At 37.3% G+C, this 72089-nt stretch overlaps 2 protein-coding genes and 1 non-coding gene across 4 annotated transcripts; 1 reads left to right on the top strand and 2 right to left on the bottom strand.

Moving 5' to 3' along the window:
• Nucleotides 1-22953: 22953 nt before the first annotated feature.
• Nucleotides 22954-25997, top strand: LOC112696665 (growth-regulating factor 3). The gene is made up of 4 exons (XM_025749489.3): nt 22954-23642; nt 23896-24078; nt 24314-24611; nt 25323-25997. The coding sequence occupies exons 1-4, from the start codon at nt 23414-23416 to the stop codon at nt 25825-25827; spliced, it is 1215 nt and encodes a 404-aa protein (XP_025605274.1). The 5' UTR covers nt 22954-23413; the 3' UTR covers nt 25828-25997.
• Nucleotides 25998-26348: 351 nt separating this feature from the next.
• LOC112696663 (1,4-alpha-glucan-branching enzyme 1, chloroplastic/amyloplastic) lies at nt 26349-42524 on the bottom strand. Of its 2 annotated transcripts, none has more exons than XM_025749486.3 (22): nt 41945-42524; nt 40298-40452; nt 39169-39443; nt 38046-38144; nt 37046-37088; nt 36311-36370; nt 35903-35983; nt 34493-34609; nt 33789-33872; nt 33137-33258; nt 32835-32954; nt 32547-32676; nt 32336-32446; nt 31554-31682; nt 31200-31303; nt 30377-30521; nt 29858-30005; nt 29638-29738; nt 29427-29504; nt 29000-29155; nt 27241-27315; nt 26349-27102 (listed from the first exon to the last, which is right to left on the bottom strand). In XM_025749486.3, the coding sequence occupies exons 1-22, from the start codon at nt 42069-42071 to the stop codon at nt 26872-26874; spliced, it is 2691 nt and encodes an 896-aa protein (XP_025605271.1). In that variant the 5' UTR covers nt 42072-42524; the 3' UTR covers nt 26349-26871. The 2 variants fall into 2 exon arrangements, with proteins under 2 accessions (XP_025605271.1, XP_072053141.1); XM_072197040.1 differs by lacking the exon at nt 41945-42524 and adding an exon at nt 40862-41205.
• A 7204-nt stretch (nt 42525-49728) lies between these two features.
• LOC112700566 (small nucleolar RNA R71) lies at nt 49729-49836 on the bottom strand. The gene has a single exon (XR_003153472.1). It is a non-coding gene; the product is annotated as a small nucleolar RNA R71 (small nucleolar RNA).
• Nucleotides 49837-72089: the final 22253 nt, after the last annotated feature.

Raw genomic sequence — 72089 nt, forward strand, 5'->3', positions numbered from 1 at the left:
AGGTGTCAAGTGAAAACTTGAGACTAAGCGGTTAAAGTCGTGATCCAAAGCAAAAAGAGTATGCTTAAGAACCCTGGACACCTCTAATTGGGGACTCTAGCAAAGCTGCGTCACAATCTGAAAAGGTTCACCCAGTTATGTGTCTATGGCATGGATGTATCCGGTGGTAATACTGGAAAACAGAGTGCTTTGGGCTACGGCCAAGACTCATAAAGTAGCTGTGTTTAAGAATCATCATACTTAACTAGGAGAATCAATAACACTATCCGGATTCTGAGTTCCTATAGAAACCAATCATTCTGAATTTCAAAGGAAAAAGTGAGATGCCAAAACAGTTCAAAGGCAAAAAGCTAAAAGCCCCGCTTATCTAATTAATACTGATCTTCATAGATGTTTTTGGAATTCATTGTATATTCTCTTCTTTTTATTCTATTGATTTTCAGTTGCTTGGGGACAAGCAACAATTTAAGTTTGGTTCTGTGATGAGCGGATAATTTATACACTTTTTGGCATTGTTTTTAGTATGCTTTTAGTATGTTTTAGTTAGTTTTTATTATATTTTTATTAGTTTTTTATTTAAAATTCACTTTTCTGGACTTTACTATGAGTTTGTGTGTTTTTCTGTGATTTCAGGTATTTTCTGGCTGAAATTGAGGGACCTGAGCAAAAATCTGATTCAGAGGCTGAAAAGGGCTGCAGATGCTGCTGGATTCTGACCTCCCGGCACTCAAAGTAGATTTTCTGGAGCTACAAAAACCCAATTGGCATGCTCTTAATTGCGTTGGAAAGTAGACATCCAGGGCTTTCCATCAATATATAATAGTCCATACTTTTCCCGAGATTTGATGGCCCAAATAGGCGTTCCAATTCAGCTTCAGAATTCCAAGCGTTAAACGCCGGAACAGGCACAAAAGTGGGAGTTAAACGCCCAAACTGGCACAAAAGCTGGCGTTTAACTCCAAGAAAAGTTTCTACACATGGAAGCTTCAATGCTCAGCCCAAGCACACACCAAGTGGGCCCGGAAGTGGATTTTTACGTCATTTACTCATTTTTGTAAACCCTAAGCTACTAGTTCTCTATAAATAGGACCTTTTGCTATTGTATTTGGGGAATCTTTCAATCTTCGGATCATCTTTTGATCATGTTTTTATGATTGAACCCTCTTTGGGAGGCTGGTCATTCGGCCATGCCTAGACCTTGTTCTTATGTATTTTCAACGGTAGAGTTTCTACACACCATAGATTAAGGTGTGGAGCTCTGTTGTACCTTGAGTATTAATGCAATTACTATTGTTCTTCTATTCAATTCAGCTTATTCTTGTGGTAATATATCACTTATTCCTCATCATCATTCTCACCTATGAATATGTGCCTGACAACCACCTCCGTTCTACCTTAGATTGAGTGGATATCTCTTGGATTCCTTAATTAGAATCTTCGTGGTATAAGCAAAAATCCATTGGCGGCCATTCTTGAGAATCTGGAAGGTCTAAACCTTATTTGTGGTATTCTGAGTAGGATTCAGGGATTGAATGAGTGTGACGAGCTTCAAACTCGCGATTTTGGGGCGTTAGTAACAGACGCAAAAGAATCACTGGATTCTATTCTGACATGATCGAGAACCGACAGATGAATAGCCGTGCTGTGACAGAGCGCGTTGAACATTTTCACTGAGAGGACGGGACTGTAGCCATTGACAATGGTGATGCCCAACATACAGCTTGCCATGGAAAGGAGTAAGAAGGATTGGATGAAGACAGTAGGAAAGCAGAGACATGGAAGGGACAAAGCATCTCCATACGTTTATCTGAAATTCTCACCAATGAATTACATAAGTATCTCTATCTTTATTTTATGTTTTATTTATCTTTTAATCATTAATCCTCCATAACCATTTGAATCCGCCTGACTGAGATTTAAAAGATGACCATAGCTTGCTTCATACCAACAATCTCCGTGGGATCGACCCTTACTCGCGTAAGGTTTATTACTTGGACGACCCAGTGCACTTGCTGGTTAGTTGTGCGAAGTTGTGATAAAGAGTTGAGATTGCAATTGAGCGTACCATGTTGATGGCGCCATTGATGATCACAATTTCGTGCACCAAGTTTTTGGCGCCGTTGCCGGGTATTGTTTGAGTTTAAACAACTGATGGTTCATCTTGTTGCTTAGATTAGGTAATTTTATTTTATGTTTAAGCTTTTTACTTTTCGAAAATTTTTCAAAAATACAAAAAATTATTTCTATTTTGTTCTTCAGAGTTTTTAAGAATGGATTCTAGAGTTTCATGATGATTTGTTGAAGTATGGCTGGCTGTGAAGCCATGTCTAATCTTTTGGACCGAGGTTTCAACTTATCATCACAAGAGCTTGTTGATTTCTATCAATTTTGCTGTTGTGAGCAATGATCTGCTAAAGCTTGGCTGGCCATTGGCCATGTCTAGTGTTTTGGACCGGAGCTTTCACTGAAAGCTTGGCTGGCTGTGAAGCCATGTCTAATTCCTGGACCGGAGCCTTAGACTAGCATTGCAATGATTCGTGGAATTCTCATTAAGAATTTTGAACCCTTGTTTTTCTTTTCCACTCAATTTTCGAAAAAGCACAAAAAAATTTATAAAATCTTAAAATCAAAAATATTTTTATGTTTTTTGTTTGAGTCTAGTGTCTAATTTTAAGTTTGGTGTCAATTGCATGTCTTTATTCTTCTAATTTTCGAAAATTACATGCATTATGTTCTTCATTGATCTTCAAGTTGTTCTTGATGATTTCCTCGCTCTGATCTTTAAATTCTCTTGTCTTGAGTATTTTGTTGTGTCTCATATGCATTCTCAATTTGTTAGTATCAATAATATACAAACTTCTAAGTTTGGTGTCTTGCATGCATTGTTTATTTGATCTTAGTGACATTTTGATTATTCCTTATCATTAAAAATTCAAAAAAAAATTAATTTGTGTCTTTTCAAGTCAATAATACAGAGAATTAAAGATTCAGAACATGCAGCAGAAGAATTACACAAAAAAAGCTGGGCGTTCAAAACGCCCAGTGAAGAAGGAAAACTGGCGTTTAAACGCCAGCCAGGGTACCTGGCTGGGCATTTAACGCCCAAAAGGGTAGCATTTTGGGCGTTAAACGCCAGAATGGATACCATTCTGGGCGTTTAACGCCAGGATAATACAAGAGGGAATATTTTGTTTTTAATTCAAATTTTTTTTTCAAGTTTTCATACTTTTTCAAAATCAAATCTTTTTCAAACCATATCTTTTCAATCATATATTTTCAAAATCAATTTCTTTCCATTCTCAAAAATACTTGCCTACAATTAATGGTTTGATTCAACATTTCAAGTATGTTGCCTTTTTTGTTAAGAAAGGTTTAATGTTTGAATCATATCCTTTAAATTTCTTGATAGCCAAGTCATTAATTTTAAAAATCAAATCTTTTTAAATTGTTTCTCAATCATCTCTTTTCAATCATATCTTTTTAAAACCATAACTCTTCAATCATATCTTCTTAATCACATCTTTTTCCAAATAATTTTCAATCTTTTTTATTTCTAATTTCAAAATCTTTTTCAAAAATCACTTTATTTCTTTCCCAACTTTAATTTTCGAAAATCATTCTTCAAATTTTCAAAATTTCTTCAAAATCTTTTAATTTATTTTCGAAAATTCTTCCCCTCTTCTCACATCCTTCTATTTAAGGACTAACACTCCTCCACTATCAACAATTCGAACTCTATCTCTCTTGATAAGTTCGAATTCTTCTTCTTCTACCTCCTCCTTCTATTCTTCTTTTCCTCTGACATCTCAAGGAATCTTTATACTGTGACATAGAGGATTCCATATTTTCTAGTTCTCTTCTCTTTCATATGAGCAGGAGCAAAGACAAAAGCATTCTTGTTGAGGCTGACCCTGAACCTGAAAGGACCTTGAAGCAAAAGCTAAGAGAAGCTAAAGCACTACTCTCTGTATAGGACCTAACAGAAATCTTCAAACAAGAAGAAGACATGGCAGCCGAAAACAACAACAATGCCAACAATGCAAGGAAGGTGCTGGGTGACTTTACTGCACCTACTCCTGACTTCTATGGGAGAAGCATCTCTATCCCTGCCATTGGAGCAAACAACTTTGAGCTTAAGCCTCAATTAGTTTCTCTAATGCAACAGAATTGCAAGTTCCATGGACTTCCATTGGAAGATCCTCATCAGTTTTTAGCTGAATTCTTGCAAATCTGTGACACTGTCAAGACCAATGGGGTTGACCTTGAGGTCTACAGACTTATGCTATTCCCTTTTGCTGTAAGAGACAGAGCTAGAATATGGCTGGACTCACAACCTAAGGAAAGCCTGAACTCTTGGGAAAAGCTAGTCAATGCCTTCTTGGCAAAGTTCTTTCCACCTCAAAAATTGAGTAAGCTTAGAAAGGAAGTCCAAACCTTCAGACAAAAGGAAGGTGAATCCCTCTATAAAGCTTGGGAAAGATACAAACAATTGATCATAGGTGTCCTTTTGACATGCTTTCTGAATGGAGCATCATAGGTATCATCTATGATGGTCTGTCCGAACTGTCCAAGATGTCATTGGACAGCTCTGCTGGAGGATCTCTTCATCTGAAGAAGACGCCTGCAGAAGCTCAAGAACTCATTGAAATGGTTGCAAATAACCAATTCATGTACACTTCTGAAAGGAATCCTGTGAACAATGGGATGAATCAAAAGAAATGAGTTCTTGAGATTGATACTCTGAATGCCATATTGGCTCAGAACAAAATATTGACTCAGCAAGTCAATATGATTTCTCAAAGTCTGTCTGGAATGCAAGCTGCACCAGGCAGTACTAAGGACGCTTCATCTGAAGAAGAAGCTTATGATCCTGAGAACCCATCAATGGAAGAGGTGAATTACATTCGAGAACCCTATGGAAACACCTATAATCCTTCATGGAGAAATCATCCAAATCTCTCATGGAAGGATCAACAGAGACCTCAACAAGGTTTCAACAACAATAATGGTGGAAGAAACAGGTTTAGCAATGGCAAGCCTTTTCCATCATCTTCTCAGCAACAGACAGAGAATTCTAAGCAGAGCCACTCTAACTTAGCAACCATGGTCTCTGATCTAATCAAAACCACTCAAAGTTTCATGACTGAAACAAGGTCCTCCATCAGAAACTTGGAGGAACAAGTGGGTCAGCTGAGTAAGAAAGTTACTGAACTCCCTCCTAGTACTCTTCCAAGCAATACAGAAGAGAATCCAAAAGGAGAGTGTAAGGCCATCAACATGGCCGAATTTGGAGAGGAGGAAGAGGCAGTGATCGCCACTGAAGAAGACCTCAATGGACGTCCACTGGCCTCCAATGAGTTCCCTAATGAGGAACCATTGGAATCTGAGGCTCACACTGAGACCATAGAGATTTCATTGAATTTACTTCTGCCATTCATGAGCTCTGATGAGTATTCTTCCTCTGAAGAGGATGAAGATGTCACTGAAGAGCAAGTTAATAAGTACCTTGGAGCAATCATAAAGCTAAATGACAAGTTATTTGGTAATGAGACATGGGAGGACGAACCCCCTTTGCTCACCAAAGAACTGGATGACTTGACTAGGCAGAGATTACCTCAAAAGAGACAGGACCCTGGGAAGTTCTCAACACCTTGTACATTAGGCACCATGACCTTCGAGAAGGCTCTGTGTGACCTAGGGTCAAGCATTAACTTCATGCATCTTTCTGTAATTGAGAAGCTAGGGATCTTTGAGGTACAAGCTGCAAGAATCTCACTAGAGATGGCAGACAATTCAAGAAAGCAAGCTTATGGACATGTAGAGGATGTTCTGGTAAAGGTTGAAGACCATTACATCCCTGCTGATTTCATAGTCCTAGACACTGGGAAGTGCATGGATGAATCCATCATCCTTGGCAGACCCTTCCTAGCCACAGCAAAGGCTGTGATTGATGTTGACAAAGGAGAATTGATCGTTTAAGTGAATGGAGAATCTTTTATATTTAAGGCTCAAGGATATCCCTCTGTAACCATGGAGAGTAAGCATGAAGAGCTTCTCTCAAAACAGAGTCAAACAGAGCCCCCACAGTCAAACTCTAAGTTTGGTGTTGGGAGGCCACAACCAAATTCTAAGTTTGGTGTTGAACCCCCACATTCAAACTCTAAGTTTGGTGTTGGGAGGTTCCAACATTACTCTGAACATCTGTGAGGCTCCATGAGGGTCCACTGTCAAGCTACTGACATTAAAGAAGTGCTTGTTGGGAGGCAACTCAATGTTATATTTATCTATTTTCCATTGTTATTTTATGTTTTCTATAGGTTGATGATCATGTGAAGTCACAAAAACAATTGAAAAAGCAAAAACAGAATGAAAAACAGAAAGAAAAACAGCACACCCTGGAGGAAAAGCTTGCTGGCGTTTAAACGCCAGTAAGGGCAGCAAATGGGCGTTTAACGCCCAGTCTGGCACCATTCTGGGCGTTTAACGCCAGAAAGAGGCACCAGACTGGCGTTTAACGCCAGAAAGGGGCACCAGACTGGCATTTAACGCCAGAAAAGGGCAGCAGCCCAGCGTTTAACGCCAGGATTGGCAGAAAGGGCGTTTTACACGCCACTTGGTGCAGGGATGAGCTATCTTTAACACCTCAGGATTTGTGGACCCCACAGGATCCCCACCTACCCCACCACTCTCTCTCTTCTTCACCTATTCACCAATCACCTCAATACCTCTTCCCCAAAAAAAACCCCTCACCTATCAAATCCCACCATTCTCTTCACCACTCACATCCATCCTTCATAAAACCCCACCTACCCCACCATCCAAATTCAAACCACTTTCCCTCCCAAACCCACCCATAATGGCCGAACCCTACCCCACTCTCCACCCCTATATAAACCCTACTTCACTCCTTCATTTTCACACAACCTAAACACTACTTCTCCCCCTCTGCCAAACCACAAAAGCCCCCTCCATCTCCTCTATTTCCTCTTCTTCTACTCTTTTCTTTCCTCTTTTGCTCGAGGACGAGCAAACCTTCTAAGTTTGGTGTGGTAAAAGCGTTGCTTTTTGCTTTTTCATAACCATTTATGGCACCTAAGGCCGGAGAAACCTCTAGAAAGAGGAAAGGGAAGGCAAAAGCTTCCACCTCTAAGTCATGGGAGATGGAGAGATTCATCTTAAGGGTGCATCAAGACCACTTCTATGATGTTATGGCCATGAAGAAGGTGATCCCCGAGGTCCCTTTCAAACTCAAAAAGAGTGAATATCCGGAGATCTGACATGAGATCCGAAGAAGAGGTTGGGAAGTTCTTACCAACCCCATTCAACAAAGTCAGAATCTTAATGGTTCAAGAGTTCTATGCTAATGCATGGATCACCAAGAACCATGATCAAAGTGTGAAACCGGACCCAAAGAATTGGCTTACAATGGTTCGGGGGAAATGCTTAGATTTTAGTATGGAAAATGTAAGGTTGGCATTCAACTTGCCCATGATGCAAGGAGATGAACACTCCTACACTAGAAGGGTCAACTTTGATCAAAGGTTGGACCAAGTCCTCAAAGACATTTGTGAAGAGGGCGCTCGATGGAAGAGAGATTCAAGAGGGAAGCCGGTTCAACTGAGAAGGCATGACCTCAAGCCCGTGGCTAGGGGATGGTTGGAGTTTATCCAACGCTCAATCATTCCTACAAGCAACCGGCCCGAAGCTACTATAGACCGGGCTATCATGATTCATAACATCATGATTGGAGAGGAAGTAGAAGTTCATGAGGTTATATCCCAAGAACTTTATAAGGTGGCGGGCAAGTCCTCTATCTTGGTGATGAGCGGATAATTTATACGCTTTTTGGCACTGTTTTTAGTATGTTTTTAGTACATTTTAGTTAGTTTTTAGTATGTTTTTATTAGTTTTTATTTAAAATTCACTTTCTGGGCTTTACTATGAGTTTGTGTGTTTTTTTGTGATTTCAGGTAATTTCTGGCTGAAATTGAGGGACCTGAGCAAAAATCTGATTCAGAGGCTGAAAAAGGACTGCAGATGCTGTTGGATTCTGACCTCCTTGCACTCGAAGTGGATTTTCTGGAGCTACAGAGACCCAATTGGCGCGCTCTTAATTGCATTGGAAAGTAGACATCCTGGGCTTTCCATCAATGTATAATAGTCCATACTTTGCCCGAGATTTGATGGCCCAAACCGGCGTTGCACATCAGCTTTAGAATTCCCGGCGTTTAACGCCGGAACTGGCACAAAAATTGGAGTTAAACGCCCAAACTGGCACAAAAGCTGGCGTTTAACTCCATGAAAAGTCTCTACACATGAAAGCTTCAATGCTCAGCCCAAGCACACACCAAGTGGACCCCGGAAGTGGATTTTTACGTCATTTACTCATTTCTGTATATCCTAGGTTACTAGTTCACTATTAATAGGACCTTTTGTCATTGTATCTTTGCCTCATGGCACTTTACACGTTTCTTTTTGTATCTTCTACGGCATGACTCTCTAAACCCCATGGTTGGGGGTGAGGAGCTCTGCTGTGTCTTGAAGGATTAATGCAATTACTATTGTTTTTCATTCAATCACGCTTGCTTCTAGTCTAAGATATCACTTGTTCCTAAACTTGATGAATGTGATGATCCGTGACACTCATCATCATTCTCACCTATGAACGTGTGCCTGACAACCACCTCCGTTCTACCTTAGATTGAGTAGATATCTCTTGGATTCCTTAATCAGAATCTTTATGGTATAAGCTAGAATTGATGGCGGCATTCAAGAGAATCTGGAAGGTCTAAACCTTGTCTGTGGTATTCTGAGTAGGATTCAAGGATCGAATGACTGTGACGAGCTTCAAACTCCTGAAGGCTGGGCGTTAGTGACAGACACAAAAGAATCACTGGATTTTATTCCAACCTGATTGAGAACCGACAGATGAATAGTCGTGCTGTGACAGAGCGCGTTGAACATTTTCACTGAGAGGATGGGAGGTAGCCATTGACAACGGTGAAACCCTACATACAGCTTGCCATGGAAGGAGCCTTGCGTGCTTGAAGAAGAAGACAGTAGGAAAGCAGAGATTCAGAAGATAGAGCATCTCCAAAACCTCAACATGTTCTCCATTACTGCAAAACAAGTATTTATTTCATGTTCTTCTACTTTTCACAATTAAACCTGAGAATTACTGATATCCTGACTAAGAGTTACAAGATAACCATAGCTTGCTTCAAACCGACAATCTCCGTGGGATCGACCCTTACTCAAGTAAGGTATTACTTGGACAACCCAGTGCACTTGCTGGTTAGTTGTGCGGGATTGCAAAAGTGTGATTGCAATTTCGTGCACCACTTGGCAAAGTTAGCCTTCCCTCATCTCATTTTTCACCTCTGTAATTCAGTTGGAATTAACATAGAGGGAGACATCCTCATTGATGAGGACAAGCCCATCACTAAGAAGAGGATGGAGCAAACAAGAGATCCCACTCATGGACATGAGGAAATTCCTCATCATGAAATCCCTGAGATGCCTCAAGGGATGCACTTTCCTCCACAAAACTATTGGAAGCAAATCAACACCTCCCTAGGAGAATTGAGTTCCAACATGGGACAACTAAGGGTGGAGCACCAAGAACATTCCATCCTCCTCCATGAAATTAGAGAAGATCAAAGAATCATCAGAGAGGAGCAACAAAGGCAAGGAAGAGACATTGAGGAGCTCAAGCACTCCATAAGATCTTCAAGAGGAAGAACAAGCCGCCATCACTAAGGTGGACCCGTTCTTTAATCTCCTTGTTCTTTATTTTTCTGTTTTTCAAAAATTATGCTTTATGTTTTATTTATGTTTGTGTCTTATGATCATTAGTGTCTTAGTGTCTATGCCTTAAAGTTATGAATGTCCTATGAATCTGATGAGCGGATAATTTGTACGCTTTTTGGCATTGTTTTTAGTATGTTTTTAGTATGATCTAGTTAGTTTTTAGTATATTTTTATTAGTTTTTAGTTAAAATTCACTTTTCTAGACTTTACTATGAGTTTGTGTGTTCTTCTGTGATTTCAGGTATTTTCTGGCTGAAATTGAGGGACCTGAGCAAAAATCTGATTCAGAGACTAAAAAGGACTGAAGATGCTGTTGGATTCTGACCTCCCTGCACTCGAAGTGGATTTTCTGGAGCTACAGAAGCCCAATTGGCGCGCTCTCAAAGGAATTGGAAAGCAGACATCCTGGGCTTTCCAGCAATATATGATAGTCCATACTTTGCCCAAGATTTGATGGCCCAAACCGGCGTTCAAAGTCACCCTCAGAATTCCCAGCGTTAAACGCCGGAACTGGCACAAGGATGGGAGTTAAACGCCCAAACTGGCATAAAAGCTGGCGTTTAACTCCAAGAAGAGTCTCTACACGAAAATACTTCAATGCTCAGCCCAAGCACACACCAAGTGGGCCCGGAAGTGGATTTTTATGTCATTTACTCATCTCTGTAAACCCTAGGCTACTAGTTCACTATAAGTAGAACCTTTTACTATTGTATTTTCATCTTGGTTCTTCTGGTTCCCTCTCTGGGGCCGAAACCAATGATCACTTTTGTTCTTATGTATTTTCAACGGTGGAGTTTCTACACACCATAGATTAAGGTGTGGAGCTCTGCTGTACCTCGAGTATTAATGCAATTACTATTGTTCTTCTATTCAATTCCGCTTGTTCTTGTTCTAAGATATCACTTGTTCTTCAACTTGATGAATGTGATGATCCGTGACACTCATCATCATTCTCACCTATGAACGTGTGCCTGACAACCACCTCCGTTCTACCTTATATTGGGTGGATATCTCTTGGATTCCTGATACACGATGCATGGTTGATCGCCTGACAACCGAGCCAGCCATTCCGTGAGATCAGAGTCTTCGTGGTATAGGCTAGAACTGATGGCGGCATTCAAGAGAATCCGGAAGGTCTAACCTTGTCTGTGGTATTCTGAGTAGGATTCAATGATTGAATGACTGTGACGTGCTTCAAACTCCTGAAGGCGGGGCGTTAGTGACAAACGCAAAAGAATCACTGGATTCTATTCCGGCCTGATGGATAGCCGTGCCGTGACAGGGTGCGTTGAACATTTCCACTGAGAGGATGGGAGGTATCCACTGACAACGGTGAAACCCTTGCTTAAGCTTGCCATGGAAAGGAGTAAGAAGGATTGGATGAAGACGGTAGGAAAGCAGAGAGACGGAAGGAACACAGCATCTCCATACGCTTATCTGAAATTCCCACCAATGAATTGCATAAGTATCTCTATCTTTATCTTTATGTTTTATTCGTATATCACCCATATCCATTTGAGTTTGCCTGACTAAGATTTACAAGGTGACCATAGCTTGCTTCATACTAACAATCTCTGTGGGATTGACCCTTACTCGCGTAAGGTTTATTACTTGGACGACCCAGTACACTTGCTGGTTAGTTGTGCGAAGTTGTGTTTATGCCACGGTATTGAACACCAAGTTTTTGGATTCATTACCGGGGATTATTTGATTTGTGAAAAGTATTGATCACAATTTCGTGCACCAAGTTTTTGGCGTCGTTGCCGGGGATTGTTCGAGTATGGACAACTGACGGTTCATCTTGTTGCTTAGATTAGGTGTTTTTCTTCAGATTTCTTTAAAAATGAATTCTAGAGTTTCATGATGGTCTGTTGAAATCTGGTTGGCTGAGAAGCCATGTCTAATCTTATTGGACCGAGGTTTCAACTTATCATCACGAGAGCTTGTTGATTCCTATCAAACTTGCTATTGGAGCAATGATCTGCTGAGGCTTGGCTGGCCATTGGCCATGTCTAGTGTTTTGGACCGAAGCTTTCTTTGAAAGCTTGGCTGGCTGTGAAGCCATGTCTAATTCCTGGACCGGAGTCTTAGACTAGCATTGCAATGATTCCTGGAATTCAAATTAAGAATTCTGAAACCTTTATTTTCTTTTCCACTTAATTTTCGAAAAACACAAAAAAATTTACAAAATCAAAAAAAAAAAAACCAAAAATATTTTATGTTTCTTGTTTGAGTCTAGTGTTTCATATTAAGTTTGGTGTCAATTGCATGTTTCTGTTCTTCTTGCATTCATGCATGTGTCCTCATTAATCTTCAAGTTGTTCTTGATGATTTCATTACTCTGATCTTTGAATTCTCTTGACTTGAGTGTTTATGTGTCTCATATGCATTCTCATTAGTGTCGGTAGTATACAAACTGCTAAGTTTGGTGTCTTGCATGCATTGTTATTTGATTTTAGTTGCATTTTGATTATTCCTCATTATTAAAAATCCAAAAATATTTTTTATTTGTGTCTTTTCAAGTCAATAATACAGGGAATTGAAGATTCAGAACATTCAACAGAGGAATTATATAGAAAAAGCTGGGCGTTCAAAACGCCCAGTGAAGAAGGGCAAACTGGCGTTTAAACGCCAGCCAGGGTGCCTGGCTGGGCGTTTAACGCCCAAAAGGGTAGTAGTTTGGGCTTTAAACGCCAGAATGTACACCATTCTGGGCGTTTAACGCCAGGATGGCACAAGAGGGAAGATTTTGTTTTCAAATCAAATTTTTTTAAGTTTTCAAAAGTTTTTCAAAATCAAATCTTTTTCAAATCAAATCTTTTCAATCAAATCTTTTTCAAAATCAATTTCTTTCCCTTTTCAAAGATACTTGCTATCAATTAATGATTTGATTCAACATTTCAAGTATGTTGCCTTTTCTGTTGAGAAAGGTTTAATGTTTGAATCATATCTTTTTTTGTTAGTCAAGTCATTAATTTTTAAAATCAAATCTTTTTAAAATATTTTTTCAAATCATATCTTCTCAATCACATCTTTTTAAAACCAATCACATCTTCTTAATCACATCTTTTTCAAAATAGTTTTCAATCAAATCTTTTTTATTTCTAATTTCAAAATCTTTTTCAAAAATCACTTCACTTCTTTCTCAATCATGGTTTTCGAAAATCAATTAAAGTTTTTCAAAATGTTTTCAAAATCTTTTACTTAATTTTCGAAAATTACTTTTCCCCTTCTCACATCCTTCTATTTATGGACTAACACTATTCCTTAATGCACAATTCGAACTCCATCTTCTTTGATAAGTTCGAATTTTCTACTTCTGCCTTCTATTTTTCTTTTCCTCTGACACCTCAAGGAATCTCTATACTGTGACATAAAGGATTCCATATTTTCTTGTTCTCTTCTCTTTCTTATGAGCAGGAGCAAGGACAAAAGCATTCTTGTTGAGGTTGATCCTGAACCTGAAAGGACCTTAAAGCGAAAGCTAAGAGAAGCTAAGGCACAATTCTCTGTAGAGGACCTAACAGAAATCTTCAAAGAAGAAGAACACATGGCAGCCGAAAACAACAACAATGCCAACAATGCAAGGAAGGTGCTGGGTGACTTTACTGCACCTACTCCCGATTTCTATGGGAGAAGCATCTCTATCCCTGCCATTGGAGCAAACAACTTTGAGCTTAAGCCTCAATTAGTTTCTCTAATGCAACAGAATTGCAAGTTCCATGGACTTCCATTGGAAGATCCTCATCAGTTTTTAGCTGAATTCTTGCAAATCTGTGACACTGTCAAAACTAATGGGGTTGACCCTGAGGTCTACAGACTTATGCTATTCCCTTTTGCTGTAAGAGACAAAGCTAGGACATGGTTGGACTCACAACCTAAAGAAAGCCTGAACTCTTGGGAAAAGCTAGTCAATGCCTTCTTGGCAAATTTCTTTCCACCTCAAAAATTGAGTAAGCTTAGAGTGGAAGTCCAAACCTTCAGACAGAAGGAAGGAGAATCCCTCTATGAATCTTGGGAAAGATACAAACAATTAATCAGAAAGTGTCCCTCTGACATGCTTTCTGAATGGAGCATCATAGGTATTTTCTATGATGGTCTGTCTGAACTGTCCAAGATGTCTTTGGATAGCTCTGCTGGAGGATCTCTTCATCTGAAGAAGACGCCTACAGAAGCTCAAAAGTTGATTGAAATGGTTGCAAATAACCAATTCATGTACACTTCTGAAAGGAATCCTGTGAACAATGGGACTAGTCAAAAGAAAGGAGTTCATGAGATTGACACTCTGAATGCCATATTGGCTCAGAACAAAATATTGACTCAACAGGTCAATATGATTTCTCAAAGTCTGTCTGGAATGCAAAATGCACCAAGCAGTACTAAGGAAGCTTCATCTGAAGAAGAAGCTTATGATCCTGAGAACCCTTCAATGGAAGAGGTGAATTACATGGGAGAACCCTATGGAAACACCTATAATTCTTCATGGAAAAATCATCCAAATCTCTCATGGAAGGATCAATAGAGACCTCAACAAGGTTTCAACAATAATAACGGTGGAAGAAACAGGTTTAGCAATGGCAAGCCTTTTCCATCATCTTCTCAGCAACAGACAGAGAGTTCTAAGCAGAACCACTCTGACTTAGCAACCATGGTCTCTGATCTAATCAAAACCACTCAAAGTTTCATGACTGAAACAAGGTCCTCCATTAGAAACTTGGAGGGACAAGTGGGTCAGCTGAGCAAGAAAATTACTGAATTCTCTCCTAGTACTCTTCCAAGCAATACAGAAGAAAATCCAAAAGGAGAGTGCAAGGCTATCAACATGGCCGAATTTGGAGAGGAGGAAGAGGTAGTGGACGCCACTGAGGAAGACCTCAATGGACGTCCACTGGCCTCCAATTAGTTCCCCAATGAGGAACCATGGGAATCTGAGGCTCAAAATGAGACCATAGAGATTCCATTGAACTTACTTCTGCCATTCATGAGCTCTGATGAGTATTCTTCCTCTGAAGAGGATGAGTATGTCACTGAAGAGCAAGTTGCTAAATACCTTGGAGCAATCATGAAGCTAAATGACAAGTTATTTAGAAATGAGACTTGGGAAGATGAACCCCCTTTGCTCACCAAAGAACTGGATGACTTGTCTAGGCAGAAATTACCTTAAAAGAGACAGGATCCTGGGAAGTTCTCAATACCTTGTACCATAGGCACCATGACCTTCAAGAAGGCCTTGTGTGACTTAGGGTCAAGTGTAAACCTCATGCCTCTCTCTGTAATGGAGAAGCTAGGGATCTTTGAGGTGCAAGCTGCAAAAATCTCACTAGAGATGGCAGACAACTCAAGAAAACAAGCTTATGGACTTGTGGAGGATGTTCTGGTAAAGGTTGAAGACCATTACATCCCTGCTGATTTCATAGTCCTAGAGACTGGGAAGTGCATGGATGAATCCATCATCCTTGGTAGACCCTTCCTAGCCACAGCAAAGGCTATGATTGATGTTGATAGAGGAGAATTGATGATGAGCGGATAATTTGTACGCTTTTTGGCATTGTTTTTAGTATGTTTTTAGTATGATCTAGTTAGTTTTTAGTATATTTTTATTAGTTTTTAGTTAAAATTCACTTTTCTGGACTTTACTATGAGTTTGTGTGTTTTTCTGTGATTTCAGGTATTTTCTGGCTGAAATTGAGGGACCTGAGCAAAAATCTGATTCAGAGACTAAAAAGGACTGCAGATGCTGTTGGATTCTGACCTCCCTGAACTCGAAGTAGATTTTCTGGAGCTACAGAAGCCCAATTGGCGCGCACTTAACGGCGTTGGAAAGTAGACATCCTGGGCTTTCCAGCAATATATGATAGTCTATACTTTGCCCAAGATTTGATGGCCCAAACCGGCGTTCAAAGTCACCCTCAGAATTTCCAGCGTTAAACGCCGGAACTGGCACCAAAATGGGAGTTAAACGCCCAAACTAGCATAAAAGCTGGCGTTTAACTCCAAGAGGAGTCTCTACACGAAAATGCTTCAATGCTCAGCCCAAGCACACACCAAGTGGGCCCGGAAGTGGATTTTTATGTCATTTACTCATCTCTGTACACCCTAGGCTACTAGTTCTCTATAAGTAGGACCTTTTACTATTGTATTTTCATCTTTGGATTATTTTTAGATCCTTTGATCATCTTTGGACATCTAGTTCTTAGATCATTGGGAGGCTGGCCATTCGGCCATGCCTAGACCTTGTTCTTATGTATTTTCAACGGTGGAGTTTCTACACACCATAGATTAAGGTGTGGAGCTCTGCTGTACCTCGAGTATTAATGCAATTACTATTGTTCTTCTATTCAATTCCGCTTGTTCTTGTTCCAAGATATCACTTGTTCTTCAACTTGATGAATGTGATGATCCGTGACACTCATCATTATTCTCACCTATGAACGTGTGACTGACAACCAAGAATTGTAAGGGAATTGGGGGCAATTTCTGAGCTGAAGGAGGCCCAAATCCAACTCATTTCTGATGCTTTTGAACCCAAGAATTGTAAGGGAATGGGGGGTAGTCATAGTATAGTTTTCATCATGTTTTAGGTTAGAATTCTAGAGAGAGAAGCTCTCCCTTCTCTCTAGAATTCAGGGAAGTTTAGGTCAAATTTTCTTAGATCCAACTTTTAATTCTTATTTTTAGTTCAACTCTCTTCATATTTTATTATTCTATTGTCTTAATCCTCTTAGTTTCTCTTGTTAATTTCTTTATGTTGCCATTTTTACTTTTATGAACTTTTGTAGATTTTGATTCTCTTTTAATGCAATTTTATGTTTCCATGTGTTTTTATGTTTATCTTAGTTGCTATTGTTGATTTCTTGCTTTTGTTAGTTATAACTTTTATTAATTCTTACATTTTATGATGTTTACTTTTATTGCACTCTAGATGTTTGATAAAATGTTTCCACTAGTATTAGAGTAGTTTTCTATACTCTTGGCCTAGGCTAAGGGAATTGGGTGACATTGAGTCATTGGGTCTAGTTGAATTGGTGATTTGAGAACCCTTAGTGGTCAATTTGATATCCATTAACACTAGCTTACTACTAAGTCCATTAGTAGCTAGGTTGGGACTTATGGTTTGATGTTGATCAAGCCTATTTGACTTACTTCAAGCATTGATGATTGGATTTTTGTGTGGTCTAGAATTTCACAATAAATTCTGGTTGCAAGTATAGTTTCTAAACCAACAATAATCCTTTCATACAAAAATTTGGTTGTCACAAGTAACAAACCCCTAAAAATATAAATCGAAGTATTCAAACCTCAGGTCGTCTCTCAAAGGAATTGCAGGGTAGTGTTCTTGTTATTGGTTATGAGTGGTATATTTTTGGGGTTTTGGATAAGAAACATAAAAATTAAATGGCAATGAAAATCAAATGATAAAACGGTCTTGGCAAGGTTTGGTGGTCAATGATCTCTATCCCTATCATTAATCACAACACGATAATTGCAAGGATCAATCCCATTAAATCATCATCTAACAAGTAAAGGAAGGTCAAATGAGCTATATCAATCCAAGTCCATAGGTCCTAACTATTCACTAATTGAATTAATGAGAGCTAGAGTCAATGGCTATCAATCATCAATCACTTGGACATTAGCAACTCAAGAATTTCTAAGTTACCATCTCAGCCAAGATCATTAAATTATATCTAACATCCTTCCAAGCATTTCATCAAACACTTGGAAGGCATAAAAGGAAAGTATAGTAAATTGACAACAAGAAGGAATTCTAACAACAATTAATTGCAAAGAATCAAAAACAACAATCAAGGAAAATACAATTAACATGAATTACCTCAAATTGCATTAAAAAAATAAGAAGAACAAGAGTAGATCAACTACAAAGTATAGAAACAAAATAGAGGAAATTGCAACAAGAGAATAAAAGAACAAGATGTAGCAACATAGAATTCAAAGGTAGAAGTAGATGAAAGCCAAGATTAAAGGCTAGATCTAAGAAATTCTAATCTAAACCTAATCCTAATTTTAGAGAGAAGAGAGAGCTTCTCTCTCTAGAAACTAACTTTAAAACTAGATCTAAAAATGTGTTATGTTCTAAGGTGAATTCTCCTTCAATCTTTGATCCCTTTAAGCATTTTGGCACCAAAATTGGTTCAGATTGGCCCCCACAGCTTCTGTAATTTTGCTAGGCACGATCTCTCTTAAAAATCACGTGCCCGCACCGACGCGTACGCGTACAGCATGCGTACGCGTCCATGGGGTTTTTACAATCCACGCGTATGCGTCTAGTGCGCGTGCGCGTCCATGGACGTATCCCAAATCTTTGGCTTTTCATGATTTCTCCACTTTGCATGCTTTCTCTTCACTCCTTTGATCCATTCCTAACCTTTTTTTTTTAATCTAAAATCACTAGCAAACACATCATGACATCTAGTGGAATCAAAGGAAGATTAAAATTATCAACTCAAGGGTCCAAAAGTATATTTTTCACATTTGAGCACAAATTAGGAGACAATTATGAAACTATGCTATTTATTGAATAAATGTGAAGAAAGATTAACCAAATGCTCTAAATTCATCATAAGATAAACCCTCAAAATGGGGTTTATTAAGCATAGAAGTAGACTTGATGGGTTGGTCCCTCATAATTGTCAATATATGGTTTGTAGCCAAGGATGGTGATCTCAATTTCCATGCCTTAGCCAAGAGTTATTTTCCTTTCCTTTATTAGTTAATTGTCATTTACTTTTTTGTTATTTACTTTTCTTGTCAATTGCCAAATCAAACCCCCTTGTTCCTTCATAGCCAATAATAGAGCACTTCATTGCAATTTTTTGTGAGACGACGCGAAGTTTAAATACTTCGATTTATTTTTATTGGGGTTTGTACTTGTGACAACCATTATTAAACTTTGATGGAGAATTATTAGTTGGTTTGGAACTATGCTTACAACGAAGAAATTCTTTTTCTATTGAGAAATTCTAGACCAAAAATAATTCTCATATCAAACCTCTCTCAATTCGAGTCACATCAGAGTCATTCTCAAAGAAAAATTGGAACTGGTTCCTGGATTTTTTGACTACTCTAAATCCTTCTGATTTATTCCATATTGCATAGAGGGCTCCTTCCATAGTACCTACGGAAAAGATCCAATTTGAGAAAATCCTTCCAGACAGGGCTCCGTGTATAGGCTTGAATTCCTTTATAACCATCTTCATCCGCTAAAAAGATCAAATCATCCTCTTGATCACTGTTAATTATATGGGGGGTTTTGAGTATCTGATTTGTTACTCATGGTGTAGAAAAAACCAAATTGGTATTTGATGATTCCGAAGATAAAAGATATATGGAATGAGTAAATTATAAAACCGAGTGAATTAAAAGAGAAATCTAGCGTAGGGATGAATTCGAAGAGAAAATGAAAATTAGGGAACCAAGTGGGGATCAGGGGATGGATTAGAAACTGTAAAGAAATTAAGAAAAGAAAGTAGAAGAAGATGAAAAAGACTTTGACGAAGAAAAGACAAAGAAAGGTGAAACCATGAAAGCGGCGCAGTAAAACCCTATCAGAGCATGAACGAACCCAAGGGGCACTATATAACATTAAATTACAACTTAGCATAATATAAAAGTATAAATATATTGACCTAGATATAAAATACGGATTTTTTTCTGAAATAAAATAAAAAAACATTATTTCTCCAAACCTGATTTTTGAACTTTAATTTCCGGAATACGATTTCTTTTTTTGTTTGGATTCAGGCCAAATTCGCAGCACCCCTAGCGAACTCCATTATTTTAATAGAGTTCACCTGACCCACGCGAACTTTTATATTTTTATAGAGTTCGCCTTATCTCGGGCGAGCTTCACCGCATTTACGATAGAAAGAAAAGTTTGGAAGTTAACAATAGCAACCATTATCATCGTCTACAGAGTACATAACACAAGAATAAGTCGCATTTTTTTCGGAGATAATGATTTTTTTAATTTATAATAGAAAAAATCCTGGTTAAATATGGCTTATTCATGTGTACCTGTATATTTCTGGAGACGATGATAATGGTTGTCATTGGCGCCGACGATATTGAAGAAGTCATGTTTATTGTGTTTGTACTTTTGTGTACTCCTATAAACTATTGGAGACGATGATAATGACTTAGAGAAATTTAAATTTCGTTCTCAATCAAGGTATTAGGAAAAAATTGGATGAAGTTCGCTACAAGGTGCGACGAACTCTATAAAATTATAGAAGTTCCCTCGGCGAACTCACCTAAGCCGAAAAAAACACATTCCAAAAATTAAAATTAAAATAATAGATTTGCGAAAATAATAATTTTTTTATTTTATTTCAAAAATAAAAAATCTATAGAATAGTACCCGTCAGGAACATCTCTAGTCCCCAAGAGCAATATTCCTCTTGCAAAATGCAAATGTTAGAGTATACAAGCCCCTCAAAAAATGCAGCGCAGTACACAATTACACTACAGTAATAAAACCTTGACTTGAAAGCAACAGCTGCTTAATTAGATTAATAATAACATTTGACGTTGATGAGCGCTTCAAGGAATGAGAAAAGCGAGCGAATAACGAAAATCCTCTCAGCCACATTATCAACTTCATCTGCAACAAAACTGCACTGTCAGTATTGATTTGGTATATATCAAAATCATATTATCACATGTGCCTCTTCCTTTATATTGTTTTTGCTTCTATTTCAGACGGGAGATGTTAGTGGATTGGATTCATCCAAAACAACACACATCTTCCAGAGAAAAAGGTGAAAAATATAATAAAAATAAAATAAAATGAAGAGTGATTTCTTTTTAAATACTTCCTAGTAAAATCTTTAAACGGACCAATCCTAAAATATTCGCAACAGGGACAAATGAAAATAATATTATATTCTAGGTTTTTCTAAGCTCATTATACGATTGTAGCTAGCAAATGTCTTCAAATGTCTTATTGTATTTATTGAAGAAAAGATATTAACATTATTTAATTAGAAGATCTTAAGTATTCTAAAAGTAATGATGTTTTAGTGCTTTTAGCTGTTGATTTTTAGTATATATAAAATTGAAACACTAAAATTAGTAAAAATATTTAAAAAAAAATTATGTTATTTTGTTAGCAAAAGCTACTCATAACTATTTACGGTTTGACAAATCCTATGTAAATAGGATAATATAATGTGGGTATCGTAGGAAAAAGAAATAAAAAACAAAAATATTATGTATATATAAAAAATTAATTATAAAATTATGAGAATTTTTTTTAAAAGATGTTAAAATAATATTTTTTTATTTATAAAAAGATATACTTTTCTCCTTTATAATTTAAAAAAAAAAATCTCTTCTTTAACTCATTTTAAAATTTTTGCGTTAACTAATGTCAATTTTACTCATTTTAAAAAAAAATACTTTTATAAAAATATTCTTTAATAAAAATTTTATTTTTTGTGATTAAATTTTGTATATCAAAATATCCTTTAACAAATTATTTTTCTAATAATAAAATTGTATTTTTACTAAAATATCTTTTAAATATCTTATAATGATTAAATTATTTTTTTATTAAGATACCATTCAATATTATTTTTCTAGTGATATTGTGATATCAATGCATATTATGTTAACAATAAATTAAAAAAAATTCTAATGAGACTAATAGCAAAATATAAAAAAATATTAAACCAAACTTGTAAAATCATGTTTAGTAATATGCATTAAAATTATGAGATTAATCATAAAACATACAAAAAAAATTATTGTTAAAGAATATTTTGGTAAAATTATAATTTAGTAACTAAAAAATTATTGAAGGGTATCTTAATAAAAAATAATTTAATTATAAAAATTATTTTAAAAATTTTTTTGATAAAAATAAAATTTAGTTACTAAAAAAATATGTTAAAGAATATTTTGGTAAATAAAATTTAATTACAAAAAATTAAATTTTTTAAAAGTGGTATTTTAGTAAAAAAAAAATAGATAAAATTGATAATAGTTAACACAAAAATTTAAAATGGGTTAAAGATAGAAGAAGTTTTTTAAAATTTATAAGGAAGGACCGAAGAAAAATATATATTTTATAAATAGAGAGGAGAAAAATGTTATCTTAGTATTTTAAAAAAAGTAGTAAAATTTCTTCTAAAATTAATTATTATATATTTATATATAAATATGTGTAGTTTAATATATATTAAATAGTTAATAGTTAATATGTGTATTTTATATTTTAATATATATTTTATGTTAATAGTTAATCTTAATGGTTGATTTTAGTATATATTAAATATAATTAAAAATATTACTATAATAAAAAAATATATAATAATTATGTTATAGAATTTTTTTTATAAATAAATAATTATTTTATTTAACAAAATATATAATTTGTAGCATATTTATCAATTTATATCACATTGATTTATTTCATTTATAGTGTAAACGAAATTAATAAAATATATTAATAATTATTTCATTTATACTGTAAACAAAAAATATATATTATTATTATTATTAAAAAAAGTAGTTATAAATGTATTTCATTTATACTATGAAATATATCTATTAAATTATTTATAAATATAAAATATATTATAAATAAATATATTAATATATTTATTCATAAATATATGATAATTAATTTTTTAATATGTATATAATATTTTTGAATATACAATAATTATAAAATATTTTTTAGTTTCCAATTTTTTTATTTTAAATGACACCAAAAAACAAAATTCTTATTTTAAAAGAAGAGACACTCTAATATACAGATTGAAGTGGTATAGAGAGGAAAAATAATTTTTTTATAGTTATTTTTTATTATTTTATTGTTATTCAAAATATAGATCCTACTTATTTCAATCTCTCTTTTATTTCATAAAAAGAAATCTGTAAACTTATATCTTTACCATATAATTTACCTTAAAAAAAATAATGAATATTATGGTGCCTAAGTTATGATGCCTAACTTACTAAATAAAGAAATAATATAATAAATTTTAATTATTTTATTTTTATTTTATACATTTTATTTGTTATCTATAAAAATAAGTTAGGTAATTTAGACACAACAATAAAAGACACTATAGAATCCACCAAAAGAAATATCCTTTTATGCAAACAAGTGCTATTTCCAAAGCAAAGGCACAGAAGGAGAAGGACAAAGACTGCAGGGTTCTCTCTCTCTCTCTATCCATCAATCCAGTTGTTCTCATATTATTTTATTGTAAATATTTCTTTGTGAGGGCTTCTTCTTTTTCTCCTCACTGTCTTGTCTGACTGTCTTTTTCTCAAGTGCTCTCTAGGGCTTCCCCACTCCCTTCAAAACAAACTTTGCAGGCTTTGCTGTCAGAATCCTCTCACTCCCTCACTGCTATCTGCCAAACATTGTAAAGGAACCCCACACACCTCACTGTTCACCCCTTTCTTTTTTTTCTTTTTTTCTTCTTCATAAACTTGATCTTTACACATCCAACGTAATATAACATTACACTATACCTAACCAGAGTTAATTAAATTAAGCCCCCTCCACATAATCGACCAAACTTAAAAGCTCTGGTTTCTCTTTCTCTCTCCTCTCTATTTCTCTCTCTTCATGGACTTCCATTATCTGAAGCAATGGAGAAACCAGGATGAGTCAGAGGAACAACAACATTCTACAAAGATGCCAAAACTTCTCCCACCAGAATCCCATCAACAACAGCCACCATCACCTGCCTCTGCTCTCCCCTTGTTTGTACCTGAACCCAACAGCAAAGTCACCTGCACCCTGTCAGATTCAACACTTGCTCCTCATACTACTACTACTACCACCAAATTCCCCAGTAAGTATTTCTTCGTTTTTACAGTGTTTTCCTTTTTCCCTTCCTCCCTTATACTGAAAAAAAAAAGTCAGAAAGTATGATTATATCTTATCTTCTGGCCTTGAGTTGCTTACTTTTCGAGTTTGCTGTTGCTAGCTCCTCCGAGCTCTCACCTTTTTCTTCTTTTGGATTCACCCCTTCTCTCTCTCTCTGTGTGCCTTGTCTTTATCATCATCATCATAATCCATTCCATCATGTGTGTTACTGGTTATAGGAATGGGGAGTTACTTCAGCTTGTCACAGTGGCAGGAGCTTGAGTTGCAGGCTTTGATATTCAGGTACATGTTGGCCGGTGCTGCTGTTCCCCCTGAGCTCCTTCAACCAATCAAGAAAAGCCTCTTCCATTCTTCTCCCTATTTCCTTCACCACTCTCTCCAACACTATCAACCTGCAGCTCGTAAGTTCCTAATACTATTCATAACCTCTATTGCTAAAATTGCACCTTTTTTGGGTCTTTCCTGTTATTATTGAACACCCCCTAAGGAGATTTATCATCCGTATTTTCATGCAGCATCATCAGTAGCTAACCAAAGTTTACATTTTTGACATGCTTGTGGATTTTGGTACAAATCAAGAAAAAGGGTATATTGCGGACATGTAAAAGTTTGTGTTTTTGTTGGCTGCATGTGCAGTGTTGCAATCAGGGTACTGGGGAAGAGCATCAATGGATCCGGAGCCAGGGCGGTGCCGGAGGACTGACGGGAAGAAGTGGCGGTGCTCGAGGGACGTGGTGGCCGGTCAGAAGTACTGCGAGCGCCACATGCATAGAGGTCGAAACCGTTCAAGAAAGCCTGTGGAACTACCCACACCAACCACTGGTGGTGGAACTACTTTAGGCGTTGTTTCATCATCTTCTTGTATCTCTTCACCGCCTCTTGCCACTGCCTCATTGAAATCCCCCTTTGATCTCCTTCACCTTAATAATGAACGGTAATAATAATAACTATGATCTTCCACTATTTCTGTACTTAACAATGAGTTATTATTATTGGGTTTGAATGATGGTACTAGACTACTAGCTAGTAGTGTACTGTGCCGTGTGCATTAATTGAATGTTTTACTTTGAAATAATGATAATTAGTAGTAAGTACTATTATGTTCTAATAAAAGGCAATCAGTGTGGTGTACTATCAGAATAAAGAAAGTGCAATCAGTGAGTGAGGTTTTGCTTTGGGAAATGGTTACTAAAACTATTGCTTCTATGTGTGTTTGATGTGTAGCAATATGGTGGGACATACTTTTTGCTTCAACAATTTCTGTTTTTACATATTTTCCTTGTCTGTCGGTCTTGTTTCTTAAGATACATGGAAAGGTTTAAAGTGAAGTTTGGTTCTAGATTAAACAAGTAATCTAATATTAGAGATTGTTTCATTGTTTGTTTGGTTCCTTTGATTGATTGAATGATGCCTAACTGGTGGGATAGGGGGGCCCGCAAAATTATGTCTCTTTAAGTCTTACGTTTGTGGAAAAAGGAAAAAAAGCCTTAGATTGTGCCTAAATAATCCCCAACCTTTTCTTTTTAGACGAAATATAGAAATAATGTTGTGCTGGTGTTCCCAGAGCCACAATCTTGCGTTGTATGATGTGTGCCCTAGTTGATAATTTTGTTTTGGTTGTGTTGTTGGATGGGCCACTGTGTAGGTCCTCTGGGAGTGGAGGGACCAAGGAAGAAGAAAACAAGAGGGTGTTTGAAAATCAAGATAACCATCATCATGTGGGTGGGGATGGTGGCAGATCAGGTGGGCACATGCTGAGGCATTTCTTTGATGACTGGCCACGTTCACTGCATCAGGACCCTGAAAACGCTGAAAACAATGGTGGTGGTGGTGGGAGTGGGAGGATGAACTCGGCCACATCACTCTCAATTTCAATGCCTGGAAATAATGCTGCTTCTTCGGATGTATCACTAAAGTTGTCCACTGGGTATGGGGAGGATCCGTGTCCAAGAAATGGGAATGGGAATGCAGAGGCAGAGCAACTGCAGTTGAGTTGGGCCGGAGGCTGGAGTTCGGGGAATCAAGTGGCTTCAATGGGAGGACCACTTGCTGAGGCACTCAGATCATCCACTTCCACTTCATCTCCCACCAGTGTTCTGCATCACTTGCCTCGTGCTGCTGCCTCTCAGACCAGCTTCATTAGCACCTAGTTTTTAACTCAATTGGTGCTCCCATTTACTATCTGGATCTTTTTTTTTCTTTTTTTTCTGCTTGTTTATTGGGTGGGATTTTACTTTCCACTTTTGTGGCCATTGTTGGACACTGGACATGCTTGTAACACTTTTGAGTCAATCCTATGGAATGCATCTGTTGTTTCTAAGAATAGGGGCATGAAACCTACGTGGAGGGAGTTCATATCCCATGCGACGTTTCCTCTATTCAAGCCACTATTTACGTATATTGAAGGTAAATCTACGAGGTATTAAATACGAAGAAATTCACAACTTTGGAACAAAAAAAACCGATCGCCTGTTAAAATATTTAGAACGTGTAACTTTGCAAATCTAATTAGTGTGAAAATCCATTGTTGCCACTTGGCCAGGCAAGTCCACAAGAAGAAAATGAACGAGGTGAGCGTATTAGTTATTGTTATCTTCAAAAAGATGACGCAAGGAAATAAACAGTACTGCGACAGATAAGCAACTTTTCCTTGGTGAAAGAATGATTTACCTTTGTTTGCACAAGCATAAAACTTTTTGCATTGAACCAATCAAATGTGAAACACTGCTTATTGCTACAACCAACAACTAAATGTGACGGAGACATTTACAAAAGCAAAAGCCTCTCGCAAAATTTTTCAGGGTAAGATCCCTCTGAACCTTTGCAATTAGGAATGATTGATTGGTGAATGCTGCTCGGGTACAGTGAGGGTCGTGGACAGATGTTTTGCTAATTCACATTCCTCAAATGTGATGCGATCCGTAGAGGTCAAACATAAAACCCTAAAAACATAAAACTCTGCGTGCTATACATAATTTTACCTAGCAAGACACAAGTACAAGATTTTCACGTTACTATGCTGCCTCGCTTAAGATTAAATAGCGGTTCACAATGAACGATATTCCGACTTTTTTACTTCAGCTTCTTAGCTTTTCAGCGTTACCGACAAATATATTTGTTGGCTAGTTTGACTTGGAGTTGTTATCGCAAACATGCCATGCAGCACTAGTCACACTTGTCCCAGAAAATAGTCATCAGGGTTCAACTTCTGCTTCAACTGGCTCTGGCTTTGACTCTGACTCTAGCACTTGCTTTGGCTCTGGCTCTAGCTCTGGTTCCATCACTAGCACTTCAACTGGTTTTAGGACTTCAACTGGTTTTAGCGTTGGCTCTGGCTCAGCTTCATCTGCGAGGGCATACACCACAGCTGTTCTAGAAGGTGCATACACGAGAAAAGATCGGGGTCGGCCGTCATACCATCCATCCTGTAAGGAATCAAGGAGTTGATGCCCACATGAATATTAAAATCCGTCAACAGAAACACAATTAGGACAAAACGGAAAACTTAGCGCTCCACACCCAAGCATGAGCACATAAAAGGAAGTTTTAGACAAGTCACGTACAGAGGTGAAGTACTCGGCTGTGGGATTGAGTCTGTTGAAGCCACCAAACAAGGGATCATCTGAATCCAAGACAATCTGAGAGCAAGAAAAAACACAATCCATTACACAACATGCTAAACTAATTCTGGAAACATAGTATTTGGCAGAATTTTGATGCCACTGACAACCAGTGCCTATAATATAGCCTTTCTTGAAATGGGAATGTGGTATATCAATCGATACAAGTGCAGAGTTTTTTCTAGCTATCAGAACAGATATCATATTGATGATACACGAGACAGAGAAAAAAGGAGCAGAAGGCTTTACTACTTCGTTGGGGACTTCTAGCTCAGTTATTGAATATTCACTAAAATTCACTCATACAAACTTCAATTATTTAAATGAGAGAACAAAAATGATTCATTTTTGTAGTAGAATAATATTAACATGCACTTCACCTTCACACTAATACAAGAGACTATAATTGATTCAATTGAGAGCATACTGTTAAGAAAGGAAATAGTTAATCACTAAACTGCTTTGCTGAATTCGTAAACTAACCAGACAATGATGAAAAGGAGTAATCGACGTTCCTCAGGTTTAAAAAACAGGTGGTAGCTTTGCATTGGTATACACGAGAATTTCATGTTCTAATGCTAGCAACATTGTCAATAGTTTCAAATTATAGGGGTCATATACAGAACCTTTCTCTCTTCCCTCTCTAAGCAAAGAAGAAAACATAATGCACTTTAGTGGAGGGCCGCTGCCGCCACAGCCTTGCAAGGCAGCAGAGGCCCTCCCCTGTTCCTTCATGTTGTTATATCTCTCCTTTTGTGGTGTTTCTTGTTTTTCCTTTGTGGATAGTTAGTCTATTTTATAGATCTTGGAGAGTGCATCAAGGGAAGATTTGATCAAAAAGTATGCTCAGATTTGCTCAAAAAGAAGGAAAAAATATTTTATCTATGGCCATTTTTCTTTAAGCTTCAGGCCAGTAAAAATGAAGGGCTAATAGGCCTGGAATCAGTATCGTTAATTGGCTATTCATTTTCTCTATAGAAATAAGGCCTCTTCAATCGATCTTCTATAGGGAGCAATCAAAAGGATTAAAGCAAAGAAGCAAGAAAAGAGATAAGCGTTAGAAGGAGGTAGAGATGCCAGTACCAGTTCATGCTTGTCAAATTTCTCGAGTGATAAAACACCCATAATCACAGGATCCTTTTTTACACATCCATCCCCTTTCCTCTTAATAGGAAGCATTGATGGAGGGGTTATTTCCCGGATTTTGTCGGTAAGACTAAGCTCTGAAAATATTTTACTATATTGTAGCACTTTCTGTGAAAGGGTGCCTTGGGACAATGGTTGAGTTGTCTCCGTATGACCTAAAAGTCACGAGTTCAAGCCACGAAAACAGCCATATATGTAATTAGCAGGTTAGGCTGCGTACATATACCCTTTTGGTGTGGCCCTTCCCTGAACCCTTATCGCGGGATGCTTGTGATGCTTGTTTACCGGGCTACCCTTTTTTTATTGTAGCACTTTCTGTGTAGATTTAGAAACTTAAAAAAGCCAAATTTGACTTTGTTTCCACTGTTTAAGATTCTTTGTAACTGAAATTGTACTTATTCTCGGGATTTAGTTCAACATAGAAAATGTCCAACTTTCTTCTTTAGATCTAAATCTATTGTAAATGATGTTTGACGTCTTTTACGAATGAAAACTTATTTCCTATCTATTAAAAAAAATGTTATCAACATTGTCTTGTCAGAGTAGCAGATCATACCTTGTATTTCCCTGGGTTTAAACATCCAACTCTGTAATCTGAATAGCTGTTGTACCAATGAAAATTGAAGACAAATACAAGTTTGCCCCTTTCAAACACTATAACTTTGTCACCCTCATGTTTCCGAGAAATATATTGGTGTTCAGAAGTCATGAACTGCAAAGTTAAATATAGTTAACTTCCTATAACTGCTTCCCCTAAGGGGATCCAAATTAGATCAAATGCCATAGTACTCTATAAAGAACACAAAAAGAGAGCATAAACATTCTGGTAGAACCTGTATCAGAAGAATTAAAAATAAAGAATGGCTCACACATTTGTTTTAAATATTGTTGCCATAGTCAAAACCAACTTCCCACAAGGTAACTCCATTGATGAGAAATAATGCAATTAAATCCCAGAAAGTCAGGAAAAAATGAACACTTACACCAAACCTTTCTTCCAGATGCTGCATAGCCTGATCAAATTCTTGCATCCCCCTATATCTAAGATAGTCTGCATCCCCCTGATTAAACAAGGGTATAAAGATAATTTTGTTAATCTTATGAACTATTTTCTTTGAATCCCCCACAAGGATAGACAGTGAGAATGTGCACAAGTAATGCGCGTAATGTGGATAAAAATAACCAGGAACTTACCAAGTCAAATCTACGCCTACATTTATCATAACTGTAATTATTCCCGGGAATTACTGCACCAGTAGGAAGATGTTGATCACCCCTTGGAAAATCAATCCACTCTGAACAGAAACAACAAAGTGCAAACCCCTTTTCTTGTCAACATTAAATGCAACTGCTGCTCAAATTATTTTTAAATCCTTACATTAATAATGACAAAAAGCAATTCCCATATGCTTACCAGGATGGCCAAATTCATTCCCCATAAAATTCAAATACCCTTCCCCACCAAGACCCATTGTGATAAGCCTAATCATCTTGTGTAGTGCTATACCACGATCTATGAGAGGAGTAGATGGTCTATCTAAGGCCATGAAGTCATACATATCCTGAAGCAACCAAACAAAATATTATGAAAAAAGTAGCTAAAACACAGCAATGTATAAAACAAGGGTCCTTAATGATTTGACAAGAGAATTGAAGGATGCCATATTAGATTCCTATAAGCTACAAGAATTGTCCCCAATATCAGGAGTGTAATGCAAATGCAGATGATAGATTTCCACATGATTTATATTCATCCACCAATTATTCGTTTATGTATAGCAGCTACAAATAAAAAGAACTCCCAATGCAGTATATCCACAGTCTACACTCAACTGGATGAAACTCCATTTTTTTATCTTTTCAAAGCAGCCAGTTCTTCAGAATAAACATTTTCAAGTAATTGAGAGAGACAGTATATGGAAGAGCTAAACACCTTGTCCATCAACCAAAATGCAATTGTCTTGTCCCCAACCAAAGCTTGGTCATGACTTTCAGCATATGCTACACATTTTTCTAGCCACCTTCTGTTTGTGAGAGTGTGAACTATATCACCCATTTCCCAGTCTTCATCTTTCTTCCTACATGAAAGAGGACGTGGCTGAAGTCAGACATAGTTTTTTTTTTTTTCCAACCTTGTAACAAACCATAAGATGACGATGGCCTATAGAGGTGGAATGATAAAAGAGACACAATTTGACATTGCCTAAAATAGTAAAAATGTTAAGACACGGGAAGTGTGCATTTTCCACATGCAAAGTCTCCGCTTACACTCTAAGGAGCTTAGTAACATTGTAAGTGAATGACTGGCATTAACTTCAAACATAATCACCCCAGTTATGTTCGATTACTCCTTACAAGTAGAAAGTACAGCAATTAATTATGTGACTTAAGAATTCTCCAAAGTACTAACACATTCCATGCATTTGCTGATAACTTAACCTGTGTCATATTTGAGTTGCTTGTACTATGGAACTTCAGATTGATACTCTTTTCTTTTATAGCCATTCCAATTGGGATTTAACCTAAAAGGTTATTTCGTAATCCAAATACAATACTAAACAAAGGATTAAATAATCCTGGTCTTATTTTTCCAGCCGTTCTTATGTTATTTTTATCATTTTACAGCACCAAGCCATGTCTCTTTCAGTTTCACGCAAATTCATCATATACTTTATATGTAAAGCATAAATATCCACAATCAACACTACTTAAGAAGGAAATTTAACATGTCGGGTTCCAGATTAAAATAAGGTTACTTGAGAATCTCAATCCACTTGTCTGCAATGGCCATGTGCAGGCGGTAGTCAAAGCCAACCCCACCATCTTGTGTAGGAAGGCAAAATGTTGGCATTCCACTGACCTGTAAATGAAAAGATAATTGTAATGTTAACTGCAGTTTTCATCGAGTCAAGTAGATGATTCAGCCACATAATTTTTTCCAGTTATTTTTTACTGCCGTTGGGTTACTTACATGTTTACCATTGACAAATAATCAAGTTTTGAGCAGTGACAAATGCTAAACTCAAATCACATTTCAAGCAGGGTATAACAGAAGTAACATAGTTGCTAAGCTGTTAACAAAATTTTAAACATACGAAAGGTTAGCATACATCTTCACCAATAGTAACAGCCTCAGGAAAGAGCCCATGAATGACATCATTAACCAGCATCAGGTAAACCACAGCATCAACATCAGTTGCAAAACCGAAGTACTCATTGTAATTTCCAGTAAAACCAACCTGCATCATGGAAAACATGTTATTTTGTAACATATGCTGAAGAACATGGAATGCTTTTTCTTTAAATATCAACCTCCTATCTATTAGTTGTTTAATACACAGTTCCCTTTGTATATCTTGTACTTATTTTCTTTCGTTTACTTGTTTCATATCATATATAACCAGAAGCCAGTACTATCCAATGATTGATTCCAGATCATTTCTTCTACTATTGAACTGAACTGAACAATGAGAGATAACTATATATTCTACTTTCAGTTGGGCCCTGTCATTTTGATTCTCCCAACAAGGAAATTTAACACTATATTATTGAAATTCTAAGCACATTGTAAATATTCCATCCAATAATGAAGTAAAAAAAATTATGATCACAATTATTTCCAAGCCAAGAAAGAAATTCAATAGCAAGACGAGGCTAAGACATTCTTCTCAACATAGGCAGTGTAGCATAAGCATACAAGCTAATGAAAACAATAAAGGTCTCCAGTTATCCGCATTGTGGAGAAAATAGTCAGAAGCCATTATATTTTGAATTTCATTCACATGGTGGTCTAATTATCCTTCATGATAATAGTCTATAAGTACAACCAGAGACAAATTAACTTAAAATATTGAGACAAAGACAAATCACAAAAAAATCAAGTATCACATACCCCCAATCCATGATGAGTATACATCATTGATGTGACACCATCAAATCGAAACCCATCAAACTTATATTCTTCCAGCCACCATCTTGCATTTGAAAGCAGATACCTTAGAACCTATATTAAGAATTAAAAATATGGCATTACTCTGCAAGGGTAAATAATAAGGAAAAATGTTGACAAAAATGTTAATGAATTCTGTGCAGACAGCACTTACCTCCCAGCTTCCATAGTTAAAAAGACGAGAATCCCACATCCAATGATAACCTCGTGACCCACCATGGAAGTAATGAGTATCAGTTCCATCAAACATGTTCAGCCCATCCAGTGTATTATTTGATGCATGACTGCATTCACAATATGTTGGTTGTATTAGCAGCAATTTTAAAAATATGGCACAACAAGATCATGAATGTAACAAAATCCATATAATGGTAACTTGAAGAAAAGGATGAAAGACAAGATTCGTAGATATTGATCAAAACAGAATATTAACACCATTTACCTATGTACAATATCCATCAGAACAAGCAGGCCTAATTCATGGGCTTTGTCTATGAGAGACTTGAGATCATCCGGAGTTCCAAACCGGCTGCTAGGTGCAAAGAAATTTGTAACATGGTACCTGATTCATGCATAACAGCTTTTTAACTATCAGGTCATCAATTTTTAGGAGGAACACAATAAGAGACAAAATAAAAAAATATATAGCAAAAATGGATGTTATTCTTTGAATCACAAGCCGAGAGCAATTTGGGATAGGGAGAAGGGGAAAAAGTTGGCAACATCAGATTGCACAAGAATTACCCAAAGCTAGCATAATAAGAATGCTCTTGAATAGCCATAATCTGGACAGCATTATAGCCAAGCCTTTTAATGCGAGGTAGCACTTCATCTCTAAAGTTGACATACGTATTGATTTTTGGTTCCTGCACCTCAAAGTCGATAAGTTAGTTGTAAAGAACAATTGAAACTCTACCGATGCACTTGAATTTTGATAGATTTAGTCTGACATTATGCAAAACATTCAGGTATGCAAATAAGATTGACAGCAATTATCTGAAAAAAGACCAATGCAATAAAAAATCATCTAATGAGTTTTCATTTTGAAAATAACCAAAAAGGGTAAAGCCCACTGCTTGTTATAATATGCTTTCTCTTAGCAGTTACCAAAGAATTGGCTTACTAAAATTGTTTTTGTTAATTTGCTAACGTAAGATTATTTAACTTCACGTAAAAAATACATGAAAGAATTGTGGAGCAAGTATCAATTTGAACTTTGACATATTTTAGATACTCTTCTTTGATAGTCTTGCAACATGGATCCTCAAAATGTCATGAGGTCAGTCCAGTACTCCAGTCACAGTTGCCTCAGTTTAATAAAACTTGGTTGTGGATGGTGTCTTTAAAAATTAGACTTCCTTTACTCATTCCTTAAGAAAAGTGTAAAAATGCTCACCGGACTACTCATTCCAACATGTGATTCATATATTCTAAGTGATTTTGGTCTCTTTGGCTGTGGATATTTGAAGACATATTTTTCCTGCATAGAAAAGAAAACCAAAACAAATTTAAAACAGGAATGCATGACTGAGAAATCAAACATTATTAGTTCAACAAACTTTTTTCAAAGTAGGTTATCATATACATAAGTCAATGATTACTAACACCTGTATGGATAGCTAAACATACTGTTATCACTAAATGATTATTTTCTTTTCATTTACTTAAGAGTCTATTACCATAGACTAATTTTCATGACACATTTGACAAACATGGTTAAACTGAACATTGCAGTCTTGTCTACCATTCTTTTTTTAAGGCACAAGAATATGGCATTATACTTTAAGCAAAGTACATCTCAGGCGTTTGGTGAAGGGGGCATGTGAAATCTTTGGCATATAACAATAAGAAAACATCAAGACAGAGTGGCAGATCAGCAGTGGCATGCAATACTACAAACTTGTCTACCTCTTTGCATATCATATTATATTACATTATATTATAAAAGTAATAAAATTTTCCTTGAAGACACGATCATATATCACCCAAGCGAGGGAGAAAATACAATTCCATTCTGTAACAAATGCTAGAATGGAAAGGGGAAGAGAAACTACATTTTTCATTTCGGTTGGCATAAATGAAAGAGACATTGAAACCTACCTCTTCTGGTGGATCATAGTATATACCATTATATGGAATTTCACCAGGAGCCTGTACAGAGAACTTTATCCAAGCAGGGATTGAATCTTTGATTCCAGACGGAGTTTCCATGCGGATCTACAAATGTGTTATAGAGATAGTTAGTTCACAGAATAAACCCACAGCCATAGTTCAAGCCATCTATCAATGTTTTTCATATATGGTAGATTGGTACCCCACTTTTTATACAAGTTTTATAAGACGGATAAAGTTGGGTATTACATTAGTCAAGGATAAGATATCCCCAAAAGAAATAATTAATATTAAAATCAAAGGAATGGAGAAAGATGCCAAAGTTAGCCAAGTCACCAATCTTCATTATAACCTGTCATTTGATTAAATGCAGTTAGTGAAATGCCTACTTATATGCTGACAAGGAGTTGGATGCCATACTTTCTCCAAAGTCACTAAGATGATGCTAGCAAAAATAAATAATAAAGCTTCTTCGGAACAAGACAAAGAAAGATCGTTTCCACGAAGCTTATTATGCTACACTGTATACTGCACTGGAAAGGTAAAAAAAGCTTTCAACGAGGAAGGTTCTTGAAGCATCATCAATGAACTTGTAAAATTGGTCTAATCTCAGGTAGATAGGGGATTTCCTAAAGATAGCATCCCTAATTTACGGATAAGAAATGCAGAAATACCTCAAATTTATTTATTTATCTTATTTTTTATTTTGTTTATTTATTTATTTTAAGAAAAGAAACTAAATATCACTACAGAAGAGATAAGAATATCTGTACATCAGTAAGATCAATACGGTAATCTCCTGCAGTTATTAATTATTTAATTATTTATTTTTGTCACACAATTTCGAGCATACATAATTGCATAGGCCAGATTGTCAACATTGAAACAAACTCAACAACACATCACGATGTCTGAGCAGTTTAAGTATTGCAGAGACACTAGCACCATCGCATGAATCACTAAAATTTCTTTTGCAAGCTTTTCAATAATAGGGGATAAAATTTCATACATCCTTCAATAGTTGCTTCATTGCTTTTGTTATAACAGAATTCTCATTCTTACATGCAAGGGTTTTGTCTAATCACTTGCAGTAATTTGCAAGAAAAAAGATATATAAAGTATAAACATACAAGTAAAAATTATGTTTAACTATATTTCATATATTGGAATATTAATTATTGCTAATTGGGATTCAAGATTCATTGCCTACACAATTACTCAATTTGTCAACATTAAAAGAATGACAATTGCAGGCCTAGGCCTGTTTGAAAGTAATAAAGCCATTTGTTGATAGTGAATAAAGTAAAGATCACAATCAATTATTATATTAATATATGGAGTTTATAAACATTAACAACCATATATAACTAAACATACAATGTTAAGGAGAAAAACTACCTTGACTCGAGAACCATGAGGAATTGGCAGTGAACCATCCACATTGTTTGGCAAGAAGATCTCCCATACACCAAACTCATTCTGTATATATATATATATATATATATATATATATATATATATATATATATATATTGGAACAAAAAAAGGCATGAACATTTAGAAAGGAAGAAATTAAAGAAAATACCAAACAACTCATACAAGGAATGAATAGGAAAAAGGTACATCAGATAGCAAGGAGGCATATACACTAGATTCTACATCAAATGTCAGAAAAATATTTGGAAGATAAAAATCCTCAAGTTGGTAAATCTGTGCTACACTAGTTAGTTAGTCATTACTTTATTCATGACAGAAGCATCCTAAATTGCGTGTATAAACTTCAAAGGATGATTACAGATAACATACCCGAGTCATTACATCTGCGTTTGGATTCCAGTTGTTGAAATCTCCAATTAATGCTGCTGACTGAAAAGCATCCAATAATATCCATAATTATTTGCAGTGGAAATAAAATACCAACTATATATAGAATTGATATGATTTTCTTGATAGTTTAAAGATACCACATCAGCAAAATCCAAAACTAGATTATCTACAAATATTATTTGAAGATATATAATGTATAGAGTAGGAAATAGGAAGGACATGAGGAAAAAGATATTACTGCTTCAAAATTTGTGTTAATGCTTCCTAAGGTAGATCTTGAAATTGATCTATAGAATGCTTTTAACATTTCTTTTCTACCAAATGAATGCAATCATAGGTTCAGTAAATTTGAGATTACTATCATAATTATATCGACAATAAGTCAGCAACCATAAGTATAGTCAACTCTATAACTCTAGTATAAGTATTGCCTATTGTGCAATCAAGGTATAAATGACAAAGGAATATTATTGGGTCCACTGAAAACCCACAACAGTATTGAAAGCCGTTGCAATTAACTTATTGGGTCCACTGAAAGCCCACAACAGTATTTCGACTAAAATGTATAGTAAATCAGAAAGTTGTTTTATGATATGAAACTCCGGTGGCTCTGGACTCCCTTCAAAGCTTATGCTTAAAAAGAATACAATTACAGAAGATTTTGATTCATAGAAGAACTAATCTTGATTCAAAAAATTAAGATAAAGAAAATACCGTTGCTCCAGGTGCCCACTCTCTGTAAGTAATGCCTGTAGCACTGCAAACAAAGTTTATAGTTATTAAATTTTGGCTAATATTTACCGCTAAATTATCTTGTATTACCTCTAAACTCTAAAGTACATTGTGGACTCAGACACTCAGTCATCTAATTAAGAACCATCTCTGATATATATATATATATATATATATATATATATATATATATATATATATATATAATCTACATTGTAACCTGTGTCATTGTGTGTCCATGTTAAGTTAAATTTAGTTCTTGGAACTCTATATGTTCCTCATTTTGACCATTCTTGCCCCTATTCCTCTATAAGAAGTTCAGCACAAGGTGATCTGTGCATTATTGGGATCTTCTTGAATAAAGGCATGTGTTAGATATAATCAAATGCTAGAAGCATGACCATGAAACAAGAATTTCATTGTTAAAAAATTTGGAAATTTGGAGTTTGGTAGTTCAAGTCTTGGGAATTTCTCGTATCATTAGTTAGAGCAAAAATTCAATACTTTTATTCCCTATAAAGGTTTTACTTTTGTTGCCCCTTGCAAGATTTCTTGTTTGAGTAACACAGTCAGTCAATCACCATATACAATGGAATGCAAGGCACAAAATGACATGATGTATATAATAGAACATATGCTTGGTAATTGTTTTTAAAAAGAATGGAATGGCAACATAAGAACTACTGGAACCCTCTTTGTATTCACTTTTCACTCCCTCCAAATTGAAGAGTGAAGAAGGGATTTTACTTTTTAAACGATCAGAGGTCTTTCCCTTCATTACATAATCAAACAACAAAGTTTTCACATGCATTCTTGTATTCCATTGTTAGCTTTTGTTATTATTCCATTATTGGTGATTGCTTTTCAATTATCTTTGAAGCTAAATTCCCAAACATACCCTTAATGTGCCATCAGTAATTCATGGGGGGAAGTTGTTTGATGTGAGCAGCATTGACCTCTAAAAATAAGTGCAATGTAATACCTGCGGGTGAAGCCAAATTTTTCATAACCACGAGAAAATGCATCCAGACCACCTTCATTCTTGTTAATTTCTTCAAGCAATCTCTTATATTGTCCATAACTGTGATTTGAGACATAAGTATTTCAAAAAAAATAATAATTAATGTTCCCATTTAGTTACAGTATCTAGTATTCAGAGGTACAAAAATTAAAACATGCACAGTTTAGGAACCAAAAACAGCATATCAAACCATATGTTAATCATCTTCCTGAGTATAAGCAGAAATGAAAGATAAAGTATTTGAATAATTTAGTAATGGCAGTAAGAAAAATATCTATAATACCAAATGTAAAAGAACTTTTCATCTACCAATATCCAAGCCTAGATAAATTACTTTGAGCCACGTCGCCTATCCTAGTTCTAATTTCTTCATTACAATACCAATCTAGTTTAATAAAATAAAAGGGTCAAACCAGATCAGTTGACGTAACAAAATATTTTCAAAGGAAATTCCAACACAAAGGAGATAATCGTTTTTGTTAAAGGGTAAACACTAGAGGCCAAAGCCCAAAAAATGCTGCCTATTTATCCATCATATTCTTTTGAATCACAAGTTCATACAGTCAATAATTACTTCAAACTATTTCTCTTTCAATTTCGATGTGCATCAATTGAAATAGCTCATACAACAATTACAATAAAGACTTATCCCACTTGGAAACTGGTAGAATCAGCTAGACATATCAATAAACTAATAAATTTTAAGAAACGCATGTAACCAAAACAAAATTGTGTAATGCAAAAACAGTCAGTGATTCATGATCTGGAACCAATTTCAAAGCATGAAACCGTAGTAAGATCTCTTCGACATGTCACACATGGAATTGCAACAGGAGATACTAGCCAATGAATTTAAAAGATTTGGGGACTTCATAGTGTTGTACATCTCACCCTCCTAGCTAGCCACCCTCATACATTGTAATTTTTTTTTTCACATAATAACATGAAACATGAAAATGAAATTATCAATAAAAGGTCAATTTAGCCTCACTATGAAAACATTACACATCTGCAATCCCTACTCCATTTAAAACATCAGGTTCTTGTTTGACTTATAAGAATATTGGTCAAGAAGTTAGCTTACCGGAAGTCAAGATGAGCACGGTGAGCTTGCAAAGATGGATCAATCTCATATATTTTATGACCAGTGCCAGGTGGGGCAATGATCTTTGGTCTAGCTTCCTCACTTTCGACCTTCACTTTCTTGTTTATAGATACTGATGTATTCTCAGCTTGAGTATTGGTGTCAACATCCACATGTGATGACAAAACATGACCTTGCCCATCCTTGTCATCTTTGTCAGTGCTAACTGCTTCATAATCAATTTTCTCACCTTTCATGGTAAACTCTTGTATTTTCTGAAAATGCACAACAATGTAAAGAAAAGTATCATTTCCAAGAAAGCCAATTTATAGATAAATAATAACGAACAACCAGAAATTGTCAATCCATAACCAAAAAGCAGCATTCGTACTAGGCATGCTGCATATTGAAATACAATACAAAGAATATATGCCTACATTCAAAGGCTAAGAATATTACAAATGACTTCCGTATAACAGTAATAACATCTCCAAAGGGCTCCAGAGCAAATTTTCTTTCAAATGATTAACAATGATGTGCATACAAATAATTACCACCCTATTATTCAAGAATAAAGACAAATTTCAATGTTGCTCCACCTTAAACTCAGTTCATCTATTCCATTAATCCAAAAAATCATCATGCCTATTCTGTTATTAGTTCCATTTAACATCCTCAAAAACATGAAAAGCATACAAGAATCTGGATCATAAAAATACTTTCTACCTTCACTTCTGTTTTGTATATGTTCACAGTTTAGTAAGTAGATAGTTAACTTTGATAACAGTATATTATTCAGAAACTCCACTTACATTTTTACTAGACACAGCAAGAAAAGTGAACAACAGTTATATTCCTCTTTTTTCCATATATAACAATGAAGTTTATCCATTCTCTTCCACCTCCAGATTTTTCTCATAGTTAAAATCAACAAATGACGAGTACAGTGAAACTCAACCAAATGTAACACTTTTGGCCTAAAAAAGAAGCACACATTTCATAGATACTCCAAGTACACATGACAACAAAACCACAGGTGCCGTATTCAGAGAGCCACATAACAAGAAATATGCAAAATCAATTGTGATTTGTGAAAATATAGTCCACATGGCAAAAAAACAAAAAGCACCTGCGGATCCTCTGAAGTTATATCAGGAGCTTCAACTTCATCAGTCGTGGTTGAAGAGTTATCATGACCTTGAGGAATAAGTACTTTATCAGATTCAGCAACCGAGGAAGATGACAAGTCAGAATCATGGGAACATTTTACAGCGAGACTTTTCCCTGAAAAAGCGAATGTACATCAATGAGGTGTGTTCATGCCTGTCAAGTATTCCTGGTTCTGCATGCCAGCTAGAAACTTTACATTCATCCCATGAAAAAGATATTATTACAAGGTTGTGTTTTCTCGGTTCAATGTTAATATGTTGATGTATAAGTAAACTCATAAATCATTGAATATTGATAGCCATTTTTACAAATCAACTGATGCTAGTTTCACATTGTTATAATGATTCGTTCAATCATTACCACTCTAGTTACATACTATTGCCCTATACCAAATGTTCCAAACCGAAAATCAGGAATAGGAATTGGATCAAGCATCAGGAGATTATCTAATTCGGTTAATGAGACAAAGGAAGAATTTGATGGCCTTTCTTGGGCCCATTTGGTAGAGGCAAGCGGAAAATACCCCAAGATCAGTCATGGGACCTCCGTGGGAACTATTCTCTCTTATCTGGATGGGTCTAAAAGGTGATTTGATCCTTCAAAAGTACCCCATACAGCATCTTGGAGAGTGATACCACTGTCCTTGTGGACACTCTGCTACCATGTCAAACAGCTCATCTGCCTCCTAAGGAACCAACCCAGACACACCAATTGCGGAATCATTCCCCGATAGCCCAAAAGTGTAAAAGAACAAAAGCTCTTCAGCCCGTATGACATGAACTTGTCCCTTCTACAAAAGCACTAGCAACACACTTTATGTCCTCACTAAAGTTACCAACCAAGAATATCTTGATATTGTTTGTGTCCCTAAATACACACTGCGCACAGTTAAGATTCAATTCATATTCTCAACAAACAATGAAGAGTAAGGTAGCATTAAAGCAGGATTTGGTTACAACTTCTACACATTTTTCTAAAACAAAAATATGCAGAATAAATTATTGGCAATACAGGTTTACAAGCCGAACTTGTTGCAAAAGAAATATAGAAAATCCAATTACTTTCCCCAACATTGAAGCTGCAACTGAAAGAAACAAAAGATATCTACAGTGAACCTAAAAGAACGCTATTATTATTAACAACTGATTATTTTATATTCCATCACTCTTGTTCAAAAACTGCTGGATTTCACAGATACGTTAATTTAACACGGAAATACATACAAAAATTATCCAACCAGTCACACAAACACAATTATTCGATCCAGACTCCAGAGTCCACAACATTTAGTATTCTATTTCGTAACAGATGCATCTTGCATGCAACCGCACAAAACAGAGCAACGCAAAAGTCGGTCTCCACTCAGCCAAAGCAAACGATGTCATCTTATGATCTAAATTTGGTGCTTCAGTCGTTTACCGTTTCCTATTCATCAACCGAACAGTTTTTCATTGATTCACAGCGTAACTACCGGGGAAAAAAAGAAGAAGAAGAAAGAACTCACTAATCAAAGTTCAAAAATAGCAAGCACTCCTGACACAACTGACAACTCCACAAACAAACAAAAAAACGGAACCATCATAAGAATGAGAGAAAGCTTATTTACGAGAGAAGGAGTTCCTGTTCAGGAGAAATGAGAACGAAGCGCTCCTTCGATCGTAGAAGCTCAGCTGCGACGATTTCTGCAACGAAGGAACCGAGGGGAACTGAATCCCCGAGACGGTGTAAACCATTTTCCTCGATCACTAGGGTTCAGATTAGGATTCAGAAAACAGAGTGCGCGTGCTATTGAGTGGAAGAAGAAACGGAAAGAGATCCAGAATCGAGAGCTGTGAATTTTTATACTACTTTATAAGGCGAGAGAAGCGTGACACTGACCACTGGGTTTGGGTTTGGGTTTGGGTTTGGGTGTGAGATTTTCTCTGTTGAAGCACTAAATGGAGTTTATTAAGTTTAATTAATAATAGGGAGATGGATTTGTACGGTGAAGAAGTGGCACTATCTAGAAGGCAGGTAGCGATGAAACTGAAACGAAGTGATGGACTGTTACGTGTGCTGCGTTTGCGAGTGCAGTCAAGTGTTGCATGATGATTGGGATTATGGGGCCCACTGGGCTTATTGTTGCTTGCAATTTCTGATCGTCCATTCTCTCCTTAAACAAGTAAACATGGACCAGCTTCGGATATGAATTGATAAGCCATGAACGTTGCATATAATTTCTCTTCTCTTTTATTATTTTATTATTTTATTTTAGACTCTGTTTTGTTGTGTGTAAAGGAAAAAGCAACACGGGAAAGGTTCCTTTTGAGGTGAGTATATGCCCCTACTTCCCCTTTTGGAAAGAAATGCTGAAATGGAATGGAATTAGTGATAATATTTAATATTTAAATTAGAAGCAAAGATTCTAACATGTTATTAAAATATAGTTGTAATATTACTACTATTAGTGCTTAATCAAAATAGTAATAATAATTATGTTATTGTAGTATCAAATGATTATTTATATACCAAAGCAGACGCGATAAGCATAAAATAATCTCGATGTAGGCCCATGATGTCTGCTCATTAAAACAAATATATCTGGTACATTTTCAAAAGTTTCTTCACTCGCAATTATAAAGGTTTGGGAGGTTTGTTTTGTAATAAAAAAATTGTGATAGAGAAATAAAAGATAAATAAGAAAATAAGGATTCAATCTGAATAAAAAAGATACATTGAAATTGAAATAAAAATAAAAAGATAAATTAAAATTAAGTACGATGAGAATTACTCTACTTTTTATCCAATTTCTTGACGCAACAAGAAAAGGACTCCTCAACCTAACTTGTCAACGCCATAGTTTAAAAATTGAATCAAAAAGACTCCTCAACCTTCTATCCAATTTCCCGATGTAATAAAAGAGGGACTCCTTAACCTCAACTGTCCACACCATGGTTTCATCACAAAACCAAAAAAAGGTTTTCAAACTTCTAAATCATTCTATTATACGACTACAATAGTTAAAGAGGTATTTATAACATCTTATTAGGTTAAAACAAAGAAAAATCCTAAAACTCATAAACATAAGGTCCAATCTAGTAATTAAATAAACAAAATTAAAATACATTAAATTAAAATATTCTAAAAATGTAAACTAATATCTTCTAAATAACACTTAAACTCTTCATATCACGAACATTTGAAGCACGTATCATTCTCCTCCTCTTCAAAAAAGATTCGTCCTCGAATCTTGTAGGTGGAAAAATATAATATATGAAAAGAACAATAATTACAAAAAAGATATTTTTTCTTCCTTTTTTTGTTTTTTTTTCACTTTATGCATCTTCTTTTTTTTAAACAATAATAAAACGCAAACAAAAACAAGAACACAAAAACAAAAAGAAAGATGAGACAGACACTGGACTTTTTTTTATGATATAAGAAGAACAAATATAGATTAATAAGAATTAATCTAATACCTGAGTTCTGATATCAAATGATAAAGAAAAAAAAAAGATAAACAAGAAAATAAGGATTCAAACTAAATAAAAAGAATACATTGAAATTGAAATAAAAATAAAAATGATAAATTGAAATTGAGTACAAAGAAAATCACTCTACTTTCTACCAATTTCTTGACGCAACAAGAAAGGGACTCCTCAACCTAACTTGTCAACGCCATAGTTTGGAAATTGAATCGAAGGGACTCCTCAACCTTCTATCTAATTTCCCGATGCAACAAAAGAGGGACTTCTCAACCTCAATTGTCCATACCATGGTTTCATCACGAAACCAAAAAAAGATTTTTTAACCTCTAAATCATTCTATTCTACGACTACAATAGCTAAGGAGGTATTTATAACCTCTTATTAGGTTAAAATAAAGAAAATCCTAAAGCCCATAAACATAAGGCCCAATCTAGTAATTAAATAAACAAAATCAAAATACATCAAATTAAATTAAAATATTCTAAGAATATAAACTAATAATATCTTCTAAATAACACTTGAACTCTTCATATCACGATCATTTGAAGTACGTATCATTAATGATAAAGAAATAAAAGATAACAAGAAAATAAGGATTCAAAGTGAATAAAAAAGATACATTAAAATTTAAATTTAAAAAAATAAAAAAGATAAATTGAAATTGAGAACAAAGAGAATCATTCTACTTTCTACCCAATTTCTTGACGCAACAAGAAAGGGACTCCTCAACCTAACTTGTCAAAGAGACTCCTCAACCTTCTACTTGTAAGGTCCCACATCGGTTGGGGAGGAGAATGAAGCATGCCTTATAAGGGTGTGGATACCTCTCCCTAGCATGACGCATTTGATGAGTGAGTGTGGGGAGTTTCGGCTATCATCACTATTGTCAAAGGCAAAACTGTGAGGCCTTGTATGCCAAAGCGGACAATATCATGCTAGCGGGTGGTCTGGGCTATTACAGATAGTATTAGAGCCGGAGTCCGGATCGATGTGCCAGCGAGGGTGCTGGGCTCCCTTAGGAGGTGGATTGTAAGGTCCTACATCGGTTGGGGAGGGAAACGAAGCATGCCTTATAAGGGTGTGGATACCTTTTTCTAGAATGACGCATTTTGATGAGTGAGTGTGGGGGGGTTTCGGCTATTATCCCTATCGTCAAAGGCAAAACCGTGAGCCCTTGTGTGGCAAAGCGGACAATATCGTACTAGCAGGTGGTCTGGACTGTTACACTACCCAATTCCCCGATGCAACAAGAGAGGGACTCCTCAATCTCAATTGTCCACACCATGGTATCATCACGAAACCAAAAAAAGATTTTCAAACCTCTAAATCATTCTATTCTACGACTACAATAGCTAAGGAGGTATTTATAACCTCTTATTAGATTAAAATAAAGAAAATCCTAAAGCCCATAAACATAAGGCCCAATCTAGTAATTAAATAAACAAAATCAAAATACATCAAATTAAATTAAAATATTCTAAAAATATAAACTAATAATATCTTCTAAATAACAATTGAACTCTTCATATTACGATCATTTGAAGCACGTATCATTAATGATAAAGAAATAAAAGATAACAAGAAGATAAGGATTCAAACTGAATAAAAAAGATACATTGAAATTTAAATTAAAAAATAAAAAAGATAGATTGAAATTGAGTACAAAGAGAATTATTCTACTTTCTACCCAATTTCTTGACGCAACAAGAAAGGGACTCCTCAACCTAACTTGTCAATGCCATAGTTTGGGAATTAAATCGAAGAGACTCCTCAACCTTCTACTTGTAAGGTCCCACATCAGTTGGGGAGGAGAATGAAGCATGCCTTATAAGGGTGTGGATACCTCTCCCTAGCATGACGCGTTTGATGAGTGAGTGTGTTGGCTTTGGCTATCATCCCTATTGTCAAAGGCAAAACTGTGAGGCCTTGTATGCCAAAGCAGACAATATCGTGCTAGCGGGTGATCTGGGCTATTACAGATGGTATCTGATGAGCGGATAATTTGTATGCTTTTTGGCATTATTTTTAGTATGTTTTTGATATGATATAGTTAGTTTTTAGTATATTTTTATTAGTTTTTAGTTAAAATTCACTTTTTTGGACTTTACTATGAGTTTGTGTGTTTTTCTGTGATTTCAGGTATTTTCTGGCTGAAATTGAGGGACCTGAGCAAAAATCTGATTCAGAGACCAAAAAGGACTGCAGATGCTGTTGGATTCTGACCTCCCTGCACTCGAAGTGGATTTTCTGGAGCTACAGAAGCCCAATTGGCGCGCTCTCAACGGCGTTGGAAAGTAGACATCCTGGGCTTTCCAGCAATATATGATAGTCCATACTTTGCCCAAGATTTGATGGCTCAAACCGGCGTTCAAAGTCACCCTCAGGAATTCCAGCGTTAAACGCCGGAACTGGCACCCAAATGGGAGTTAAACGCCCAAACTGGCATAAAAGCTGGCGTTTAACTCCAAGAAGAGTCTCTACACGAAAATGCTTCATTGCTCAGCCCAAGCACACACCAAGTGGGCCCGGAAGTGGATTTTTATGTCTTTTACTCATCTCTGTACACCCTAGGCTACTAGTTTTCTATAAGTAGGACCTTTTACTATTGTATTGAGATATCGGGGTAGTTATCCTTGTTTTGATGCTATCTTAGATCATTGGGAGGCTGGCCATTCGGCCATGCCTAGACCTTATGCTTATGTATTTTCAACGGTGGAGCTTCTACACACCATAGATTAAGGTGTGGAGCTCTGCTGTACCTCGAGTATTAATGCAATTACTATTGTTCTTCTATTCAATTCCGCTTGTTCTTGTTCTAAGATATCACTTGTTCTTCAACTTGATGAATGTGGTGATCCGTGACACTCATCATCATTCTCACCCATGAACAAGGTGACTGACAACCACTTTTGTTCTACAAGCAACCAAGGCTCTAGTGAATATCTCTTGGATTCTTTAATCGGAATCTTCGTGGTATAGGCAAGAACTGATGGCGGCATTCAAGAGAATCCGGAAGGTCTAACCTTGTCTGTGGTATTCTGAGTAGGATTCAATGATTGAATGACTGTGACGTGCTTCAAACTCCTGAAGGCGGGGCGTTAGTGACAGACGCAAAAGAATCACTGGATTCTATTCCGGCCTGATTGAGAACCGACAGATGAATTCCGCGTGCTGTGACAGAGCATATGCAATCGTTTTCACTGAGAGGATGGGAGGTAGCCATTGACAACGGTGAAACCCTACACAAGCTTGCCATGGAAAGGAATAAGAAGGATTGGATGAAGACAGTAGGAAAGCAGAGAGACGGAAGGGAAGGCATCTTCATGCGCTTATCTGAAGTTCCTACCAATGAATTACATAAGTATCTCTATCTTTACCTTTGTATTATTTTCGTTCATCATCATATCCAATTGAGTTTGCCTGACTAAGATTTACAAGATGACCATAGCTTGCTTCAATACTAACAATCTCCGTGGGATCGACCCTTACTCGCGTAAGGTTTATTACTTGGACGACCCAGTGCACTTGCTGGTTAGTTGTGCGAAGTTGTGTAATGCCATGGTATTGAACACCAAGTTTTTGGGGTTCATGACCGGGGATTATGAGAGTTGTGAAAAAGTATTGTTCACAATTTCGCGCACCAAGTTTTTGGCGCCGTTGCCGGGGATTGTTCAAGTTTTGAGCAAGCTTTTGGTAACATCAGTGCCAAGATCCGGCAACAACACCAAGTTTTTGGCGTTATTGCCAGGGATTGTTCAAGTTTGGACAACTGACGGTTCATCTTGTTGCTTAGATTAGGTATTTATTTTTTTTTCGAAATTCTTGAAGATGAATTCTAGAGTTTCATGATGATTTGTTGAAGTCTGGCTGGCTGAGAAGCCATGTCTAATCTCATTGGACCGAGGTTTCAACTTATCATCACAAGAGCTTGTTGATTTCAATCAATCTTGCTTTTGGAGCAGTGATCTGCTAAGGCTTGGCTGGCCTTTGGCCATGTTTAGTGTTTTGGACCGAAGCTTTCTTTGAAAGCTTGGCTGGCTGTGAAGCCATGTCTAATTCCTGGACCGGAGTCTTAGACTAGCATTGCACTGATTCCTGGAATTCTCATTAAGAATTTTGATATCTTTTTCCACTTAATTTTCGAAAAACACAAAAAAAAAATTAAATTAAAAAAAAAATCATAAAATCCAAAAATATTTCTTGTTTGAGTCTAGTGTCTCATCTTAAGTTTGGTGTCAATTGCATGCATTCATTCATGTATCTTGGTGATCTTCAAGATGTTCTTGACGATTTACTTGCTCTAATCTTTGAATTCTATTGACTTGAGTGTTTTGTGTGTCTCATATGCATTTTCATCCTGTTAGTGTCAGTAGTATACAAACTGCTAAGTTTGGTGTCTTGCATGCATTGTTATTTGATTCTTGTTGCATTTTGATTTTTCCTTATTATTAAAAATCCAAAAATATTTTTAATTTGTGTCTTCTCAAGTCAATAATACAGAGAATTGAAGATTCAGAACATACAGCAGAGGAATTGCACAGAAAAAGCTGGGCGTTCAAAACGCCCAGTGAAGAAGGACAGACTGGCGTTTAAACGCCAGCCAGGGTACCTGGTTGGGCGTTTAATGCCCAAAAGGGTAGCATTTTGGGCGTTAAACGCCAGAATGTGCACCATTCTGGGCGTTTAACGCCAGGATGGCTAGAAGGGAAGATTTTGTTTTCAAATCAAATTTTTTTTCTAAGTTTTCAAAATCTTTTCAAAATCAAATCTCCTTCAAATCAATTTTTCAATCAAATCTTTTTCAAAACCAATTTCTTTCCATTTTTAAAGATACTTACTACCAATTAATGATTTGATTCAACATTTCAAGTATGTTGCCTTTTCTGTTGAGAAAGGTTTAATGTTTGAATCATATCTTTTCTTGTTAGTCAAGTTTTTAATTTTCAAAATCAAATCTTTTTAAAATGTTTTTTCAAATCATATCTTCTCAATCACATCTTTTTAAAACCAATCATATCTTCTTAACCACATCTTTTTCAAAATAGTTTTCAATCAAATCTTTTTGATTTCTAATTTCAAAATCTTTTTCAAAAATCACTTGATTTCTTTTCCATTTTCATTTTCGAAAATTAAGTAATGTTTTTCAAAAAAAAATGTTTTCAAATTTTCTACTTAATTTTCGAAAATCACTTCCCTCCTTCTCACATCCTTCTATTTATGGACTAACACTATCCCTTAATGCAAAATTCGAACTCTATCTCCTTTGATAAGTTCGAATTTTCTACTTCTGTCTTCTACTCTTCTTTTCCTCTGACACTTCAAGGAATCTCTATACTGTGACATAGAGGATTCCACATTTTCTTGTTCTCTTCTCTTTCTTATGAGCAGGAGCAAGGACAAAAGCATTCTTGTTGAGGCTGATCCTGAACCTGAAAGGACCTTGAAGAGAAAGCTAAGAAAAGCCAAAACACAACTCTCTGTAGAGGACCTAACCGAATTCTTCAAAGAAGAAGAACATATGGCAGCCGAAAACAATAACAATGCCAACAATGCAAGGAAGGTGCTGGGTGACTTTATTGCACCTACTCCCGACTTCTATGGGAGAAGCATCTCTATCCCTGCCATTGGAGCAAACAACTTTGAGCTTAAGCCTCAATTAGTTTCTCTAATGCAACAGAATTGCAAGTTCCATGGACTTCCATTGGAAGATCCTCATCAGTTCTTAGCTGAATTCTTGCAAATCTGTGACACTGTCAAGACTAATGGGGTTGACCCTGAGGTCTACAGACTAATGCTATTCCCTTTTGCTGTAAGAGACAGAGCTAGAACATGGTTGGACTCTCAACCTAAAGAAAGCCTGGACTCTTGGGAAAAGCTAGTCAATGCCTTCTCGGCAAAGTTCTTTCCACCTCAAAAATTGAGTAAGCTTAGAGTGGAAGTCCAAACCTTCAGACAGAAGGAAGGAGAATCCCTCTATGAAGCTTGGGAAAGATACAAACAATTGATCAGAAAGTGTCCCACTGATATGCTTTCTGAATGGAGCATCATAGGTATTTTCTATGATGGTCTCTCTGAACTGTCCAAGATGTCTTTGGATAGCTCTTCTGGAGGATCTCTTCATCTGAAGAAGACGCCTACTGAGGCTCAAGAACTGATTGAAATGGTTGCAAATAACCAATTCATGTACACTTCTGAAAGAAATCCTGTGAACAATGGGACTAGTCAGACGAAAGGAGTTCTTGAGATTGACACTCTGAATGCCATATTGGCTCAGAACAAAATATTGACTCAACAAGTCAATATGATTTCTCAAAGTCTGTCTGGAAGGCAAAATGCACCAAGCAGTACTAAGGAAGCTTCATCTGAGGAAGAAGCTTATGATCCTGAGAACCCTTCAATAGAAGAGGTGAATTACATGGGAGAACCCTATGGAAACACCTATAATCCTTCATGGAGGAATCATCCAAATCTTTCATGGAAAGATCAACAGAGACCTCAACAAGGTTTCAACAATAATAATGGTGGAAGAAACAGGTTTAGCAATGGCAAGCCTTTTCCATCATCTTCTCAGCAACAGACAGAGAGCTCTAAGCAGATTACCTCTGACTTAGCAACAATGGTCTCTGATCTAACCAAAACCACTCAAAGTTTCATGACTGAAACAGGGTCCTCCATCAGAAATTTGGAAGGACAAGTGGGTCAGCTGAGCAAGAAAATTATTGAACTCCCTCCTAGTACTCTTCCAAGTAATACAGAAGAAAATCCAAAAGGAGAGTGCAAGGCCATCAACATGGCCGAATTTTGGGAGGAAGGAGAGGCAGTGAACGCCACTGAGGAAGACCTCAATGGATGTCCACTGGCCTCCAATGAGTTCCCCAATGAGGAACCATGGGAATCTGAGGCTCAAAATGAGACCATAGAGATTCCATTGAACTTACTTCTGCCATTCATGAGCTCTGATGAGTATTCTTCCTCTGAAGAGGATGAGTATGTCACTGAAGAGCAAGTTGCTAAATACCTTGGAGCAATCATGAAGCTAAATGACAAGTTATTTGGAAATGAGACTTGGGAGGATGAACCCCCTTTGCTCACCAAAGAACTGAATGACTTGTCTAGGCAGAAACTGCCTCAAAAGAGACAGGACCCTGGAAAGTTTTCAATACCTTGTACCATAGGCACCATGACCTTCAAGAAGGCCTTGTGTGACTTAGGGTCAAGTGTAAACCTCATGCCCCTCTCTGTAATGGAGAAGTTAGGGATCTTTGAGGTGCAAGCTGCAAAAATCTCACTAGAGATGGCAGACAACTCAAGAAAACAAGCCTATGGACTTGTGGAGGATGTTCTGGTTAAAGTTGAAGACCATTACATCCCTACTGATTTCATAGTTCTAGAGACTGGGAAGTGCATGGATGAATCCATCATCCTTGGCAGACCCTTCCTAGCCACAGCAAAGGCTGTAATTGATGTTGATAGAGGAGAGTTGATCATTCAAGTGAATGAAGAGTCCTTGGTGTTTAAGGCTCAAGGATATCCCTCTGTCATCATAGAGAGGAAGCATGAAGAGCTTCTCCCAAAACAGAGCCAAACAGAGCCCCCACAGTCAAACCCTAAGTTTGGTGTTGGGAGGCCACAACCAAACTCTAAGTTTGGTGTTGAACCCCCACATTCAAACTCTAAGTTTGGTGTTGGGAGGTTCCAACACGGTTCTGAATATCTGTGAGGCTCCATGAGAGTCCTCTGTCAAGCTATTGACATTAAAGAAGCGCTTGTTGGGAGGCAACCCAATGTTTTATAATTAACTATTTTCTTTTCTTATTTTATGTCTTTTGTAGGTTGATGATCATAAGAAGTCACGAAATCCATGAAAAAAGCAAAAACAGAATGAAAAACAGGAAGAAAAACAGCACACCCTGGAGGACGCACCCACTGGCGTTTAAACGCCAGTGAGGTTAGCTGTTGGGCGTTTAACGCCCAGTCTGGCACCATTCTGGGCGTTTAACGCCAGAAGGGGGCACCAGACTGGCGTTAAACGCCAGAGAAGGGCAAGAACCTGGCGTTAAACGCCAGAAATGGGCACCAGCCCGGCGTTTAATGCCAGAATTGGCTCAAAACGTGATTTTGAATGCCATTTGGTGCAGGGATGACTTTTCCTTGACACCACAGGATCTGTGGACCCCACAGGATCCCCACCTACCCTACCTTTCTCTCTCTTCTTCACCAATCACCTCAACACCTCTTCCCCAAAAACCCTTCACCTATCAAATCCCATCTTTCTCTTCACCACTCACATCCATCCTTCATAAAACCCCACCTACCTCACCATTCAAATTCAAACCACTTTCCCACCCAAACCCACCCTCAAATGGCCGAACATCCCTCTTCCCCTCTCCTATATAACCCTCCTTCATTCCTTCATTTTCACACACCTTAAACACCTTCTCTCTCCCCTTTGGCCGAATACAAAGCCATTCCCTTTCTCCTCATTTCTTCTTCTTCTACTCTCTTCTTTCTTCTTTTGCTCGAGGACGAGCAAACATTTTAAGTTTGGTGTGGTAAAAGCATTGCTTTTTGTTTTTCCATAACCATTTATGGCATCCAAGGCCGGAGAAACCTCTAGAAAGAGGAAAGGGAAGGCAAAAGCTTCCACCTCCGAGTCATGGGAGATAGAAAGATTCATCTCAAGGGTGCATCAAGACCACTTCTATGAAGTTGTGGCCTTGAAGAAGGTGATCCCCGAGGTCCCTTTTTCACTCAAAAAGGGTGAATATCCGGAGATCCGACATGAGATCCGAAGAAGAGGTTGGGAAGTTCTTACCAACCCCATTCAACAAGTCGGAATCTTGATGGTTCAAGAGTTCTATGCCAATGCATGGATCACCAAGAACCATGACCAAAGTGTGAACCCGAATCCAAAGAATTATCTTACTATGGTTCGAGGGAAATACTTGGATTTTAGTCCGGAGAGTGTGAGGGTGGCGTTCAACTTGCCTATGATGCAAGGAGATGAACATCCTTACACTAGAAGGGTCAACTTTGATCAAAGGTTGGACCAAGTCCTCACAGTCATATGTGAAGAGGGCGCACAATGGAAGAGAGATTCAAGAGGAAAGCCGGTTCAATTAAGAAGGCATGACCTCAAGCCCGTGGCTAGAGGATGGTTAGAGTTTATACAACGCTCAATCATTCCCACTAGCAACCGGTCCGAAGTTACCATAGACCGGGCTATCATGATCCATAGCATCATGATTGGAGAAGAAATAGAGGTTCATGAGGTTATAGCCCAAGAACTCTATAAGGTGGCGGACAAGTCCTCTACCTTGGCAAGGTTAGCCTTTCCTCATCTCATTTGTCACCTCTGTTATTCAGTTGGAGTTGACATAGAGGGAGACACCCCCATTGAGGAGGACAAGCCCATCACTAAGAAGAGGATGGAACACACAAGAGATCCCACTCATCATGAGATCCCTGAGATTCCTCAAGGGATGCACTTTCCTCCACAAAACTATTGGGAGCAATTAAACACCTCCCTAGGAGAGTTGAGTTCCAACATGGGACAACTAAGGGTGGAGCATCAAGAACACTCCATCATCCTTCATGAAATTAGAGAAGATCAAAGAATCATGAGGGAGGAGCAACAAAGACAAGGAAGAGACATTGAGGAGCTCAAGCACTCCATAGGATCTTCAAGAGGAAGAAAGAGCCGCCATCACTAAGGTGGACCCGTTCTTTGATTTCCTTGTTCTTTGTTCTTCTGTTTTTCGAATTTTATGCTTATGTTTATCCATGTTTGTGTCTTGTGATCATTAGTGTCTTAGTGTCTATGCCTTAAAGTTATGAATGTCCTATGAATCCATCACCTTTCTTAAATAAAAATGTGCTTAATTGATAAAAGAAAGAATTGCATGAATTTTGAATTTTATAACAGTTTAATTATTTTGATGTGGTGGCAATATTTTTGTTCTCTGAATGTATGCTTAAACAGTGCATATGTATCTTGAATTTGTGGTTCATGAATGTTGGCTCTTGAAAGAATGATGAAAAAGGAGACATGTTACTGAGGATCTGAAAAATCATTACAATGATTCTTGAAGCAAGAAAAAGCATTACTATTCAAAAAAAAAATCGAAAAAGAAAAGAAAACAAAAAAAAAAGAGAGAAAAGAAAAAAAAATATAAGAGTTGTGATCCAAGGCAAAAAGAGTGTGCTTAAGAACCCTGGACACCTCTAATTGGGGACTTTAGCAAAGCTGAGTCATAATCTGAAAAGGTTCACCCAATTATGTGTCTGTGGCATGTATGTATCCGGTGGTAATACTGGAAGACAGAGTGCTTTGGGCCACAGCCAAGACTCAATAAGTAGCTATGTTCAAGAATCATCATACTTTACTAAGAGAATCATTAACACTATCTGGATTCTAAGTTCCTAAAGAAGCCAATCATTCTGAATTTCAAAGGATAGAGTGAGATGCCAAGACTGTTCAGAGGCAAAAAGCTAAAAGCCCCGCTCATCTAATTAATACTGATCTTCATAGATGTTTTTGGAAATTCATTGCATATTCTCTTCTTTTTATCTTATTTGATTTACAGTTGCTTGAGGACAAGCAACAATTTAAGTTTGGTGTTGTGATGAGCGGATAATTTGTATGCTTTTTGGCATTGTTTTTAGTATGTTTTTGATATGATATAGTTAGTTTTTAGTATATTTTTATTAGTTTTTAGTTAAAATTCACTTTTCTGGACTTTACTATGAGTTTGTGTGTTTTTCTATGATTTCAGGTATTTTCTAGCTGAAATTGAGGGACCTGAGCAAAAATCTGATTCAGAGACCAAAAAGGACTGCAGATGCTGTTGGATTCTGACCTCCCTGCACTCGAAGTGGATTTTCTGGAGCTACAGAAGCCCAATTGGCGCGCTCTCAACGGCGTTGGAAAGTAGACATCCTGGGCTTTCCAGCAATATATGATAGTCCATACTTTGCCCAATATTTGATGGCCCAAACCGGCGTTCAAAGTCACCCTCAGGAATTCCAGCGTTAAATGCCGGAACTGGCACCCAAATGGGAGTTAAACGCCCAAACTGGCATAAAAGCTGGCGTTTAACTCCAAGAAGAGTCTCTACACGAAAATGCTTCATTGCTCAGCCCAAGCACACACCAAGTGGGCCCGGAAGTGGATTTTTATGTCTTTTACTCATCTCTGTACACCCTAGGCTACTAGTTTTCTATAAGTAGGACCTTTTACTATTGTATTGAGATATCGGGGTAGTTATCCTTGTTTTGATGCTATCTTAGATCATTGGGAGGCTGGCCATTCAGCCATGCCTAGACCTTATGCTTATGTATTTTCAACGGTGGAGCTTCTACACACCATAGATTAAGGTGTGGAGCTCTGCTGTACCTCGAGTATTAATGCAATTACTATTGTTCTTCTATTCAATTCCGCTTGTTCTTGTTCTAAGATATCACTTGTTCTTCAACTTGATGAATGTGGTGATCCGTGACACTCATCATCATTCTCACCCATGAACAAGGTGACTGACAACCACTTTTGTTCTACAAGCAACCAAGGCTCTAGTGAATATCTCTTGGATTCTTTAATCGGAATCTTCGTGGTATAGGCAAGAACTGATGGCGGCATTCAAGAGAATCCGGAAGGTCTAACCTTGTCTGTGGTATTCTGAGTAGGATTCAATGATTGAATGACTGTGACGTGCTTCAAACTCCTGAAGGCGGGGCGTTAGTGACAGACGCAAAAGAATCACTGGATTCTATTCCGGCCTGATTGAGAACCGACAGATGAATTCCGCGTGCTGTGACAGAGCATATGCAATCATTTTCACTGAGAGGATGGGAGGTAGCCATTGACAACGGTGAAACCCTACACAAGCTTGCCATGGAAAGGAATAAGAAGGATTGGATGAAGACAGTAGGAAAGCAGAGAGACGGAAGGGAAGGCATCTTCATGCGCTTATCTGAAGTTCCTACCAATGAATTACATAAGTATCTCTATCTTTACCTTTGTGTTATTTTCGTTCATCATCATATCCAATTGAGTTTGCCTGACTAAGATTTACAAGATGACCATAGCTTGCTTCAATACTAACAATCTCCGTGGGATCGACCCTTACTCGCGTAAGGTTTATTACTTGGACGACCCAGTGCACTTGCTGGTTAGTTGTGCGAAGTTGTGTAATGCCATGGTATTGAACACCAAGTTTTTGGGGTTCATGACCGGGGATTATGAGAGTTGTGAAAAAGTATTGTTCACAATTTCGCACTCCAGTATCAGAGTCGGAGTCCGGATCGATGAGCCAAGGAGGGCACTGGGCTCCCTTAGGAGGTGGATTGTAAGGTCCTACATCGATTGGAAAGGGGAACGAAGCATGCCTTATAAGGGTGTGGATACCTGATGAGCGGATAATTTATACGCTTTTTGGCATTGTTTTTAGGTAGTTTTTAGTATGATCTAGTTAAATTTAGGAATGTTTTCATTAGTTTTTATGTTAAATTCACATTTCTGGACTTTACTATGAGTTTGTGTGTTTTTCTGTGATTTCAGGTAATTTCTGGCTGAAATTGAGGGACTTGAGCAAAACTCTGAAACGGAGGCAAACGAAGGACTGCTGATGCTGTTGGAATCTGACCTCCCTACACTCGAAATGGATTTTCTGGAGCTACAGAACTCCAAATGGCGCGTTCTCAACGGCATTGGAAAGTTGACATCCAGAGCTTTCCAACAATATATAATAGTCCATACTTTATTCGGGAATTGATGACGTAAACTGGCGGTCAACGCCAGTTCTATGTTGTTGTCTAGAGTCAAACGCCAGAAACACGTCATGACCCGGAGTTGAACGCCCAAAACACGTTACAACTTGGCGTTCAACTCCAAGAGAAGCCTCAGCTCGTGGATAGATCAAGTTCAGCCCAAACATACACCAAGTGGGCCCCGAAAGTGGATTTATGCATCAATTACTTACTCATGTAAACCCTAGTAGCTAGTTTATTATAAATAGGACTTTTTACTAGTGTATTAGACATCTTGGGACGTTTAGTTCTCAGATCATGGGGGCTGGCCATTCGGCCATGCCTGAACCTTTCACTTATGTATTTTCAACGGTGGAGTTTCTACACACCATAGATTAAGGGTGTGGAGCTCTGCTGTACCTCAAGTTTCAATACAATTACTACTGTTTTCTATTCAATTCTCTTTATTCCTATTCTAAGATATTCGTTGTACTTCAACTTGATGAATGTGATGATCCGTGACACTCATCATCATTCTCACCTATGAACGCGCATGACTGACAACCACTTCCGTTCTACCTTAGGCCGGGCGCATATCTCTTGGATTCCTTAAACAGAATCTTTGTGGTATAAGTTAGAATTGATGGCGGCATTCATGGGAATCCGGAAAGTCTAACCTTGTCTGTGGTATTCCGAGTAGGATTCCGGGATTGAATGACTGTGACGAGCTTCAAACTCCTGAAGGCTGGGCGTTATTGACAGACACAAAAGAATCAAGGGATTCTATTCCAACCTGATTGGGAACCGACAGATGATTAGCCGTGCTGTGACAGAGCATTTGGACCATTTTCACTGAGAGGATGGGATGTAGCCATTGACAACGGTGATGCCCTACATACAGCTTGCCATGGAAAGGAGTAAGAAGAATTGGATGAAAGCAGTAGGAAAGCAGAGATTCAAAAGGAATACAGCATCTCCATACGCCTATCTGAAATTCTGAAGGTTGTGGTAGGCTTAGAGAAGGGGGGTTGAATCTATGCCTTCCTTATTAGTTGCTGTTATTACCCTTTTAAAATAACTTTGCAGTTTTGATTCTGTTTGAACTCAGCAGCGGAAATTTATGAGACAATTTATTTTTGTCTCATGAATATTAGAAAATAGAACACAGCAGAGAAGAGAAAAGCTAATACCAGCAAGTATCCTGGTTCGGTTGCCTTGTGCTATGCAACCTACATCCAGTCTCCTCCACAACTATGGAAGAATTTCACTATAGTTAACAGTATTACATACACCAATAACACAGGATTGACCTAATCCTATCACACTCAAGTTCTAACCTAACTTGACATTGGCTATGCTAATACCTAACTATATCTCTTAGTGCTAACCCAACTAAGAAAGGGATACCTTTCAGGTACAAGATACAAGACACTTAACCAACCTAAAAAAATCAGAAAACAACTCTAGGCTTTTCTCTCAAGTGTTTCACTCAGCCTTTTTCAACTCTTGGCTTTTTCTCAAGCTTTCTCACAATGCCTTTTCTCTCAAGAAATTACAGAAAGATAAGCTTAGAAAAGTACATCACAATCAGTAAAAATTGAAGGAGAATGACTTCATTAACAGCCTCTGTGCTATGCGAAAAACCAGATTAGCAAGCCTCTGATTTAGTTCTTCATACTGGCGGAATGCACCTTTGAATAGGTTACACTGTCCAGTTAGTTGAACTTCTTCAAAGAGCTCTCTCAGAATAAACACCTCAAGTTCACTGGTTATCTCTCCTTGCTTCAGAATAAACAACAAGCTTCTTTTTATCTCCTTGCATGTTCCTTGGTTCTTCTTCCAAGGTCAACATCTTGAGCCTTGAGCTTCACCAACCCACAAGCTCACTTTTTCTTTTCAATCATCAAAGTGGAACCTTTCCTTCTGACTTTTCCAACTTGACCGAAAGCCATGAAGGAGTAACCGAAATTGTTTTCTAATGGTCAACCAAATCTGAACCATAGAGATGCAACTTGGTCCCCAAGAATTTCTTGTGACCGTGGATTTGTAGCAGTGAAGAACAGAGATCAACTTTTTCTTTGAATGCCATTTTCGGATAGAACAGAGTATAGGGAAGAAAGGATGAAGATCTGATGCATGCAAGACGAGATGGATTACCTTTCTTAAGCTTGATTTGGATTAGATTTTCTGCTTTAGCTTCTGTGCTTCAAGCTTAGATTTTCTCTTTCTTGCTTCTTTGGTTACTGGCTTATGGAGGAAGCTTTTCTTCTCTTTCTCTTTCTTACTTTACTGAAGTCTTGATGTGACTTGATTAGAGAGGAGAGGAACGTTGCTTTGGTTGGAGCAAGATGGTGGGAAATTGAAAACAATTTCAAGCTTGGATCGGGTTCTTCTCTTTTTTGGCCCGTGGTGCCTTGCTATGCTTCTTTGATGAATTTGTTTGATATGAATGACTTGGGCTTGTCTTTAATCATACTTTTCATTCAGCCCATTAGCTTTGTTTTATTCATTCAACTTGGCTGCCAAAATTGAATTATGGCCTACAACATAACATAAATAATTAGCAATGTATACTTATTAATTTAACAACTCTAATTATTTATTTTGCCAAAAATAATGTTTTTCATCACTAATTAATTTAGTTAATTTCTTAACTCAACAATCTCCCCCTTGATGACAAACATGATCTAAGCAATAAGTAAAAGAGATGAGTTTGAGTAAGGTTTAGAAACTCCCTTTGATTTTTTTTGTCATTTGCTTTTTTGTTGCTCCCCCTGAATTTATGCTCTTCTCTTCTTTCCTGTTTACATATGCTTCTATGGAACTAAACAGATGCTATGTACCAACCAAAGGTATAGCAAACAGTGACAGTTTAAATTGCCAAAAAAGTTTTAATACATCAGGGTCAGAGTCAGATAGCAACATATCATAAAGCAAGTTTCCAGCCTCATTCAAAACAGTTCACAATATCAAACAAAGTTCACAAAAAAATAATCAAACAGCTATTGCTAACAGCAGTTCACAATATCAAACAAAGTTCAAAAAATAATCAAACAGCTATTGCTATTGCTCCTATTACTCCCCCTTTTGTCATCAAGGGCGGATGATAAAAAGACCAACAAAAAGAAAATCTTGTACCCTGCAGAAAAGAGTTAGAGTACATAACAAAGCACTAAATAAACTGTCAAAAGTGCAGTAAAATCAAAAGTTATTACAGTCATCCAAAATAAAACAGTGCAAAAGTAACGAAAGAAACAGAAATCATGAGACAAAAAGAGAGCAGCAGCAGCAGTTTTCATGAGACAAATTCTAGGCATCAGAATTATCTCCTTCTGATCCAGCTTCCTCTTCATCCTCAGTGGCCTGATCTTCATCCTCATTCATGTTATCAATGAATTTCATAAGCACAGCCACCCTATCTCTTGATTTCTTCAGGAAGTTCTCATGCTTGCTAGCTAGCTTTCTTTGTTCCTTACTCATGGCAATCAAATGATTTGATTGGGAGACAAACTCTTGAGTAACATCTTTGACCACATTCAGCAGAGCTGATTTCTTCCCGGTGAAAATGGGAGTACCCTCAGTGGAAGAAGGAGGAGACTCATCTGGTATATACTCTTCATCATCATCATCTAAGACCACTCTCTCAGATCTAGTTGGCCCTTTTTGCTGTTTCACTGAACCACCCCTTTTTAGGTATGAATGTTTAGTTTTATAAGCCTCATTTGACAAGTCAACACCAAAAGTCTCAAATATGCAAGTCAAAAACATGCCATAAGGTAGTGCTTTATCCTTCACACTTCTAACAGAATCAAACATGTATCTAGCCATCAAATAGGCAAAAGAGATTTCTGTTTTAGTGATTAGGGCATACAAAACAAGTGTGTCTGTGTAAGAAACCCTTTGATATGAACCATTTTGAGGAATTAAAATGTGGTTGATAATACGATGCAACTGAGCACGTTCATATCCTAGGGCTTTGTGAGTGGGTGTGATGCCATCAATTAAAGAAACATGTTCACAAATGTGAGCAAGAGCATCATGGTAAGAGATACCAACACCTTCATCCCACTTCACAGATGTATAAGCACACGGCCCTACATCAGTGTACTTCAAGGAGTCACTGATTGTCTCATTATTCAAGATAATGTCTCTGCCCTTAACATAAGAATGCATACTTCCTTCATGGTAAGTCATGTTTGCATAAAATTCTTTGACTAACTTAGGATATACTGGTTTTTTGATTTTGAAAAGGTGATTCCAGTCTAAAAATTCCAGATTTTCAACAAAAGGAAATCCTTTCTTTTTCAAATAAGGTAAATCAGCAAGAAAAGAGGGACATAGATGACGGTACTGAATAACTCCCTTATAAAAGTCATGGTTCATGGCCGATTTGAAACGGTGAGGGTTATAGTCTGAGTGAGATGTCATGAAGTGTGATTTGTGAGCAAAGGGATCAATGTCTGGTTCGCTAACAGATTTGAGAGGGTGATGAGGGTTACCTCTTTGTGAACGCATAGGAACAGACCTCGACTTAGGTTTTGCAGGCTCAGGAACAGGTTCTTCAACAGCAGGACGCTTACCCTTGGATGAACTAGGTTTTGTGGAGCTTGGTTTGGATGGCGTTGCCTTCGATGGTGGCGTTGGTTTGGCAGGAGTAGGATACCTTGGAGTGTTCTTGGTCCGAGCCATGGGGTCACAGCGAGGAGGAGAGGTAGGAGGAGAAGGTGAGGGAGTGAAGGTGGTGTCTTGAGAACGGGTTGAAGGTCTAGGAAAACCTGGAAGTTTATGGATTTTCTCACGAGGTGCTCTTTTGGCAATGACTTTCTTCCCCATTTTGGTTAAATTGATGCTTTTGATGGAAGAGAGATAGTGGTGTGAGAGGGAAGAAACCGAAGGGTTGAGGAGAAGTTATGGAGGGAAGAGAGGGATTGTTGGTAACCAAACCCAAAAGCAAGTTTCCAAAACCATGCAACTGCATCACCAATTGAAAAGACTTGAAAAGACATGACATCATAAAAGAAAGATTTGATTTGATTTAAAAATTAATTTTAAATTTTCAAAATCTTTAAAAATCAAATCACACTGAAAATCCCTTTTGGACTAAAATAAAAAATAAACACACAGGCCACTAAAATTAAAAAAATTTGTGACATTCATGTTTGGGCCTTGAAGTGATTTGGATTTAATGAAACACATTTGGACCACTCTTGATTTGAATCTTGAAGTTGGCCCAGATTGAGTTTCACTTTAAGCAAGTCCAGAACACGCTGTCTTGAAGGAAACATTCATCATCTGCCCAGAATTGTCTCATACCTGTTTATGAGACAAAAAAAGCTCCAGCAAATATATCAGCACTATTCAAACAGGAAATCATAGCTCAAAATGCCTAGACAAGTCCTAAGCATGCAGAATCTATCCTCAGCTAATGGTTTTGTAAAAATATCTGTTAATTGCTCCTCAGATTTAACAAATTGAATGCTAATATCCCCTTTTGGACATGTTCTCTTATTGAGTGAAATTTCACTTCAATATGCTTTGTCCTAGAGTGCAAAACTGGATTTTTAGAAATATTGATGGCACTCATATTATCACACATTAAGGGAATATTTTCAGCATTTAACTTGTAATAAGCAAGCTGTGTTTTTAACCATAAAAGCTGAGAACAACAAGAAGAAGCAGCTATATACTCAGCCTCTGCAGTGGATAAGGCCACTGTTGGTTGCTTCTTACTTGACCAAACATTTAAGGACTTTCCAAGGAAGCAGCATAAACCAGAAGTGCTCTTTCTGTCAACTCTATCACCAGCAAAATCTGCATCACAATAACCAACTACAGAAAAATCATCAATCTTAGGATACCAGAGACCAAAATTGGATGTGCCGTGATCATATCTAATGATCCTTTTAACTGCAGAAAGATGTGACTCTTTAGGTTTGGATTGGAACCTAGAACACAATCCAACATTTTGCACAATATCGGGTCTAGAGGAAGTTAGATACATAAGAGAACCGATCATCCCTCTATACCTAGTCTCATCAACATCTTTCTCAGTTTCTCCCTTATCTAATTTAGAATTAGGATGCATGGGAGTTCCCATGGGTTTGGCATTTTCCATACCAAATTTCTTAACTAATTCCTTGGCATACTTTTCTTGATGAATGAAAATACCATTTTCAATTTGTTTAATTTGTAGCCCAAGGAAAAAATTAAGTTCACCCATCATACTCATGTCAAATTCGCTTGTCATGAGCTTTCCAAATTCAGTACAAAGGGATTCATTTGCTGATCCAAAAATAATGTCATCAACATATATTTGGACTAAAATAAAAGAATCATTAGAGTTCTTGATAAATAGAGTTGTATCAGTGGTGCCTCTTTGAAAACTATTTTTCAAAAGAAAAGAGCTAAGTCTCTCATACCAAACTCTAGGAGCTTGTCTTAAACCATAGAGAGCTTTAGACAATTTAAAAACATGATTAGAATGTTCTTTATTTTCAAAACCAGGGGGCTGCTCCACATATACCTCTCTATCTATCACACCATTCAAAAATGCACATTTCACATCCATTTGGTATAATTTAAAACCACAAAATGCAGCATAGGCTAAGAGAAGTCTTATGGCTTCCATTCGGGCAACAGGGGCAAAGGATTCATCAAAGTTTATTCCTTCTTCTTGGTCATATCCTTATGCCACTAGCCTTGCCTTGTTTCTTGCAATGCTACCATCTTCTCCCAACTTGTTCCGAAATATCCACTTGGTGCCGGTTACTTTCTTTCCACTTGGCCTTGGAACCAACGTCCACACTTGGTTCTTTTCAAACTCAAGAAGCTCATCCTCCATAGCTTTAATCCAAGAGGGGTCACTAAGGGCTTCCTTGACGTTTTAAGGCTCTATTTGTGAAAGAAGGGCAATGTTTGAACCTTCATTTGCCTTTCTAGTGGAGGACCTAGTTTGCACTCCATGAGAGACGTCCCCAATGACAAATTCCTCAGGATAATTCTTCAAAAATCTCCATTCACGAGGTCTGGTGGGCTTGGATGCAGATTCAGTGACCAAAGGGATTCTGTGTGCTGTTATCTGCAGAATTTCCTTCAGATTCATGAGACAAAATGGAATTGTCTCTTGAATTTTCAGCATTTGCTGTTTCTGGTTCAGCTTGTCCAGAATTTTCTTTTCCATGATTCTGAGCTGTTTCATCCTCCTTTTGAGCTTGATTTCCTGCATCACCATCTTCCAAAATGCTTTGCACCAAGTTAGTATCACAGAATGTAACATGTATGGACTCTTCAATAATTCTAGCATCTTGATGATAAACCCTATATGCTTTACTAGTTGTGGAATATCCTACAAACAAGCACTCATAAGCCTTTGGATCAAATTTTCCCAAATTTTCTTTGTTATTTAAAACAAAACATTTACATCCAAAGATGTGCAAGTAATCTAAGTTTGGTGGGTAGCCTTTCCAAAGTTCATAAGGGGTTTTCTTCAAAAATTTCCTTATGATTATCCTATTTAAAATGTGGCAAGCTGTGTTAACCGCTTCAGCCCAAAGGAATTTTGGAACATTACTCTCACAAATCATGGCTCTTGTCATCTCTTGTATGCTTCTATTTCTTCTTTCTACAACACCATTTTGTTGTGGTGTTCTTGGACAAGAGAAGTTGTGAGATATTCCAAATTCCTCACAAAAGGATTCAAACAAATTATTTTCAAATTCAGTTCCATGATCACTTCTTATAGAAGAGATTTTCAAATCCTTTTCATTTTGAATTTTCTTGCAAAAAGGTTCAAAGGCCGAAAAGGCTTCATTTTTGTGTGCAAGAAATAAAACCCAGCCAAACCTAGTGTAGTCATCCACAATTACTAAACCATAATGTTTACCACCTAGGCTTTGAGTTCTTGTTGGTCCAAATAAATCAATGTGTAGCAACTCAAGTGGTCTTTTAGTAGAAATGTCTTCCTTTGGTTTAAAAGAACTTTTTGTTTGTTTTTCCATTTGGTAAGCATCACAAGTGATGTCTTTGTCAAACTTTATCAAAGGAAGACCTCTTACTAAATCTTTCTTTGCAAGTTTGTTTATTTGAAACATACTTGCATGGCCCGATCTCTTGTGCCACAACCACTTTTCAGATTCTTTAGAGTGCAGACAAGCTACATTTTGATCCTTTAATTCATCAAGAGTAAGTCCATACATATTATTAAAACGCTTGGCAACAAACATCACTTCATTTGTTTTTTCATTAACAACACAACATTCAAGTCTTTTGAAAACAACTAAATATCCTAAATCACACAACTGGCTAATACTCAAAAGATTGTGCTTTAAACCGCAAACTAAAAGCACATCATCAATGAAAGTAGATTGCTCATTACCTACTTTTCCAACTGCAATGATTTTACCTTTGCCATCATCTCCAAAGGTCACAAAACCTCCATCATACTTATTTAGTTTGATGAAGTAGGTTGACCTTCCAGTCATGTGCCTTGAACATCCACTATCCATGTACCACATGTCCTTTTTGTTCTTGGATGCTAGGCAAATCTGCATGATGGGTTTCAAGTAGTCTTAGGTATCCAAATTAATTTGGATCCTTTGAAGTTAATCCATCTTGGTTGCCCAAGTGCATTGAAATCACAAACAACATTGTAGACCTTGTTTCCTACAACTCTCTTTTCAATGAAGCATTGTGCATATGAGTGACCAAATTTTTTGCAATTAACACAATGATTTTCTGGTGTGTGTCGCTGAAACTTGGGTGAGTTAAATTGCTTGAAGTGATTAAATGGTTGAAATTTTCTGGTTTTTGGGGGAGACACATTTCCTTTAACAAATTGATTTTTGTTATAATTGTTCCTCTTTGCAAAACTGTTTTCACCAGAATTTTTAGAGCTCTTTGGATTTTTCAAAAATGAGGTTTTGTTATAGAAAATTGGTTTCTTAAAAGCAGCCTCATTTTTCGAAATATAACCCAAACCTGGCCGGTTTGAACTCGAACCAGTTCTTGGTGAAATTTCAGCTTCATTTGTGTATTCTTCATCAGATTTTTCTTCACAAGTTGAAACATATCCGATACCTGATTTATTTGGTATGGATTTAGTATTTGATGAAGAGGCCACAAATTTCATAGAGAAAGTGTTGAAAACAGCATCTTCCTTGGCTATGTAGCCTAAACCAGATTTTTCAAACAATGGTCTTTGACTTGCAAGTAATTTGTCCAAGTTACTAGAACCTTGAACAAATTTTGCCAAGTCACCATTCAGCCTTTTAATCATATCATTTAATCTTTCATTTTCAGCAATTAACTCATGAGAGGGATCCACAATGTGCTTTCCTTTTAATTTTTCAAGTTCAGATTTTAGAAATCTGTTTTCTTCAATGATGTCCAAAGCACATTCAGTTTCCTTTACTTTTTCTTTTAAAAAATCATTTTCAGCTCTTAATACATCTCTTTCAGATTTACATTCATTGTATTTATCAAGCAGTTTTGATGTGCTTAAAGTAAGATCATCAATAATAGCATGCAAGTCCTCAATGGTTAAATCATAATAATTTACCTCATCAAGATTGTTGTTTCCAGCCATGAAATAGTCTTTGTCATCTCTTTCAGATTCTTCTTCTTCATTTGAGTCATTCTCAAGATCTTCCCAAGCTGCCATGGGTACTCTCTTCCTTTCCTTCTTTCCTTTGTCTTCCTTTTTGAGCTTTGGACAGTTTGATTTGAAGTGTCCAGCCTCCTTGCAATGATGACACGTCACCTTGCTCAAGTCTATTTTGTGCTCCTTTGAACTTGAACCTTTGTATTTGCCCTTGCTCTTCATCATTCTTCTAAATCTCCTAGCAAAAAACAAAAGCTCGTCATCTGAAATACCATCACTAGACTCACTCTTTTTTGGTTCTATTTGTGACTTGAGGGCTATTCCCTTTTTTTTTGAGTCTATGTTTGTGTGTGTGGCTTCATAGGCAAGGAGTTTTCCTCTCAGCTCATCATAGGTTATGGGACTTATGTTGTTACTCTCGGTTAGGATAGTGGCAGTGTTTTCCCACTCTTTTGTGAGGCTTATAAGGAGTTTTCTCACCAAGGTTTGTTCTGCATAGTTTGTACCCATAGCATCAAGGTTGTTGATTATGATTGAGAATCTCTCAAAGGCTTCATCAATGCTTTCTCCATCCTTCATGCTAAACATCTCGTACTCTTTTCGCAGCATATCAATCCTCGTTTCTTTGACTTGTTTGGTGCCTTCATGTGTAACCTGGAGTTTTTTCCAGATTTCTTTGGCTGTCTTGCATCTAGACACCTTCCGGTACTCTTCAAAGCTGATAGCACAGTGAAGAAGGTTGATTGCTTTAGCGTTCAGCTTTATCTTTTTCTTGTCATCTTCATTCCATTCAGCTTCTTCTTTTGGAGTCACCACTCCATCAGCACTTGTTTTTGTTGGGATCTTTGGACCGCTCACAACAATCTTTCATAAGTTGTAGTCATCTTCTAGCCTTCCTTCCCAACCCCAACCAAACCCAAAGGGCGGTCCCAATGCCATCACTCTACGGTTGGGGACTACACTGGAGGAGATACCTCCTAAGGTCTTGGAGGACATTCATGAGGAAGAAATGGTTGTTGGAGCTCCACATGAAGAAGGGGAGGTAGACAAAAGGCATGAAGAAGAAGGAGTAAACCTCAAGGAACCCAAGAGGAAAGCTATAGTGGATGAGTCCATCTCTATTCCATTCCCTTCCATGGTGAAGAAAGCAAAGAAAACACCGGAATTTGATTTGAACATACTTCAAGTGTTTAAGAAGGTTGAGGTAACCATACCACTTCTTGATGCTATTCAACAAATTCTAAAGTATACAAAATTTTTGAAAGACTTGTGTACACACAAGGATAGGATATGAGAATTGGAGACATTATCCTTGGGTAGTTCAATTTCTTCCTTGATGGAACCTATTCCAAAGAAATATGGTGACCCTGGGCCTTGTTTGGTGTCTTGTTGTATTGGTGGATGCACTTTTCATGATTGTATGTGTGACCTTGGAGCTTGTGTAAGCATCATGCCGCTTTCTGTCTTTGTGCGGTTGAATTTAGCTCCATTAAAGAAGTCGGCGGCGAGATTTGCCTTAGTCGATATAAGTGTGATTACGGTAATAGGAATAGCCGAAGATGTACTTGTGGCGATTGAGGATTTGATTTTTTTGGTTGACTTTTACATCCTTGAAATGCCTCCAACAAAAAATAGAAGTTCATCATCCGTTCTACTTGGTAGACCCTTCCTTAAGACCTCTAAATTCAAGTTAGATGCCTTCACCGGCATATATTCCTTTGAGGTTGGGGACAAGACTATCAAGTTCAATTTGGAAGAAGCCATGAAGCATCCTCCCGAAGAGCATTCCGTTCTCCGATGTGACGTAATCGATGAAGTGGTAGCGAAAGTGCGAGAAGAAAACCATAACAAGTCGTGCTACCATATTGTTGAAGAGATGGATGATCAAGAGGGCAAACATGAGAAAGTTGTCGAGAATGAACTCCATGAGCTTGATGAAAAGGAACCTCAGCTTGGGGCAAAGAGTGAATTAAAGCCTCTTTCATCTCATCTGAAGTATGCATTCTTAGAGGACAACCAAAAGTTTCCGGTCATTATTGCTAGTGAGCTTTCTAGTGAAGAAGAAGAAAAGCTCCTAGATGTTCTCAGAAAGTACAAGAAGGCAATTGGTTGGAGCCTAGCCGATATTGTGGGAATTGACCTTCGCAAGTGCATGCATCGTATATTTCTCCAAGAGGGAGCTGGGCCAGTTAGGCAACCGCAAAGGAGGCTCAACCCAACCATCCTCGATTTGGTAAAGAAGGAGGTCACTAGGCTACTTGATGCGGGTATCATATACCCGATTTCTGACAGTGAGTGGGTGAGCCCAATCCAGGTTGTTCCCAAGAAATCAGGCATCACTGCGGTTAAAAAGGATGATGATGAAGTGGTCACCAAGAGAGTACAAAATGCATGGTGAGTGTGCATCGATTATAGAAGGTTGAATGCCGCTACAAGGAAGGACCACTACCCTTTACCCTTTATCGATCAGATGTTAGACCGTTTGGCGGGTAAATCCTATTATTATTTTCTTGATGGATTCACTGGTTACTTTCAGATTCACATTGCTCCTAAAGATCAGGAAAAGACCACATTCACTTGCCCTTTTTGCACCTTTGCCTACAAAAGGATGCTGTTTGGACTATGTATGCACCCGCTACTTTTCAGCAGTGCATGACCAGTGTCTTTTCTGATCTAATGGAGAATTGTCTGGAAGTCTTTATGGATGACTTCAGTATTTATGGAACTTCATTTGATTATTACTTAGAGAACTTGGCCAAGGTCTTAGCTAGATGTGTTAACACTAACCTTGTCTTGAATTTTGAGAAATGTCACTTTATGGTAAGACAAGATATAGTGTTAAGACATGTGGTATCTAGTGAAGGCATTTCTGTAGACCCGGCCAAGGTCGATGTTATTACTACTTTACCTCACCCCTCATCTGTGAGGGATGTCCGCTCGTTTTTAGGACATGCAGGATTCTATAGGCACTTTATCAAAGATTTTAGCGAGATTACTTTGCCATTGTCGCGCCTGCTCCAAAAAGATGTGGACTTTGAGTTTGATAGTGAATGTGTGAAAGCTTTTGAAGAGCTAAGGAGAGTTCTTACCACAGCACCGATTGTGCGAGGCCCCAACTGGACGTTGCCATTTGAGATAATGTGCGATGCGTCAAACCAAGCTATAGGTGCCGCGCTTGCTGATGAGCGGATAATTTATACGCTTTTTGGCATTGTTTTTAGGTAGTTTTTAGTAAGTTCAAGCTACTTTTAGGGATGTTTTCATTAGTTTTTATGCTAAATTCACATTTCTGGACTTTACTATGAGTTTGTGTGTTTTCCTGTGATTTCAGGTAATTTCTGGCTGAAATTGAGGGACTTGAGCAAAACTCTGATAGGAGGCTGACAAAGGACTGCTGATGTTGTTGGAATTTGACCTCCCTGCACTCGAAATGGATTTTCTGGAGCTACAGAACTCCAAATGGCACGCTCTCAACGGCGTTAGAAATTAGACATCCAGAGCTTTCCAGAAATATATAATAGTCCATACTTTAATTGGGAATTGATGACGTAAACTGGCGCTCAACGCCAGTTCCATGTTGCTGTCTGGAGTAAAACGCCAGAAACACGTCACGACCCGGAGTTGAACGCCCAAAACACGTTACAACTTGGCGTTCAACTCCAAAAGAAGCCTCGGCTCGTGGATAGATCAAGCTCAGATCAAAAACACACCAAGTGGGCCCTGGAAGTGGATTTATGCATCAATTACTTACTCATGTAAACCCTAGTAGCTAGTCTAGTATAAATAGGATAATTTACTATTGTATTAGACATCTTTGGTCTCAGTTTTGTTTTATTCTTCATCTTAGGAAGCCATTGATCACGTTTTGGGGGCTGGCCATTCGGCCATGCCTGAACCTTTCACTTATGTATTTTCAACGGTGGAGTTTCTACACACCATAGATTAAGGATGTGGAGCTCTGCTGTACCTCAAGCTTTAATACAATTACTACTCTTTTCCTATAAATTTCATTTATTCTTGTTTTAAGATATTCGTTGCACTTTAACTTGATGAATGTGATGATCCGTGACACTCATCATCATTCTCACCTATGAACGTGCGTGATTGACAACCACTTCCGTTCTACCTTAGGCCGGACGCGTATCTCTTGGATTCCTTAAACAGAATCTTCGTGGTATAAGCTAGAATTGATGGCGGCATTCATGGGAATCCGGAAGGTCTAACCTTGTCTGTGGTATTCCGAGTAGGATTCCGGGATTGAATGACCGTGACGAGCTTCAAACTCTTGAAGGCTGGGCGTTAGTGACAGACGCAAAAGAATCAAGGGATTCTATTCCAACATGATTGAGAACCGACAGATGATTAGTCGTGCTGTGACAGAGCATTTGGACCTTTTTCACTGAGAGGATGGGATGTAGCCATTGACAATGGTGATGCCCTACATACAGCTTGCCATGGAAAGGAGTAAGAGGGATTGAAGGAAGAAGTAGGAAAGTAGAAAAAGAAAGGGCACAGTATCTCCATACGCTTATCTGAAATTCCCACTATTAATTTACATAAGTATTTCTATCCCTTTATTTTATTTATCTTTTAAATATCTAATCCAATTACATTTGACTCTACCTGACTGGGATTTACAAGATGACCATAGCTTGCTTCATACCAACAATCTCTGTGGGATCGACCCTTACTCACGTAAGGTTTATTACTTGGACGACCCAGTACACTTGCTGGTTAGTTTAATGGAGTTGTGTCCACACATAGTAAAGAGCTATTATCTCGAATTAAATTTCATACAAGTACAAAGAGTACGAATCACAATTTCGTCCACCACTTGCACAGCGCGATGGTAAACTCCCTTATGTCATTGCATACTCTTCTAAAACACTTGATGTAGCACAATCCAACTATACCACTACTGAAAAGGAACTCCTAGCTATTGTTCACGCTTTAGATAAATTTAGATCTTATTTGCTAGGATCAAAGATAGTGGTATACACGGATCATGCAGCTTTAAAATACTTATTGACAAAGAATGAGTCAAAACCTAGACTCATACGTTGGATCTTGCTTTTGCAAGAATTCGACATTGATATTAGGGACCGGAGTGGATCCCAAAACTTGGTTGCGAATCATTTAAGCTGCCTTGAGAATTTAAAATTTGATCCATTTCCGATCTACGACTCATTCCCATTGGATAGTTTGCATGTTGTGTCGGATAGCTTTCCTTGGTTTGCCCCAGTGGCGAACTACTTGGTTGCGAAACTCTTCCCTCCCAACTTTTCTAGACACCAAAGGGATAAGTTGAGGAGTGATTCCAAATACTACATTTGGGATGACCCTCACTTGTGGAAGAGGGGAGTGGACCAAGTAATTCGAAGATGTGTCCCAGAGTCTGAAATCCAACCCATTCTTGAAGCTTGCTGTTCGTCCGAATGTGGTGGCCACTTTGGCCTACAAAGGACCGCAAAAAAGGTGTTGGATTGTGGATTCTAGTGGCCAACCTTATTCAAGGATGCTAACCGGTTATGTGTGTCTTGCCATCAGTGTCAGAAGTCGGGAAACACATCCCAAAGGGATGAAATGCCCTAACAACCTATGTTGTTCTATGAGATATTTGATGTATGGGGTATTGACTTTATGGGACCATTTTCCAACTCCAGTGGGTATTTGTATATTCTGTTAGCGGTTGACTACGTGTCAAAGTGGGTGGAAGCAATACCTACCCGCCTTGACGATGCCAATATCGTCATTTCTTTTATTATGAATAACATTGTATGCCGTTATGGGTCGCCACGAGCAATCGTGAGCGACCAAGGATCCCACTTTTGTAACAGGAAAGTAGAGGTACTGCTCAAGCGCTATGAGGTAGTGCATAAGGTTTCCATTGCTTATCATCCGCAAACCAATGGACAAGCGGAAGTGTCCAACCGGGAGATTAA

The sequence above is a fragment of the Arachis hypogaea genome, chromosome 6, assembly GCF_003086295.3.
Source record: "Arachis hypogaea cultivar Tifrunner chromosome 6, arahy.Tifrunner.gnm2.J5K5, whole genome shotgun sequence".
In the NCBI taxonomy this organism is placed as follows: Eukaryota; Viridiplantae; Streptophyta; class Magnoliopsida; order Fabales; family Fabaceae; genus Arachis; species Arachis hypogaea.

Bases quoted from the DNA above. Each gene is read 5' to 3' on its own strand.
- LOC112696665 (XM_025749489.3), top strand. From the start codon at position 23,414: ATGGACTTCCATTATCTGAAGCAATGGAGAAACCAGGATGAGTCAGAG. The intron at 23,643-23,895 runs GTAAGTATTTCT...TACTGGTTATAG, and splicing joins TACTACCACCAAATTCCCCA to GAATGGGGAGTTACTTCAGC. The intron at 24,612-25,322 runs GTAATAATAATA...GCCACTGTGTAG, and splicing joins CTTCACCTTAATAATGAACG to GTCCTCTGGGAGTGGAGGGA.
- LOC112696663 (XM_025749486.3), bottom strand. From the start codon at position 42,071: ATGGTTTACACCGTCTCGGGGATTCAGTTCCCCTCGGTTCCTTCGTTG. The intron at 34,610-35,902 runs GTAGTTTTTCTC...ACACATTTGTAG, and splicing joins CTCATGGTTCTCGAGTCAAG to ATCCGCATGGAAACTCCGTC. The intron at 29,739-29,857 runs GTAAGCATATGG...GTTTCTGTTCAG, and splicing joins GAATGAATTTGGCCATCCTG to AGTGGATTGATTTTCCAAGG.